Source organism: Tachyglossus aculeatus, chromosome 21 (genome assembly GCF_015852505.1).
Source record: "Tachyglossus aculeatus isolate mTacAcu1 chromosome 21, mTacAcu1.pri, whole genome shotgun sequence".
NCBI lineage: Eukaryota > Metazoa > Chordata > Mammalia > Monotremata > Tachyglossidae > Tachyglossus > Tachyglossus aculeatus.
The window spans coordinates 74,867,146-74,939,234 of record NC_052086.1 but is presented as its reverse complement, the minus strand read 5'-3'; the positions used below and the strand labels follow the sequence as shown (position 1 = coordinate 74,939,234).

The window sequence follows — 72,089 nt, the reverse complement described above, 5'->3', positions numbered from 1 at the left end:
ATTGAGCTGAGCAGAGCACTTTACCAAAGGGATGAGAAGACTTATTAACCAGGATTTTGGATATCTCCCAATATGATAGTGATTTGAGCTATTTGATCCTTTTCCTTAAGCAGAGAGGAATCCTGCATACTCTGTCGGTGGAGTATGTTGGAATCTTTTTTGGCTACAGAAAGGTGGGGAAACATACTTTGTAATTGGGGCTCTAGTCTCCTTCCCGGGCTGCTCCTCTTCCTCCCACCCGCTAACTGTGGGGGTCCCTCAAGGTTCAGTTCTAGGTCTCTTTCTATTCTCCATCTACACCCACTCATGGAAAACTCATTCGCTCCCATGGCTTCAACTACCACCTCTATGTGGATGATACTCAAATCTATATCACCAGCCCTCTCTGCAGTCTTTCATTTCCTCCTGCCTACAAGACCTCTACTTAGATGTCCTCCTGTCACCTCAAGCTTAATATGTCCAAAACAACTCCTTATGTTCCCACCCAAATCCTGTCTTCCCCCCGACTTTCCCATTACTGTAGAAGCACCACCATTCTTCTTCTCACAAGCCCATAACCTTGAAGTAATCCTTGACTCCTCTCTCTCATTCAACCCGCACATTCAATCCATCACTAAATCCTGTCAGTCTCACCTTCACAACATTGCCAATATCCGTCCTTTCCTTTCCATCCAAACTGCTACTATGTTAATACAATCACTCATTCTAACCTGCCTGGATTAGTGCATCAGTCTCCTTGCTGAACTCCCAGCCTCCTGTCTCTCCCCACTCCAGTCCATATTTCACCCTCCTACCTGTATCATTTTTCTACAAAAACGTTCAGTTCTTGTTTCCCCACTCCTCAAAAACTCCAATGGTTGCCCATCCACCTCCACATCAAACAAAAACTCCTCACCTTTTGGCTTTAAAGCTCTCAATCACCTAGCCCCCTCCATCCTCACCTTGCTACTCTCTTACTACAACTCAGCCTGCACACTTTGCTCCTCTAATGCTACCATTCTCACTGTGCCTCAATCTCATCTATCTCACTGCCGGCCCCAAGCCAACATCCTGCCTCTGTTCTGGAATGTCCTCCCTCCTCAAATCCTACAGACAATTACTCCCCCAACCTTCAAAGTCTTTTTGAAGGCATATCTCCTCCAAGAGGCCTTCCCTGACTAAGCCCCACCCTTTCCTCTTCTTCCACTCCCTTCTGCATCACCCTGACTTGTTCCCATATTTCATCTCCCCTCCGAGCCCCAGAGCACTTATGTATACATCTTTTATTTATTTATTAATATCAATATCTGCCTCCCCCACTGTAGACTTTAAGCTCATTGTGGGCAGGGACTGTGAATGTGTCTGTTTATTATTGTATTGTACTCTCCCAGGTACTTAGTACAGTGCTCTGCACACAATGAGAGCTCATTAAATACAATTGAATGAATGAATGTGCACAAGGGCAGGAAATGTGTCTGTTCAGTGTTATATTTACTCTCCCAGCACTTAGGACATTGCTTTGCACGCAGTAAGCACTCAAAAAATACTACTGAATGAACAAGGGATAAAGAGTTTAAGATTGTTATCGTATTTGGAGATAACCAAAGAACTGGTTAATAAAGCTTCTCATCCCTTTGGTAAAGTGCTGTGCTCAGCTCAATACCATCAAGTCAAACTCAGACCATTTCACATCTCCCTTGGACAAGCTTCCCAATAAGGCAATTACACTCAGAATGAATAATGAAGAGAGAACATAGATTAGCAAGAATAACACGAAGAGGCTCTGCTGTGAATACAGAGGTAAGAAATGAGCCAGGAAAGAGTTCAATGCAGGCAGATCCCGTTTCTTTTTTGGTTAGTTTACAATATGGGGCTCAACCTGAGCCCTGTGTTGTGAGGAATCTAGAATCTCAGATCAATGTATGGTACTCCCAAGCTGTTATTATTATTATTATCAAGAATAAACATTTTACCATAGGTATTATTTGATACAATACTGCAATGATTATGATATGATACACTATTATAATGCATAATGCAATTATTGCAATACTAATAATTGTAGTATTTATTTCCTGGTTCCTTTCCTTAAATTTAATTAATTATGGTATTTGTTAAGCACTTACTATGTGCAAAGCACTGTTCTAAGTGCTTAAAAGCTGTTGGCTCTTAGATTTTCTTCTAAGCAGTGTCAGAACACTGCTCAGCAACAGCAACAGCAATAGTTTCAGTTGGACTGGGTATTTGGAGAAGAGGAAAGTAGTCTCAAGAGATGATTTGTCCACTAAGATGCTCCATTTTCAGAAGCCAGGGAAAAAATAGTTCAACAATAATATCATCAGTATTGATTTATTGAGCGCCTACTGTGTCAGAGTACTGTGCTAGGCAGCTGGGCATATACAATAGAAATTTTTAAAAGTCCATGCCCATTATAATAATAATGATGGCATTTATTAAGTGCTTACTATGTGCTAAGCACTGTTCTAAGCACTGGGGAGGTTACAAAGTGAGCAGGTTGTCCCACGGGAGGCTAACAGTCTTAATCCCCATTTTACAGATGAGGTAACTGAAGCACAGAGAAATTAAGTGACTTGCCCAAAGTCAGACAGCTGACAATTGGCAGAGTAGGGATTTGAACCCTTGACCTCTGACTCCAAAGCCCGGGCTCTTTCCACATTATGAGCTTACTATCAAATGTGGTGGCAAGCAGGCCTAATTTGTTAAATCTACTGGGGAGGGGATGGGGATGGGATGAATAAGTAAATAGGGACACTTGTGGGAAGGAATTTCAATAGGTCTTGTCTGGCATCAAGTTTGAGCCTTTGTTCTCAGGCAATCAGAACCTTTGGTAGCTACAGTAGGACTGTTCTTTATTCCTCTTACCCAGGGCTGTTATTCTCACTCCACATTTCCAGTATGCACTCTGAGAATTCCTGTTCCTTTGCTTCAACTCTCCAGGGTGATCTGCTGCTTCCTCCTATCCAGAGAAGAGTAGGAATCTAGGAATCTTAAAGGATCAGTTGTCACCTCAACCCCACTTGAATTCCAGATGGGGAAGTGGAGGCATAGCAGGCTAAGGAATCAATCAATCAAATTTATTGAGTGTTTACTTTGTGCAGAGCACTGTACTAGGTACTCGGAAGAGTACAGTCAGCAGAGTTGGAAGAAATGTTCCCTGTCTGTAAGGAGCCTACAAGAGGCGAGTTAGAACATTTTAAAATGGGAATTGCAGAAACGTGGATTGGGAAAGAATGAAACAGGGTCCAGTGCACTTATCCATGTCTCAGTGGGAGGATAACATCCTATGATTGGAATCCACTGCACTGTTTTATCTAAGATCCTTGCTTGAGTTTTCAGTTTTATAGATCTGAGCCTCAGATAAGGTGAAAACAACACCCTGGTTATACTGGAAATCCAGTGTTCCTCTGGTCAATCTCCTGTCTGAAACTAATGTGGCACCAGTTGCCTTTATGTCTGGTATTTTCACTTTCTGTTTCCACCCTCCCTTTGCGTTGCTTCCTACTGCCAAGTTTCATGACTGGAAGTGGCACCCATTTTCATAGGGAGTTGGAAGAGGAGCGCAAAGTTTCTGGAACAAGTGGGAGGATCAGGGCTCCCCCAACAGAAATGCATCAGGTTTGGGTGACTTTGGAGGAACTCCCATAAAATGGGACCTATGTCCTATGATGTCATTATATTAATTTCTGTGCTTGGCATAATACATATGATATCATGTGTATCTGCCTGCTCAGTGTCAATGACAGTTGCCATTGACCACCCTAGACCTCTCATTTCACAAAGACCCCTCAAATCTTGAGCTATTCAATGCATCTTTTGGAGTCTGGCTAAATAATAATAATGATAATAATAATAATGGTATTTATTAAGCACTTACTACATGCAAAGCACTGTTCTAAGTGCTGGGAAGGTTACAAGGAAATCAGGTTGTCCCACGGTGGGCTTACAGTCTTAATCCCCATTTTACAGATGAGGGAACTGAGGCACAGAGAAGTTAAGTGACTTGCCCAAAGTCGCACAGCTGACAATTGGCGGAGTCGGGATTTGAACCCATGACGTCTGACTCCAAAGCCCGTGCTCTTTCCACTGAGCCATGCTGCTTCTCTAATCAATCAATCGTATTTATTGGGTGCTTACTGTGTGCAGAGCACTGTACTAAGCGCTTGGGAAGTACAAGTTGGAAACATATAGAGACAGTCCCTACCCAACAGTGGGCTCACAGTCTAAAAGGGGGAGACAGAGAACAAAACCAAACATACTAACAAAATAAAATAAATAGAATATATATGTACAAGTAAAATAAATAAATAAATTAGAATAATAAATATTTACAAACATATATACATATATATAGGTGCAGTGTGGAAGGGAAGGAGGTAAGATGGGGGGATGGAGGGGGGACGAGGGGGAGAGGAAGGAAGGGGCTCAGTCTGGGAAGGCCTGCTGGAGGAGGTGAGCTCTCAGTAGGGCCTTGAAGGGAGGAAGAGAGCTAGCTTGGCGGATGGGCAGAGGGACAGCATTCCAGGCCCGGGGGATGATGTGGGCCGGGGGTCGATGGCGGGACAGGCGAGAATGAGGCACAGTGAGGAGATTAGCGGCAGAGGAGCTCAGGGTGTGGGCTGGGCTGTAGAAGGAGAGAAGGGTGGTGAGGTAGGAGGGGGCGAGGTGATAGAGAGCCTTGAAGCCCAGGGTGAGGAGTTTCTGCCTGATGCGCAGATTGATTGATAGCCACTGCAGATTTTTGAGGAGGGGAGTAACATGCCCAGAGCGTTTCTGGACAAAGACAATCCGGGCAGCAGCATGAAGTATGGATTGAAGTGGGGAGAGACACGAGGATGGGAGATCAGAGAGAAGGCTGATGCAGTAGTCCAGACAGGATAAGATGAGAGCTTGAACGAGCAGGGTAGCGGTATGGATGGAGAGGAAAGGGCGGATCCTGGCAATGTTGCGGAGCTGAGACCTGCAGGTTTTGGTGACGGCTTGGATGTGGGTGGTGAATGAGAGAGCGGAGTCGAGGATGACACCAAGGTTGCGGGCATGTGAGACAGGAAGGATGGTAGTGCCGTCAACAGAGATGGGAAAGTCAGGGAGAGGGCAGGGTTTGGGAGGGAAGACAAGGAGTTCAGTCTTGGACATGTTGAGTTTTAGGTGGCGGGCAGACATCCAGATGGAGATGTCCTGAAGGCAGGAGGAGATGCGAGCCTGGAGAGAGGGGGAGAGAGCAGGGGCAGAGATGTAGATCTGGGTGTCATCAGCGTAGAGATGATAGTTAAAGCCATGGGAGCGAATGAGGTCACCAAGGGAGTGCGTGTAGATCGAGAACAGAAGGGGACCAAGCACTGAACCTTGGGGAACCCCCACAGTGAGGGGATGGGAGGGGAAGGAGGAGCCCGCAAAAGAGACTGAGAATGAACGACTGGAGAGATAAGAGGAGAACAAGGAGAGGACAGAGTCTGTGAAGCCAAGGTCGGATAGCGTTTTGAGGAGAAGGGGGTGGTCCACAGTGTCGAAGGCAGTTGAGAGGTCAAGGAGGATTAGGATAGAGTATGAGCCGTATATTTTCTAATGGAATGTATAACTGCATAATGAAAGCTTTAAAATCCCAGCTAGAAATTGAAGACCTGAATGCAAAACTAAACTTACAAATGATTATATGGATTAAAAAGGTTTGTTGCAGTTTACATGCACCAAAGAGACAGGAAATTTCCTTTGCCCTTCCAGGGCGACCTCCCAAGTCCAAAGGAAAGTATTATTACTATCCTCAGTAATAATAATAATGATAGTACTCATTAAGTGCTTACTATGTGCCAAGCACTGTACTAAGCGCTGGGGTGGATATAAGCAAATCAAGTTTGAAACAGTCCCTGTCCCACGTGGCGCTCACAGTCTCAATCTGTATTTTACAGATAAGGTAACTAAGGTATAGAGAAGTGAAGTGACTTGTCCAAGGTCACACAGCACACAACTGGTGGAGCAGGGATTAGAACCCATGACCTTCTAACTCCCAGGCCCATGCTCTATCCACTATGCCCGGTGACCATAGGCCTGCACACTCTCTCTTCCCATGGCATTTTCTTTTCATTTTCTTTCCTTATGGGCAGGGAATATGTCTACCAATTCTGTTGTACTGCACTTTCCCAAGCATTTAGTAAAGTACTCTGCACACAGTAAGTGCTTAATAAATACCACTGATTTTTTTATGGTATTTGGTAAGTGCTTACTGTGTGCCAGGCACTGTACTCAGCACTGGAGTAGATAAAAACTAATCAGGTTGGACACAGTCCCTGTCCCACATGGGACTCGTAGTCTTAATCCCCATTTTACAGATGAGGTCCAGAGAAGTTAAATGACTTGCCTGAGGTCACACAGTAGACAAGTGGTGGAGCTGGGATCCAGGCTCTTTGGCTTCCAGGCCTGGGCTCTATCCCCTAGCCCACACTGCTTCTTGGTTGATTTGCAACATTTCAGCTCTTCCAAAGGGGTTTCTTTCATTCTCTGAGATATATTTGAACTGTCCCCTGTTCTGTTGTTATCCCTGATATTCTTCTCTTATGTGCCATTCCGTACTCATAAAGTTCAAGTAGACTGCCATGGTCATGATGGCTTTGTGTAGTTCAACTCTCTCCCTTTTCAGTCTTCTCATGATACAGTGGGCAAGATTCAGGCGCTCTCCAGCGTCTTGGAGTCTCTTGAAAAATGATTCTAATGTGTATGAAGAAACAATATTGATAATTATATTATGGAAATCACTGGGGCAATTTCACCTTTGAAATGAAAGGCATAGTGACTGCAGTGAAATATCACAGTATGAACAGTGGTATAAGTTTCGCTATTTTTGTATTTTGCGAGCAAAAGCTAAACTAATCCAAGAAGTACATGTGCATTTATTTCATTAGTTTTTTGCAGGTATCCCTGTGCATTCTTTGGAGAGCTGGTGATGTTTCTAGTAAGCCCAGCCCAGAAGACATTATATACTCAGAGATAAATTCTACCCTTGCATTTCCAAGGAACTTCCCAAACACATCCTCTCTTCACCTCCTTAATCAATCAGTATTCTTTATTATTATGATAATAATTGTGGTATTGGTTAAGTGCTTGCTATGTGCCAAGCATTGTGCTAAGCACAGGGGTACATACAAGATAATCGTGTGGGAACCCTGTCCCACATAGGGTTCCCAGTCTCAGTAAATTCTAAGCATTTGGGAGCAAAGAGTCTATGTCAAAGACACACTCCTTATCCTTGAGGGGTCTGCAGTCTGTCAGGGGAAACCAACAAATGGTTGTTTACAGGGAGGAGGAAAAGGGAGAATGGAAATATGGACGAGGGAATAAAAAAGCACATAAATAGTAGGGTAGTATTAATCCTATGGGTGACTGTTAGGATGGAAGTTCTGGGGTGGTAGTTGGGAGAAGAAAAGTAATCATGGAATGCCTCCTGAAGGAGGTGGAATTTCAGGAAAGTGTGCACCCTTTCTGATTTTCACCTGGAGCAAGCAGAGAATTGCTCTGCAGACTTGAACTTCAGAAGGAGCTGCCAACGATACAATTTCCAAATGGAAATCTCTGAGGTCTGTAAGGAAGACATCAGATTGGGAGGGGCAGGGATGTCCTCAGCAGTATCCTTAGCCTCCAGTTCCCAGAGGCTTTGCCCTTACCTGCACTGGGCCTGCCTCCTAGTGAATTACTGAATTCTGAGGTGGGAAAATGAAAGTGGAAAGGGTTTAGCAAGAGCCTGGGAGTCAGAGGACCTGTATTGGAATCCCAGCTCTGCCACTTACCTACTACCAGCCTGGTATGTGACCTTGGAAAAGTCACATAATTTCTCTGTGCCTCAGTTTCCTCCTCTGTAAAATGGGAACAGAATACCTGTTCTCCTGTCTACTTAGATTGTGAGCCCTATGTGAGACCTGATTGTCTTGTATCTACCCCAGCATTTAGTAGAGTGCTTGGCACATATGAAGTGTTTAATGAATACCATGGTGATTATTGTCATTATCATTATTGTTATTTTCATTATTTTATCAGCTGTTTGGGTAGACAACTGGAAGACAGGACTTAAATCTTCCAGACCCAACTCCAAGAAGAGAACAAGCTTAGTTCTCATCACAGCTCTCCCTCTGACCCATATCCAATCTCTTCCCTGGTTTTTATAAGGTATTTGTTAAGCACTTATTACGTATCAAATACTGTTCTAACTGCTGGGGTACATACATGTGAATTAGGTTGTACACAGTCCCTGTCCTGAATAGGGCTCACAGTCTAAGGTAGGAGGGAGAACAAGAGAACTGAGGCACAGAGAAGTTAAGCAATTTGCTCAAGGTCACACAGCAAGCATTTGGCAGGGATTAGAACCCAGGTCCTCTGACTCCCAGGCCCATGATCTTTCCAGTAGGTCATGCTGCTTCTGTTGCTACAGTGTATTTCCACCCTAACAATAACACTCTGATAATCAAGAACTTTGATATTTGATTATAATGATGGTATTTGTTAAGCACTTACTATGTGCCAAGCACTGTTCCAAGCGTTGGGGTAATAATAATAATAATAATGACATTTATTAAGTGCTTACTAAGCACAAAGCACTGTTTTAAGCACTGGGGAGGTTACAAGGAGATCAGGTTGTCCCATGGGGGGCTCATAGTCTTAATCCCCATTTTACAGAGAAGTTAAGTGACTTGCCCAAAGTCACACAGCTGACAATTGGCAGAGCTGGGATTCGAACGCATGAGCCCTGAATCCAAAGCCCGTGCTCTTTCCACTGAGCAACACTGCTTCTCTTACACAAATCACGTTGGACATAGTCCCTTCCCAAATGGAGCTCACAGTCTTCATCACCATTTTATAGATGAGATAACTGAGGCACAGAGAAGTTAAGTGACTTACCCAAGGACATATAGCAGACAAGTGGTCGAGCCAGGATTAGAATCCAGATCCTTCTGATTCCCAGGCACATGCTCTGCTCTATCTACTAGGCAATGCCTATGGAGTAGAGCAGATGCTAGGGAGGCTGGCAGGATGGGTAATTGCCCCTACTTTTTTACTCAAGACCCTCATTAGCCCCTACGCCTGCCTTTCTAGTTCTCTCTCTCTCTAGTGGTTCTTAAATATTATACCTGGGTACTAATCCCATTTCTTTAATTTGCCTGTGGAGTGGAGGTCAATTCACCTAACTTTGTGCCTCAGTTTCATCATCTGAAAAATAGAAATTAAATGTCTAATTCCCTTCCCCTTAAACTGAGTCCCATGTGGGCCCGGGCTTGTGTCACACTGGGTTGTTATATATCTACCCCAGCATATTATCACAGAGCTTGGCACCTAATAAGCACTTAAAAAAAACATGGTCATGATGATTATGATAATGTTGCATGCTCATCCTCAGATATAATGATAATAATAATAATGATGGTATCTTTTAAGCACTTACTATGTGTCAACAACTGTGATAAAGTGCTGGGGTAGATATATAACAACCCAGTATGACACAAGCCCTGGCCCTCATGGGACTCAGTTTAAGGGGAAGGGAGTTAGGCATTTAATTCCTGTTTTACAGATGAGGTTACTGAGGCCCAGAGAAGTGAAGTGACTTGCCCAATGTTGCACAGCAGACAAGTGGTGGAGCTGGGACTAGAACCCAGGCCCTTCTGGCTACCACGCCCATAATCTGTCCACTAGGCCACACTGCTTCCAACTGACTGCCCAGAGATTTCCCACAGAGTGTTGGTTTGGAGATATCTGATAGTCGCTTGAGTGTCCATCATCTGAAATACCCTGACAAAGAAGGGTTGTCTGCGGGAGTGAAAATGGCAATGCCATCCAGATAGTCAATGAACAGCTGAGACGGAAGAAAAGAGCAGTAGAAAGAGGCAAACGACAACCTTGTCTATGATGCACCAACCATAAGGGATAAGAAGCAGCGTGGCTAGAGAAGCAGCATGGCTCAGTGGAAAGAACACGGGCTTTGGAGTCAGACATCATGGGTTCAAATCCCGACTCCGCCAATTGTCAGCTGTGTGACTTTGGGCAAGTCACTTAACTTCTTTGTGCCTCAGTTCCCTCATCTGTAAAATGGGGATTAAGACTGTGAGCCCCACATGGGACAACCTGATCACCTTGTATCCCCCCAGCACTTAGAACAATGCTTTGCACATAGTAAGCATTTAACAAATACCATCATTATTATTATCATTAAGAAAGCCAAGGTTCACTGCCCTCAAAGAGGCATAGACAGCAATATGGTGCTACAGAACACAAGGCCTTCTTTTCCTCTTCTCCCACTCCCTTCCACATCACCTTGACTTAATCCCTTTATTCATCTCCCCTCCCAGCCCCATAGCACTTACATCCTTATCTGTACTTTTTATTATTTATATTAATGTCTGTCTCCCCCTCTAGGCTGTAAGCTCTTTGTGGGCAGGGAATGTGCCTGTTATATTGTAATATTATCCTCTCCCAAGCACTTAGTATAGTTCTCTGTACATGGTAAGTGCTCAATAAAAATGATTGATTTTTGCAGTGATGGTGGACTCTCGCAAGGTCTCCTTGAGAAGGGGAGGAAAAGAATAGAGAATCCCTTGAATAGATAAGACTTTTGGGGAAGAGGTAGGGTCTTTTATGACAGACACAAAGTGTTTCATGGTCTGTTGCTAATATTGCCCTTAGTCCAAGTGTTCTGCACACAATAAGTGCACAATAAATAAGATTGAATGAATGAATCAGGACTCAAGTCAGTGGCTAGGGTAAAATCTTTATGCTCATATCTATAAATTATTTGTTTATATTAATGTCTGTCTCCCCACCCCTCTAGACTGTAAACTCGTTGTGAGCAGGGAATGTGTCTATTGTTGTAGTGTACTCTCCCAAATACTTAGTACAGTACCCTGCATACAGAAAGCGCTCAATAAATACCATTGAATGAATGAATGAATCTTTTGGCACCTATGACATACTCCCTCCTCAACATCTCCCCATCACTCTATATCACTTTTTGGAATTATTAAGCTGAGAGATGGGGGTCACTACTTCATTCCACTGCAGGTGCAAAGCAGCTATCTCATCCTTCCCTTCACAGAAAAATCATCTTTCCTCATGTGCTTCTCCCGATTCTCCCCAACACATACATCCCAGAGCTAAGAGGTGTGGGTGAGAAGCATGAAAAGGAGGTGCTATTAGTAATAACATATCCTCCTTGCCCCCCACTTCCACCCACCCTGCCATCACACCTCATCTGCACCCCCACCAAGGTCCTGAATTCAGGGTCCTGTCCTGAATCATGGCATGAATGAATCCAGCAGAGGCTGCCTTCCTTGCATACCTGGAGCACGTGTGGTTCTTTGTTTGAAAACAGAGAAATTGCTTTAATTGATTTGGCTTCAGATTCCCTAGGCCTGCCAAGCAGTTTCAGAGGAGTCAGAAAGCAATACTCCTCCAGTGATTGGCTTTGTCATTTGTTAAGCGGTCGGCTTGGCTGTCAGTCTATCAAGCTGTTTCGGTGATTAGTTGTCGGTCAGGCAGTGGGTGGCGAGGAATGAAGAAGAGGAAAGGTTGTCGAAAGTGGATCACTCCTGCTTTCAGGGAAAATAGAAAAATATCTCTTTAACCCCATGACTGGGGCTGGGACCCAGGACTAAGTGAAATTTTCAATTCATGAGTCAAAATCCATGGCCAGAAAGATTTTTGGACTAAAAGGCCCTCCTGGGTCACTGCTGGTTTCTGCTTGGAATTCCAAATTTGATCCCATGTCGCACACGAAACCCCCTTGCAGTAGCCAGGCAGGGAGTCAAGAGAAGATGGTACTCAATGCATCTGCTAGGTTGCCAGCCCCTTTCTTGACATAATAATAATGGTATTTGTTAAGTGCTTACTATGTGCAAAGCACTGTTCTAAGCGCTGTGGAGGTTACAAGGTGATCAGGTTGTCCCACGGGGGGCTCACAGTTTTAATCCCCATTTTACAGATGAGGTAACTGAGGCACAGAGAAGCTAAGTGACTTGCCCAAAGTCACACAGCTGACAGTTGGCGGAGCCGGAATTTGAACCCATGACCTCTGGCTCCAAAGCCCAGGCTCGTTCCACTGAGCCACAGTGCTTCTTGACATGGTCCTTGTTCCTTCCATCCTCTAGGCAAGAATAGAAAGGGGTTGTCAAGTTCCTCTTCTGGCCCCCTCATGCTATGTCTTCTTGCATCCCTTCTTGCTTCTCTAAACTATAAGCTCATTATGGCAGGGAACATGTCTGCTAACCATGCTCATTCCACTAGACCACGCTGTTTCCTCTGTTGGCAGTACTGTTACTAAGTACAGTGCTCTGTTCACAATAAAGAGAAGCAGCGTGGCTCAGTGGAAAGAGCCTGGGCTTTGGAGTCAGAGGTCATGGGTTCAAATCCCGACTCCGCCAATTGCCAGCTGGGTGACTTTGGGCAATTCACTTAACTTCTCTGTGCCTCAGCTCCCTCATCTGTAAAATGGGGATGAAGACTGTGAGCCCCACCGTGGGACAACCTGATCACCTTGTAACCCACCCAGTGCTTAGAACAGTGCTTTACATATAGTAAGTGCTTAATAAATGCTATATTAAAAAAATAATAAGCACTCAATAAATACAAGTGATTGATAGGTGAAACAGAAGTGCTGAAGTGGCCATTGTGGTGGGATATAGATTGGAAAAGTAAGGCAGTAATCAGGGAAGAACTCCTGGTAGAGAAATAGTGTCAAAAAGATGTTGAAAATGGAATGAGAGGTCCTCTGCCAGTGCAAGGGAAGGCATAAGCAAGAGGTCAACAACAAGAGAGATAAGAAAGAGGCCCAGTGAGTAGGTTAGTTTGAGAATAAAGCAACAAGCAAAGTAGAATGTAAGAAAAGAAAGGGTAAGTTGAGAGAGCAGGAAAATGGGGGATAAAACAGAGGGATAAGTATTTTAACGTTAAAATGCAGTATGTTTTAGGAAATACCACAAAACATGTGCTTAGTTATTTCAGGTGCTTGTTAGACAAACGTGTGATTGGACACCTTGACTGAGAAAGTCAGACAATTTTGGTGATTATTAGGAATAGCTCCCTGACTCTTTTTGCTCTCCATATTACTACAAACATTAGCCCTTGTAAGCATCTGAGTTATTCTGCAAGACATGATATCCCCTATTGGCATTTGGAGAGATTAGAACAATTCTTTCAGCTTGAAATTCTTTTTCATCCCTCGATTATTTTCCATTAATTGAGAAATGCATTTTTATAGGATTTTTCATTATTTTCCCAGCACGTATCTAATAGGGGGCAAGAAAGACTTCAGAAATCCCATTAACTTTATCTAATGGAAATTCTGACAGTATCACAATTGCTATAGGCCTTTTTTTCATTTTAAAGTTAACCTCGGGGAGCATTTAGATACTCTTTGAGATATATAGAGAAAGGACCAAGGAAATATTTCATTTCTACATCATTCAAGGGTTTTGTAAGCTTTGCTGAGTTTGGAACTCCTTATTCCTAATTTGTTTCTCTGGCTGAATATTGATTTGACTCGTAGTGTATTTCACAGATGCACATTAACTTCCAACAGTGCAGAAGAATAGAAGCTTTCATTTAAATGCCAGATTTTATCTCCTGAGGTCCTAGCAAGATTTTTGTTGGCCATCAGACCTGTTGAATGTGGTTGAGTTATGTGTTTGGAGAGTGTTGACTGCTGCTATTGAATGTGTTCAATTATAACTCCTCCAGCAGTCCTTTGTGATAGCCCTACTCTGTTCTAGAGTGGAGGCTAATCGGACTAGGGAAGTGAAGTGAGCAATGAACAATTCATAATGAATAAAACAGGAAACAGTAGGCAGGCTGAAAAAGGATCTATGGACTTACTCTAAGTTGACACATGCAATTAATGAATATTTTTACTATTATCAAGAGCTAGGGTCAGTGAAAAAAATGGGAAAGGGAAAAAGGCAAGATGAGGAAATTGAGGGGAAACAAAGGATGGCTCAGATTATTTCATTTGTTCATTCATTCAGTCATTCATTCACCAGTATTTATTGAGTCCCTATTATGTACAGAGCACTGTACCAGGCGCTTGGGAGCAAGCAAGAAAATAATAAGACCTAATCCTTGAGAATCAAATGTGGGAGATAGGCAGATAAAAATATATTTCATGACACCAAGGGGTAAAAATGGATCCAACTGATAAAAACAAAAGCAAAAAAAAAGGAGGAGTAGATATACGAAGTAATAGATCAGATAAATAAACAGTTAAGCACATGGTGCTTAGGGTAACTGATGAGATGGCCAGACTAAGGAGGTTTGTGATTGGCCTAGAAATGCCATCTGTAAAAGGCCTCAAGGGGAGAAGGTGAAGGAGAAGATGAGAAAGGAAGACAAGGTAATAAGAAGATAAAGGAGGCAAGCTCTCCTGTAGACTCTGTTGGCTATTGATTGATTTTAATAGAACCATGACTGGCAGAGCATAAGGGAAAGGGGGGCTTCAAGCTTAACAGGTGAGAAGTGGGCCATAATATTAGGGAACCATAGGCTGATTACATTCAGCATGTAATTCGGCATGAACTTTACTAATTCATCTGAGAATGTTCAGCCACCCCAAGTTGATCCAGGGAAAGATATTTTAAATCAAGCTGAGTAATTTTCTTAATAAACAATGTGCCCTGAAACATTTTCAGAGACGTGCTCTGAAATACCTGGATTATTGTGAAGCTAAAGCCAGCAAAGCCTGGGCTAATAGAATACTGAACAAAGCTCCAGTAAAACAGGAAATTAATGACACTGGAAAACTGTAGAGGAAAGTTACAATTCATAAGGGAGGATACAGTTCTGAAAACAAAGAGAGATATCGGAGCCAACAAAAGAGGTATATGAAGATTAACAAAGCAAATTTGATATAGTGGGAAATGAAAGTAAGTAGAATGGCAAACCAGCAGTGAGAGCAGGTGAATGGATTCTGTTAAATGGGCTGGCAAGATTTCAAGAAGCTCTGCATCTACATTTTCCCATTGTATTCAGTAACTACACTCACACATTTCGATTCAGAACACAGGGGTTCTTCCAGGGCTCGTTATTCAGTAACTACACTCACACATTTCGGATTAGAAACACAGGGGTTCTTCCAGGGCTCGGGAGATTTCAATACAGTACAGTTGATAGACACAATCCGAAATCAGAAAGCTAGCTCCTCTTCTGGCCTCCCTCAGCTCCCTGCCAATGAATGGTCCCATCCCAGGGTCCCTCCACTTCCACCCAGAGACCCAACCAGACTCACCACACTTAACACGGACGCTTCTTGTCCAGGCCGGTGGAGTCCCTGGCTGATTGACAGCTCCTAAATGGCAAGTAAATCTAGCAGTCCATTTGTGGCACTGTCTTCTCACAATGCCCGTGGCTCTTGATCGTCTCCCTTTACACCTCCACTTGGAAGCTGGAATTGGAAGGCTCCTGTCTCTGCCAGTGTTCCTTTCCCCATGGCTCTGAGATCCCCAAATGTTATTCAGTGGTCAGAATTTCCAGACCTGGGACTGGACGTTACAGACCTCAAAAGAGTTCCAGATTTTTTTTTTTTTTTTTGGTACCATTTTGCTGTTACTCCCTGGGTCCTTCCATTGCCTGGCCCCGATGAGGGGAAGAGAGATTTTCCATTTCTACAACCGAATGTGATGAGATCAAGGGAAACTATCAATGTTGCTTCTTTTCTCCCTCCTTCTCTTAGCTTTCCTCAGCTTTCAGCTCTCCCAGGAGCCTTAAAGTCCACCTTGAGGCAGAATGAAAATGCAAAGTGTGGCAGGATTGCTTCTGTTTCTGGAAATTGACTGGTTTTTCCCCATGGCCTTGCTCCTCTTCTTGGTCATTAGCTGCCAGAAAGAGCCTCCCACCTCATTTATTATCCCTAAGCAAACACGGCGTAATGCATTTGTTTACCCACATTCTGTGTACTATGTTCCTGTTTCTGCCTTTGCCCTCCAAGAAAATGAAGGACTTTAGAACTCTGGGAGAATTGGATCTGCCTTCTGCTTACCTCTGGGGAAGAAAGCAAGGGAAATTGGTAAACATGAGCAGGCATCGCAGTGCAAGCCAATTATCAGAGACATACAGGCTAACAGGTCTTGTTTCCCTGTACGTTTAATGTAACCGAATACAGCGATCACTCAGATATAATTGTGCACTGACTTCCTTCTTTTTGGATGAAAAGATTTCAGAGATCCTTTAAACTGCTCCTGAGTGAAAGAATATCAGTCAAGGGGTTTGCAATCAGGAAACCCAATTTTATGTTGTTCTACACTGGATCATTAGCCCAGTAGTTCTTGGGTAAGGCATTGTGAGGGGTTTGCTCTTTGAGCAAAATAATCAGGACTAGGAAAGGGTATTGACTCATGATGCTGCTTTTTAGTTTTAGCACAGAAGCCCAAGCCGGAAAGTGGACTTCCCTTTGTAGGAGCATAAAACAGAAGCAACCAAACAACAGGAATTGATTACCTCTGTGAAAGCAGTAACAGTATGTGGCAATAATTCTTTACAACCCCTAACTCTAGGAATTATCTGTAGATTTCCTCTCAAAAAATATTAATTATTGTAATTTTTCCTTAAGCTACATAATAGAAAGCTGCCCTTTAGCAATGTTTTCCATTATCAACCTTGGAATATAAAAGACAATTTATAGTTTAATTTAATGTTGCACTTGAAGTTTAAGGTAAAATTTTCCAAGAGGAAGGGAGAATGAAAAGAAGAAACACTTGAATGATGTCACATGGAATTTGAGCCTTGTTTTGGAATGGGATAACCCTTAGCTTGGTTTGGAGGCTAGTGCTGTTTCAACGATTTACCAAATGTGGAGAAAATGCGTGCTTCCCATGTTAGTTCCGTGGCAAATCTAAATAAGGTAGGTGGGTAATACAACATGAAGTGGAGAAAAAGATTGGGATCCCTGATTTGGAAAACCTGTGGAACAGTGGTTCTGGGAAAATGTCTAGGTTTATAAATATTTGCCCTAGAGTCAGAACTTCCACCCGATTAATCCATTGGGATAACGACCTGTTCTGCCACATAAAACAAGGGAGTGTTTTGAAGAAAGGCAGCATACAATGATAGCCAGTTGGTGTTTTGAAAATTCAGGTGCTGTTTTCATTAATTGAATTCAAAAGGACAAAGGAATTTTATCCTGTGAAGTTCTCCTGATCTGATAGAGGTTGATACAGCTAAAATGCATGACATTTTGTTATTTAATTCCAATGCAAGTTCTAAACTTTAAAAGTCAATCAGCCAGCCCTAAAACATTAAGCCTGTCTTATAATCAATGGTTGCAGAAGCCATTCTGATTAAAGGAGTGATCTGTCATTTATCTGTTGTCTGAAGAGAAAGAGACCGTTTCAATTAGCCTTTCCAAAACTTTCCTTTCCTGTACTCTCATTAAGGCTAGGAGAGCTTTTTAACCATGTTCTGTTAGCTTCCTGATAATGTCAATAAATGTGTTTCGAAAGAGCAACATTAATGTATTACATTTATATTCCTACAGTGCTCTGCACATAGTAAACATTCAATAAATACCATTGATTTATTATAGAGAAGCAATGTGATCTAATGAAAAGAACTCAGGACATGGGTTCTAATGCGGGCTCTGCCACTCATCTGCTGTGTGAACTTGAGCAAGTCACAACTTCTCTGTGCCTCTGTCTTCTCATCTATCAAATGGGGATTCAACTCCTGATTTCCCTCCTACTTTAGACTGTGATTGTGGTACCTGATTATTTTGTATCTACCCCAGCACTTAGTGCAGCACTTGGTGCATAGTAAGTACCTACTAAATACCACAGGAAAAAAGAAAATCTCTGTTCATTTGTAGGAGGAAACCAGCAACATCTTCCAGCTAATTGACTCATCCCTTTTCTGAGGTAAAGGTCTGTCTCTTGCTGTGGCCTTAACTCATGCACATTAGTCTGCTCGGAAGTCCTTCTTTTTCCCTCTCTGACAGCTCTCCTTCTTCAAAACCCTACTAAACCCATGTCTCCTTCAAGAAACCATCCCTAAATAAGCTTTCATCTCCTCATCCTTTGTTCCCTCCCCTCTGCCATGTCTATGCCCTTGGATTCAAACTCCCAAAGCACTTCAATACTCATACCATCACACAGCTCTTGAATTATATTGTCCTTATATTAAGAATTATTGTCCTTATATTCTGCTACTTCCCCTTTCAACAATTTGCTTTCATGTCTGTCTCCCCGACCATATTTCAAGCTCTTTGAGGGCAGGTATCATGGCTGCTAACTCTATTGTACTTTCCCATGTACTTAGTACAGTGCTCTGCATAAAGTAGATACTCAGTAAATACCATTGATTGATGTTGTAGTCTGTGTTTTACAAGTGAGAGCACCGCTGCACCAGCCTTTGCTAAGTGTTCTTCCTTGGAGAAGCAGTATGGTGTAGTGGACAGAGCATGGGACTGGGAGTCAGAAGGTCATAAGTTCTAATTTCGGTTCTGCCACTTGTCTGCTCTGTGGCCTTGGACAAGTAACTTAACTTCCCTGTGCCTCAGTTACCTCATCTGTAAAATGGGGATTAAGACTGTGAGCCCCAAGCAGGACAGGAACTGTGTCCAAACTGAATTTCTTGTATCCACCCCAGTGCTTAGCACTGTTCTAAGCACTGGGGTAGGTACAAGTCATTTAGGTCGGTCACAGTCCCTATCCCACATGGGGCCCACAGTCTTAAGTAGGAGGGAGAACAGGTGTTGAGTCCCCATTTTACAGTTGAAGAAACTGAGGCACAGAGAAGTTAAGTGACTTGCCCAAGGTCACACAGCAAGCAATTGGCAGAGTAATTGGCAGTGCTGGGATTAGAACCAAGGGCCTCTGACTTCTAGGCTTGGGCTCTTTCCACTAGATCACACTGTTCTTCTTTGGGATGGTGATGATGGTGGCAGCTTTGAATTCCTTTGGCATTTCCTCTGGTCCATATGGTAAGGAAGAGGTTGTGTAAATGCTTAAGGAGAATGTCCCCTGCTGGTTTGTAGATTTCAGTATGGTGTGCCATTGTATCTTAGTCTTTTTCCACATTCCAAGGCTGACTGTCCTTGTCCCAGTAGTTGGCATAAGTGCTGGGGCTTCACATGTCAGAATGTTTCCTATGTTTCATACCACTTAGTTTCAATGGTAGTAGGAGTGTTGAGGTGAATTTCAAAGTATTCTGACAATTTCTGGAGGACTCCCTCTTTGTCTTGGGATGACATTAGAACTGACAGGATTTAGTGATGGATTGAATATGTGGGTTGAATGAGAGATAGGATTCAAGGATAATGCCAAGGTTTGGGGATAGGGGAGAGAGTGTGTTGAGTTCAGTAGAAATGGTGGTGTTGAGGGGGGTCAATTTGTTCATGAAGGGAATGATGACAAGAAAATTGGATGGGGTAAAAAGATTGTTATGTCTCTTGGGAAACAGGACATGTTTGTTGGGGGCAGTGGGGTGCTGGAAGGTGAGGTTGTGGGAGAGAAGGTAGGTAAGAAGGTTGAAGTTGGATAGAGCTGGTGAGTGTAGAGATTGTACAGTGACTAGAGATGATGAGAATGACTGTGTGTCCAAATTGGTTAGTGGGTGAAGATGGGGTGGAGCAGGAGATTAGTGTAGTTGAGGAGTGAAAAAAAAATGTGATGCAGAAGGGTCATTAAGAACATCCAAATGATAGATGATAGATTTGGCTCATTGTTCCATGGTCAAATGTGTTTTTAATTTTTATGCTGTATTGTAATGTAGTGCTTCTTTGCTTAGTCTAGCAAGCCACTTTTTTAAAATGGTATTTGTTAAGTACGTGCTATATTCCAGGCACTGTACTAAGCATTGGGGGAGATACAAGTTAGTCAGGTTGGACACAGTCCACATCCCACATGGGGCTAACAGTCTAATCACCATTTAACATTAGGTAATTGAGGCACAGAGAAATTAAGTAACTAGCCCAAGGTCACACAGCAGCAGACTAATACTAATTGTGGTATTTGTTGAGCACTTACTATGTGTCGGGCACCCTACTAAGCGCTAGGGTGGATACAAGTAAATTGGGTTGGACACAGTCCCTGTCCCATGCAGGGCTCACAGTCTCAACCCCCATTTGCAGATGAGGTAACTGAGGCCCAGAGAAGTGAAGTGTCTTGCCCAAGGTCACACAGCAGACAAGTGGCAGAGCAGGGATTAGAACCCATGACCTTCCATGGAAGAGCTGGGATTAGAAAGCAGGTCCTCTGAATCCCAGGCCTGTGCTCTTTCCGCTAGGCCCTGCAGCTTCTCACACTCCTCTTCTTAACCTTTAATTAGCTGGTTATAATTGTATCTCTTCAGGGTTTTCAACCGAGTTTGGTTGCCCAATTCTTTGATTGTTTTGACATGACAATAGTCATGATGTCAATAGTCAATAGTCTCAGTAGCTTTAAGCTTCATGGCTCTTCCTGGTATGATTCCAATGTAACTGTGTCTTTAGGCAGTTCTAGATCTTCCTACCCTCTTTGCAGCTGGAGAGTTAAGTTCAAATGCTTATCTCTTGTTTGATGGAATTACAATTAAAAAATTGAATTTCCAAAAATGCTTATACTTTCATACATTACAATTATGTTTTGGGATATTTTACTTTGAAGGAAAATTAATTTCAATATCATCTAAGAAACTTTTATTTTGCCCCCAAAATTAATTTAAATTACATCTTCTGGAATGCATCAGTGGCTCAGTATATGATTTTGATCCACTATAACATCCAGTTGTATCCAAACATAAGCAAAAGCTGGTTCCTTGATCTCAGGAGCCATAATATAAAATTTTATTCTGACATCTTAAGAAGTTTTCAAATGCATAGCAATGTCAAAAAATTTCCCAAATCTAGAGTAGCTAAATATGTTTATGTGTATCTCCATCATTAATATAAGTATAATAAAGATATGCATATATGTATCATTTAAATTTATAAATATATACATTCTCAAAAGTGAAGAGACTCAAAGTGAGAGGTTGCAGTCTGTGTGTGCGTGTGTGTGTGTGTCTACATATGCATTAGGATAAGTCGAGATTTTGTAAACTTGATTTTACAGATCTTTTCTAACGCAGTAGTATTGATTTTGTATCATTTTTATCCTCTTCTCCCTTCTAGTTTTCTGAAAAAATACTGCAGCTCTCTCTTGCTCTGAAACATCCTTCTGCCAGAAATACTGAAAAGTTCATGATCTAGCAAAAGTTATTGTTAAGTATAAAGCATTTTGGATACATGCAGAAAGTTTGTGCTGATATTTGATTTCTAGCCTTGTTTCTTCCGACCCTGAAGGGAGAGCTCCCTCACATAAAATTTGGTCAGGCTGATTTGACAGGTAAACATTTTGAGAAACTGACTTCTTCTAAAAGTGAAAGTCTAAATAAATACACGATAAAACAGAACTAGAAATTAGAAGCATTTTTAATGGCAAACAGGAAGAAGTGCTGATCAATTTGTTAATTTGATCTCAGTGGTTTAAGAAAATAAAATTCAGCATGTTATTAAATCATCCTGAAATTTCCAAGTTACAAATTTTCCATTTACCAATGATCAGAAAAAGAAATCAAACTATGTGGCAGAGAAAAGAGCATTTGGAGTGAAAAATGCCCAAGCTGTGTTTGGAAAAGTCACGATTGAAAAGATTTCTTCTTTCTGAAGTGATATTGATGAAAACATCACTTTCAGAGTGTAGCCTGTCAGAAGAATACAAGAAATTCTCTGCTCTGCAGGGAAGGGAATCAGAAAAAAGAAACAAAAAAAAACACTCGGCCCAATTTAATCTGCTTTGCAAGAGAAGAATGAACAGCTGGGAATTGTTTTGTGGACAAAATTCACATGTCTGAAGGAAATTTAATTTGAAAGATTGAACACAAGTCAAGGCCAGAAGACCATGCAGTGGAAGTTCTCATGCATAAAACACAACCGAGGACTGTACAGACAAGAACCGCAGCTTCAAACAAAGGGTCCAGTCCTGACAGGAGAGGACTGCTTTATCCACAGAGGCTTGAGGTTTCAGTACAAAGAGAGGATTTGTCAAGTACCTTTAAAGGACAGTGGAACTGCTCGTGTTGGCAGAGAGACCATGCAGTATTTTTCTATGTGCCAGACCAATTCATGGTTGAATTTAGGATTAATACATACCTGTCGGCAGAGTCTTTTTGAAAAGCAGTGTGGCTTAGAAGAAAAAGCACAGGCCTGGAAGTCAGAGGACCTGGGTTCTAGTCCCAGCTCCACCCCTTGTTTGCAGTGTCACCTTGGGCAATTTATTTAACTTCTCTGTGCCTCAGTTCCCTCATCTGCTGAATGGGAATTCAATCCCTGTTGTCCCTCCAACTTAGAACGTGAGCCCCATTTGGGATCTTGAATCTGCCCCAATGCTTAGTACTGTGCTGGCTTGTAATAAGTGCTTAATAATGCCTTTATTATTATTATTATTATTATGGTTATTATTATTATTATTTTGCTTCTGAAAAAATATTTCTTCCAATTTTTAAGGAAATAAAATTTCCAAAGACAGGATAGCCTGACAGTCAGACTCTAAAGTGAGACTGCGTTAAAAGCAAAGTCAAAAATATCGAAGTAGTTTTTTAAAGTAGAAGGCATCAGCATTTTATTAATTGATTTCCACAAAAATATTTTCTTTAGTTCTCTGTTGAAAGAAAAACTAGTCAGAGGAAACAGTAATGTAGCTTAAGATGTATTTCTTTCCTGACAGGCTCATTCAAGTGGCAACTTTCAACTCAACCATTCTCCCACAGTTGTTTTTGGCATTTCACCCTATAACTTTGAAATTCAGTATTTATGAAGCTGCATAAATTTTTTTATGGCATTTGTTAAGCACTTACTATGTGCTAGACCCTGTTCTAGGGTGATACAAGATAATCAGGTTGGACACAGTCTCGGTCCCACATAGCACTCATAGTTTAATCCCTGTTTTACAGATGTGGTAACTGAGTCCCAGAGAAATGAAGTGATTTGCCCAACGTCACACAACAGACAAGTGACAGAACCAGGATTAGAACCCAGGTCCTTTGACTCCCAGGTTGGGGCTCTTTCTGATAGCCCATACTGCTTCTCTATAGAAGCAGTATAGAAGCTGTCAATTCCAACCATTTTTGCTGATCTAGAAAAAGAAGGGGTTTTGTGTCCTCTGTCTTTTCCTATTTCTGTATTCATTGTCTCAGGTTCCCAAGAAAATGGAGATTGGAAGTGAAAATACAACACCAAAACACTAAAGAGAATCTGCTCAAGCTCATGAGCATCCCTTTGGTGCAGGATTAAAATCCAGCATTTTGACAACTATGGAATGGCCCAGTTGGATCATAACTCTGGAAGGATTTCCAAAACAGTGAGGGGAAATAGTAAAAAGCGGGGGGGCTGAATTAACAACAGAAGATTGCTGGTGAATAGTTTAGTTACAAAGACATTAACCAGCCAGTTATTTGTAGCTCTATAAATTGTGCATTACCCAATCTCATTGTCGGAGAAGTAACAGCCTGGAGCTAAAGATGACCTGAAAAGGCTGTCAAAACCTGCTCATCCACACAAGACTACTATTTTCCCAAGGACAATGAAATGCTTGAAAAATTCCAATTTCATGTAAGCGATCATTCAGAAGGTGAAATTTGGAACATAACTAATAATGCTAAAGAATTTAAATCAAAATGCAATTTTAGATCTCTACCATATTAGAGATTAAATGGGGACTGAAATAAAAAATGTAGCTGCACAGAAAACAACACTACTTTAAGTGGATGAAGTAGGTAAACTAAGCCAGTTACATGTCAAGCATACGTTACTAATTCATTTCATTAGTAATCAAAGGGAAATAGCAAGAAACAAGGTTATGTAATTGAGGATTACCATAATTTGGTTGAGGCAGAGCAAATAAAAACAAGAAATGGAAATTAAATAGTAAAAACGTTGTCATGAGTCACAAAGTACAAAGGTAACTGCATCTGCAAAACTGTATTGCTGATGCATTGGACACAATCATTTTGCTCTCATTTGTTACAGCAAAAAGAATACAGGATCCAAAAGGATCTGTCCCCTTTAAGCACTTGATAGTCACCCTACCCTCAGCCTCACATCACTTAAGTACAAATCTATAATTTATTTATTTATGTTAATTCCTCTCTCCCCATCTAATTTGTAAGATGCTTAGGGGCAGAGATAATGTCTACCAACTCTGTTGTGCTTACTTTCCAAGAACTTTGTACAGTGCTCTATACATAGTAAGTGCCCAGTAAATACCACTGACTGATTAAATACCAGCAACTGATTAAAAATGAATGCAGAATACTAATTTCCCTAAAGCTATGGATTTTTAATAGCAGACAGTGTTGGTAGGAGATATAAAAATGAATGGAAACAGTCCAGATTGAAGAATGAAACTGAAGTAGAGTTTTGCTAAATACAAATATCCAAGTCAACATTATTCCACCAAAATTACAAGTTGAAAATTAAACTCAGGACTATGTAAAGTAAACTCCAGTGGGCAGGAAGCTTGTTTACCAACTCTGTTGTTTTGTACTCTCCTACGTTTAGTACAACAGGCCTCTGCACACAATAAACTCCCAATAAATGCCACTGAGTGGATCACTGACACCAATATTACAACTATGGATATAATAATTGTGGTATTTGTTAAGCACTTACTATGTGCAGGGCACTGTACTAAGTGCTGGGGCGGATATAAGCAAATTGGGTTGGACACAATCCCTGTCCCACGTGGGGCTCACAGTCTCAATCCCCGATTTACAGATGAAGTAACTGAGGCACAGAGAAGTGAAGTGACCTGCCCAAGGTCACATAGCAGACAAATGGTGGACGGGATTAGAACTCATGACCTTCTGACTCCCAGGCCCATGCTCTATCCTCTATGCCATGATGAGGTATTCATATGGCAGTTGGGAGATTACTGATACTTTCAGTACTTGGGTTAATTTAAAGAGTATGTTCATTTAAAGAGTGCATAATTTGCCAGAGAAAAATAGCATAAATTTTGATGAAAGGATATCAAAAGATATTTCATGAAAGAAAGAATTACATGCCGGGTATAACTTTGAATTTAGAAGAGATTAAATGCCAATAATAAAAACACTAAGGATTACAGTTTAATTTTTAAGGAAAATACTAAAATAGAGGAATTTAATGAATTACAAATGCCAGAAAAAATACTGAGAATAGGCAGACCTCTGACGAGATACATTTATAGTGGTACTAGAATTGCCAGGCTAGTTTGTGTGTGAATTCCCAAAGCCTCTCATAGTGTCAGCATCAACATAATCTATTGATGAAGCTATTGTAGACAGAGCACTGTAGAGCCCGGACCTGAGAGTCAGGAGGACCTGGGTTCTAATTCCAGCTCTGCCACTTGGCTGATGTGTTTTCCTTGGGCAAGTCACTTCACTTCTTTGGGCCTTAGTCATCTTATCTGTAAAAAGTGATTAATATTGTGAGCTCCACATGGGACAGGGACTGTGTCCAGCCTGATAACCTTGTATCTACCGCAGCGCTTAGAACAGTGCTTGACACAGAATAAATACTATCATTATTACATGAATGTAACAAAACAAACCCAGTGGAAACTATTCTCCCTGCCCTCAAGGGGCTTTCAGTCTGAGTGGGGAGATAGAAGGCATAAATTGACTACATCATAGTTAAGTGTGAATGTATGATAAATATCTATATATGCATACATATATATGTATATATATATATATATATATATAAATATGTGCGCACGTGTGTGTATGTACATGTATATTAAAAATAAATCCACATAAATACAAAGTGAATTAACAGATAAACACCTAATTATGGAGGTGGGATAGCATGAGCCAAAATGTAAGATGACTAATAAGGAAACGTCTCAGGAAGAGATGATATTTTAGGATGTTTTCGAAGGTTGGTTGGAATGTGCTGCAGCTAAGGGTCGAAGGGATTCCAGCTGCTTGAGCAGTGTGCCAGAGGCAAGAGAGTCAGTTTGGAAGTTAAGTTGGAAGGAGCAGAGTACAAATTTAGGTGTAGAGGAAGAAGAAAAGAGCTAGGTAAGGGGGAGTCAATTGCTAGAGAGACTTAAAGCCAAAGGTTAGTAGATTTAGTTGGGATATCAGAATTAGAGACCAGTGACATACAAACATAGCTCTATGAAAATCCTGATAATCTTCTCAAATAAGGAAGGTGTCAACACTTTTCTTTGAATGTAAAAAAAAAAATTTAAGCAGTTAGCTAAATTTATATTAAGCTACTAGGAATCATTTTTAAGAAAAATTTTGGCCACACCTCCATGATAATAAAGACTGTTTTTTTTCAACTAAAGTGATATGAAGCTGTGCCATGCTTCAAAAAGAGAATTAATTATCATAGGCAAATTCTCCAGAGCTTATGATGGAAAATATGCAAACTTATGGACTTTATTGGGTATAAATGTATTTTTTAAAATTACAGTGACAGAAAAAATGTGGGAGATTTCTGTAAAGGTTACACATCAAGATGACATATTGAAAATGTGATGAATGAAATTCAGTTGGGATGTGTCACACAGAGAATTCTGTTACCCTAACAAAATTTAGTTATGAATTAAGTGGCATGAATTAAGTGGCATGGGTAACTAGATAGCCCACGATTAGCAAATGAAATGAATATATAAGGATCATTTTGATTTTGAGAAATTGAATAAAAAAGAAAGATGTTATTCATTGGCTGCAAATTCAATTAATCAACAAATAGTATTTACTGAATGCTTAGTCTGTTCATTCAATCAATCCATTGTATTTATTGAGCACTTACCCAGTGCAGAGCACTGTACTAAGTGCTTGGGAGAGTACAGTATAATAGAATTGTAGACATGTTCCCTACCCACATAGAACTTACAGTCTAGAGGGGAAGGCAGACATTAATATAGCTAAATATAACTAAATCCCCATTCCAGGGCATACTTCACTCTGTTACCTGGATCATTTTTCTATAAAAATGTTCAGTCCATGTTTCCCCAGTCTTCAAGAACCTCCAGTGTTTGCCCATCCACCTCCGCATTAAACAATACAATTGATTGATTGATAAATGAATCATGATCATCAATGGTACTTATTGAGTACTCACTGTTTGCAGGGCACTATACTAAATGCTTGGGAGAGTAAAATTAAACAGAGGTTGTAGATACCTTCTTAAATCATGGGTGTGTACGTAAGTGCTGTGGGGCTGAGGGTGGGGTGAATAAAGGGTGCAATCCAAGTGAAAGTGTGGCTCAGGAGGGAGTGGGAGGAGGGTAGTCAAAGCACTATGCTAAGTGCTTGGAAAGTACACTAGTTAGTAGACCCCATCTCTACCTTCAAGGAACTTCGATCTAGCCTGGGGGACAGTCAGTAAAATAAATTATGGGTAGGGAAGGGTAGGTTGGGAAGCAGAGTGGCCAAGTGGGAGTAGCACAGATGTAAGAGTCAGGAGAGCTGGGTTCTAATCCTAGCTCCATCGCTGGCCTGCTGTGTAGTCTTGGGCAAGTCCCTTAACATCTCTGTGCCTCAGTTACCTTTCCAGTATAATGTATACCCAATACCTGTTCTCCCTCCTCCTTAAACTGCGAATCCATTTGGGAGAGGGACTGTGTCTGACTTGATTATCTTGTCTCTACTCCAGCACTTAGTACAGTGCTTGGCATAGAGTAAGTGCTTAAAAACACATTATTTTTACTGTAAGGAAGGCCAACAGAGCAGAAATAATAATGATAATAATAATAATTATAATTGTTATTTGTTGAGCTTATTATGTTCCAGTCACTGTACTAAATATAGGTATCTAAGTGCTACGGTAGAGTAGAGGGGTGAGTATTCAGTGATTAGGTGATGAAGAGGTTCTGGAGTGTTTTGGGGGAGGAAATAGAGTGCAAAGAGCAGAGATTTATCAGGGAAAGTATGTTTTATAATCAGTCACCGTTTTGGTTTCAGGTTATTGACAGTTATTCATGCTTTCCAGAAACTGCAATCATGAATGTTAATATTGTTATTGTTAGAAGTAGTGATAGTGGTACAATAGCACCGTACTAAGTGTTGGATAAAAGGATAAAGGATAATTCATGCTCTGTCCTTGGTTCAAGGGAGTTCACAGACTAAAAGCCAGGGAGAGAACAGACACATTGGGAAAGGGAGAAATGGGCAAATTCAGCAAAAAACAGAACCAGAATAAGAAACTAAAGTTTAAAACAGCAAACATAATAGTAACAACAAGGGAAGTAATCCTCAGTTAGTACTATTTAAAGAGTGCATCCTCTGTGTAGTGCACTGTAGTAAGCACTTGTAAAAATACAATACTGTGAGCCCATTGTGGACAGGGATTGTCTCTGTTGCTGAATTGTACTTTTCAAGTACTTAGTACAGTGCTCTGCAGTGCTCAATAAATATGATTAAATGAATGAATAAATAGAATTAGAAATAATAATAATAGTACTTGTTAGGTCCTTACTATGTGCCAAGCACTGTTCTAAGCACTGGGGTAGCTACAAGTTAAGCAGATTGGACACAGTCCATGTCCCACATGGGGCTCACACTCTTAACCTCCATTTTACAGATGAGGTAACTAAGGCCCAGGGAAGTGAAGTGACTTGCCCAAGGTCACACAGCAGGCATGTGGCAAAGTCGGGATTAGAACCTTCTGACTCCCGGCCTGTGCTCTATCCTCAATCCCACCCTGCTTCCCCCTATCCCTGTCCTCATAGAGTTTACAGTCTAGCAGGAGAGACAAGAGATTAAAATAAAGTCTGGAGAAGAAACCCCTCTCAAGGTCACACCTGGAGAGTTTCCAGTACTCTACCAGTCTTGGCTATGGGTGGGAGAGTCAAGCAGAGGCATATCTATTCCATTCCTAGCTTGGGCAGTGGCTAGTGAGTGAAAGGGAATCTGCTGTAAGTCAAAACTCACCTGTGCTGGACATGTGGGTAAGGGGCTCTGTTGAACCTGATTATCTTATATCTACTTCTGTGCTTAGTTCAGTGACCGGAACATAGTAAGCTCTCACTCCTTAGCATAAAATGGGGGGCTGTAAGAATAGTTTGACACCTTTAATGATGATGATGATGATAGCATTTGTTAAGCGCTTACTATGTGTCAAGCACTGTTCTAAGTGCTGGGGTAAATATGAGCTAGAGTTGGGAACATTCCTGCTATAGGAAAGAGAAGCTGGAGCAGAAGACTGAGAGCAGGGCACAGCAGCAACAGAAAGCAACATATAAGTAAACCAGCTTTTTGGTAATGGCCTGGCTTAATTACCAGAAAAATAAAAAATAAGGCAAGTGCCTCACTATCCTCCCTTCTCCCATCTTCCTCTTCCTTCCCTGAATTCTTGTTCAGTCCTAAAGTTCTTCCAAGACCTAGCAGGAAGATCTGGCCATTCCTCCTGGCTAAAATGGATTTCTTTTGCCATGTGGATCCACGTGGACAGAGCCGCCATGCCACTGTGAGTTCTAGTGGCTGCTGGCAGCTGCTGGGTACCCAGAGGTGTGTCTGCAGACCCCCTCCTCCCTACTGCCACCCCCCCACACACACACACACAAACACACACACCACAGGACCACCAGAATGATTAGAATGTTGTGGAGGTTTTGGTGCTCATTACCAAGATCTGGGGCTTGGAGTGATGAGGATCCTCTGGACTGCCCTGTCCATGCACTATTTATCAACACATTTGTGGTTCTTACAGTTTGATTTTTGAATTTTCTAAATATACTCAAATTCTGTAATTTGAGTCAAACTCACCCATGCTAGGCAGCAGAGGCCTGGGAGAGAGTCAAGGGCAGAGATTCAAGTTGACTGCACAGAAGGTGGCAATGGTAAACCACTTACATATTTTTACCAAGAAAACACTATGGATACATTACCAGAACAATTGCAGATGGAGAGCGGGGCGTTCTGGGATAGATGTGTCCATGGTGTCTCTATGGGTCGGAAACGACTCAAAGGCATAAGACAGACAATGGATTCCTCTCTTTTAAGTATCTTCTCTTCCACCACACTGCAAGACGGTGTCCTTGTTTCTGAACTGATTATTTTGTGTTTACCTCAGCCCTATGAATCAATGCTTTATCATGGCAGAAGAGTTTGCGAATGTTGATGAAGCTTAGAGCTATTCCACATAGGGCTACTCATAGTGGAAAGGTATAAGCAGAAACATTAGACCAACTCAGTTTGCCTGTGCTGGGCAGCAGCAGCATGGGAAAGACTCAAAGGCAGATGATCAAGTTATCAAAACGTTGATCAAAGACATTGGCAGAGACTAAGGTTTTTACCATGCAGAAGAAGGCAGTGGTAAACCACTTCCCTATCTATACCAAGAAAACTCTATGGAAGTCACTTAACTTCTCTGTGCCCCAGTTACCTCATCTGTAAAATGGGGATTAAGACTGTGAGCCCCACGTGGAACAACCTGATGACCTTGTAACCTCCCCAGCACTTAGAACAGTACTTTGCACATAGTAAGCGCCTAATAAATGCCATCATTATTATTATTATTATACCAGAATGACTTTATGACAGAAGAGGAGACATTTGTTCTGAAGAGGGTGGGTCCATGGAGTCGCTATGGGTCAGAAATGACTCGATGGCATTTGAAGATGAACCTCAGCCCGTAGCAGAGTGCATAAGACAGTAAACACTTAAGAAGTACCGTGATTCACTTTGTGCAAACCATCAGTAATGTTTAAGCCTCTTTTGCACTATAATCCTCAGTTTCATGTATAACTCCCATCCACCTAAATGAATAAAACAAATTGGGTTAGAGAGGCAGACCATTCCAAGATCATTTCCACTTATCAGAGATTCAGTGCTAAGCTTCAACAATTGTTTTCTCTACTACTTAGGTTGTGAAGCACATTTAGAGTGGGGACTGTGTCCAACCTGATTAACCTGTACCTACCCCAGAGCTTTGAATGGTGCTAAGTGTTTAACAAAAACCATAAAAAAATCATCATGAGTATTATTTTTATCATTATTATTATTATTATGTACTCCAGACCCAAAGAATGTGAATTGAAATAAAGGACTCAAATGTAGAGACAGATTCCACTTTCTATTGGGTTCAGCCTTTATTGTAGAATGCTTTTGCTCTGAAGCTATAAAATATTTTCTATTTACAGTATTTAACTTTTGAAGCATTTTGATCTCTTGGTGCTATTTTTTTTTTTAATTAAAGTCCCGTATCACTCTCTCTTAAGTCAGCTTCCCAAACTGCATTGCACTTGGAAATTCTACCTCTTACCATAAATATTTTATATAAGACTTAGCTGGGAAAGTCTGTTCTGAAAGTTTCTGTAGTAAAAGATTGCCTTTAGTAAAGTCATTTCACATTCAAAATGGTAAGATGACCAGCAAGAAGAATTTGGGGTGAGTAGAATAAAATACCTGAATCACTGTCCTGACCTTAGGAGAGGGGAGAACAAGAAAAAGAGCTGGGAAATTGGAGATTTTTTTTTGTCTTTTCCAAACATGCTTGGGCAGAGTGTTCCCAGAGAAAAGCAAATCAGGACCCCAGTCCCACCCCTTATCTTTGGAGGGCCAAGGTTTCAGGTGTAATTTATCACCCACACCTATGGACTGTAACCTTGTGTTGTGTTTGGCCAGTAATAATAATTAAGTTATTTATTAGTCTTGTACTCTGTTCCACGGTACTGTGCTAAATACAGGGTACTCAGACATAGTCTCTGATTTCCATGAGGCTCACAATCTAAGAATATTTTACCACCATTTTACAGATGAGGAAACTGGGACACAGGGAGATTAAGTGATTTACCAGTGGTCACATAGCAGGTCTTTGGCAGAGATGGGATTAGAACCAGGTGTCCCAGCCTCCCAGTTCTAGGCTCTTACCACTAGACCACCCTTCCTTCCTTCTCTGGTAGGAAGAGAGACCACAGGCCAATGTCGGGATGTGTTAGACAAGTTTCCCCTTTATGGAAAATTTACCCCTCATGGCCCCTTAAACACAGCCCCAAAGTTGGATTGATTGACTATGGAAATAAGGTAGAAATTTGGGTTGTATATCTGGCTCAATCAAAGCCCTCCCACCCTTCTTCACTGCTGTCTACCCCCACTCCCCACCCAAGTCCACCCATACTTCCTGTCAGATGCATAAAAATTAAAAAATATTTTAACTCAGAGTAAGTAGGGTGAGATGACAGGCCTCTGACACACAAGGAAAAATAGTGATAAAAAATTAAAAGACAAGGATCACATTAAATACCAGCAGCAGGATTTCAGACCCCTCACAGCTCAGACCAATGGACCCAGAAGTAACAGCCACAGCAACAGTAGTGGCCTTCCCAAGGTTCTAAAAGTTGAGAAGGCCTCATGTCTTCCCACTGTTTGAAACTTCCCATACTGAAGCAGGGGCTGATGGGAGTCCTGATGGCATTGGAGTGGGCCAATCTCCCATCCAATGGGCCCATGTGCATGCATATAGTAAACCAATACACAAACATACTCACATAAACATGAACCCAAGTAATATTCCCAGAGGTTTCTAGTCATGCCAGAGGATAAGAAGAGGCAGTCACCTATCTGGGAATTTGAGGCTGTGGGGATGAAGAAAATGGGGATCATCTGTTAGCTTGTTGTGAGCTTGGAATGTATCTACCAATTCTTATATTGTGCTCTCCCAAGCGCTTACCTCAGTGTTCAGCCCACAGAAAGTGCTTGATAAGTACCACTGATTGATTAATCTCTTTTTTTCATCAAAAAGATGGGGAAATTGCTTTAATTCTCTCATGTCCTGACTATTGCCTTTTCTGACTAAAATTATAATCAGTTCTCATCTGGGAGAATTCATTTCTTTCCTGGTGATATGTTATTTATCTTAATAGTAAATAAATAAAATACTGGGTGTATTTGCAGATTAAATGTCAACAGCAATGGCAGAAACAGATTTTTAAAAAGCAAACCAGTGAAAATAATGTTCTTTTCCCTGAAATAAATTATACTTAGGATAATTGTTGGCTGTGCTCTTCAAGAAGTCATCCATTTCAGATCCTCACCAAGCTTCTGAATTCTTCCCCAGTGCCCCTGGAATCTTGGAAGGTCAAATTGTCAATCTGTGGCAAGGAAAGGGTACAGTCTTGCAGTTGATTTGGATTGAATTGTAGCATCTATTTACATGAGGTGAATGTTGCAAATGTTAGCCCTGGAGTCCTGCTATTGACTGCAGTATTCCCCTGCACCAGCTTGGGATGGGTGTCAGAGAATGTTTTACATCTGAAAGAGATGTGCCTCTCTGCTCTGCATTTGTGGAATAAAATGCCAGATGGCACACAGGAGCTCAGAGGTACATTTTTCATAGGAGTAGCAGGAGTAGGAATAATGGTAGTAAGAATACTAGGAGTATTAGGATTAGTAATTGGAGGAGAAGTAAAAGTAGATGTTTTAGGAGTAGTAGAAGTAGGAGTTCTAAGAGTAGCAGGAGGAGTAAAAGGAGTAGGAGGAGGAGTAATGGTAGGAGTAGTAGGAATGTTAGAAGTATTAATAGTAGGAGTGGTAGGAAGAGGAGGAAGAGTAGCAGTAGGAGTTGTAAGAGTAATAGTAGGAGAAGTAGAAGAAGTAGGAGTAGAAGTAGTGGTAGGAGTAGTAGGAGTATTAGAAGCAGTAATAGTAGGAGTGGTAGTGGGAGGAGTAGAAGTAGGAGTATATATGTATATATGTTTGTACATATTTATTACTCTATTTATTTTACTTCTACATATTTATTTTATTTTGTTAATATGTTTTGTTGTCTGTCTCCCCCTTCTAGACTGTAAGCCCGCTGTTGGGTAGGGACTGTCTCTATATGTTGCCAACTTGTACTTCCCAAGCACTTAATACAGTGCTCTGCACACAGTAAGTGCTCAATAAATATGATTGAATTGAATTGAATTGAGTAGCAGGAGTAGGAGTGGGGGTAGTAGGAGTACGAGTAAGAGTAATAGAAGTAGCAGCGTGGCTCAGTGGAAAAGAGCATGGGCTTTGGAGTCAGAGGTCATGGGTTCAAATCCCAGCTCTGCCAATTGTCAGCTGTGTGACTTTAGGCAAGTCACTTCACTTCTCTGAGCCTCAGTTAACCTCATCTGTAAAATGGAGATTAAGACTGTGAGCCCCATGTGGGACAACCTGATCACCTTGTAACCTCCCCAGCACTTAGAACAGTGCATTGCACTTAATAAATACTATCATCATTATTATTATTATTATTATTAAGTAGGAGATGGAGGAGTAGGAGTAGGAATACTAGTAGTAGTTTTAGTAGTAGGAGGAGGAGGTGTAGGAATAGTTTTAATAGTAGGAGGAGGAGGAAGATAAATTGTAGTAGAAGGAGGAGGAGAAGTAAGAGGAGGAAGAGGAGGCGTAATAGGAGAAAAGGAAGAGGAATAGAAATAGAATAGGAGAGGAATAGAGGAAGAGGAGGTGTATGAGTAGTTTAAATAGTAGTAAGAGGAGGAGGATAAATCATAGTAATAGTAGGAGCAGTAAGAGGAGGAAGAGTAGAAGGAGGAGGAGGAGGAGGAGAAATAGAAGTAGGAGGAGGAAAGGAGGAGGAGATGTAGAGGAGGAGGAAGAGGAAGAGGAGAAAGAGGAGGAATTGAGGTAGTAAGATTAAAAGGAGGGGGAAGAGGAGGAGGAAGAGGAGGAGGAGGGGAAGAGGAGGAAGAGTAATAAGAGTCATAGGAGGAGGGGAAATCAGAGGGGGAGGAGGAAGAGAAATGGTAGTAGGAGGAAGAGTAATAAGAGTAGGAAGAGGAAGAAGGGGAGTAGGAAAGGGAGGAAAAGGAGGAGTGATAGTACTACGAGGAGGAGAAGTAAGCAGTAGAGTAGGAAAGGTAGTGGTAGTAGTAGCATTTATTAGCAGGAGTGGTAATGGTAGCAGTAGCATTTATTAAGAGTCCACTTGGTGCTGCACACTGTGACAGACACTTAGAAAGTACAGATTAACAAAGTGAAACATTCTCCTCCCAGGAGCCTATACTCTGGAGGGGTCCAAGCCCTGGCTTTCTTATCCTGTGGATTTCATGAACAATGTTTTCCTAGATGCTGGGCGATTCAAATATATCTGATTTTCGGTTTTAACCTGAAATATTAATAATAATAGCAATGGTGTATGCCCAAAATCCTATTTTTGGAAGGACAGTTTTGGTTTCTCTTATCCAAGCTATAAATCAGTTCTGCTGGCATTATATTGTTTGGCAAGATATGCAATTTGGACTCCCTTCATCTTTCCCTCAACATCGATGCCTGCTGAAAGCCAGAAAAGATCCCTTGTATGTTTGTTCATTGAGTTGATTTCATTATTCCCCCTATAGTCCCAATGCCTCTAATCACTGGGTGATTAGAAATTAAATGTTATTTTTTCTGCTCCTGAATTCCTGCCTTGGTGTGGGACCCCTTTGCTCATTTTCGCCAGTATCTTTGTTCAGATGTGTTTAATTTATTCATTCTTTACTTTGGCTCATTTGAGAAATGACGATAATAATAATAATAATAATGACATTTATTAAGTGCTTACTATGTGCAAAGCACTGTTCTAAGCACTGGGGAGGTTACAAAGTGATCAGGTTGTCCCACGGGGGGGCTCACAGTCTTCATCCCCATTTTACAGATGAGGTCACTGAGGCCCAGGGAAGTTAAGTGACTTGCCCAAAGTCACACAGCTGACAATTGGCGGAGCTGGGATTTGAACCCATGACCTCTGACTCCAAAGCCCGGGCTCTTTCCACTGAGCCACACTGCTTCTCCACTGCCTGATTTCTATTCTGTGTATTTTGAAATGACAAGAAAGCCAAGTATGGTTCCTGTAGTTTTAGGGCATTGAGTTTTGAGAACGCAGCCTTCTTTAAAGATCAGAAAAATAAGGAATCAAGAATTCCATCTCAATGTAGAAACCTCTGTCCTTCCCTAAGGAGACACTGCTCAGAAATTAACCATCATTTTTCTCATCCTTTCCCATTTGTCTCCTGGAGTCTTTCAATTTTCCCCTCTGAGGGCAACATTTGGTTCCAGTAGCATGAGAGAATAATAGCCGGCTCAAGGGAATAATTGATTGAGATGCTCCATAAGAAGCATGGTAATTTTAATCATTAGGAACACCTATTATAACCCAAGCCAAATTGCTGGCTTTGAGCAATACTCTTTCGGGGTGGGTGGAAAGATGGCATTGTGTGCTATAGTTAAACTCAGATTCTATTCCTGAAAGTCACTGCTTGGTTTCCCTATCTGATATTCCCATTTTGACGCAGGACCCAATTGCCAATCATTCATTCATTCATTCAGTCATATTTATTGAGCGTTTACAGTGTGCACAGCACTGTATTTGGCACTTGGTAGAGTACGATATAACAACAAACAGACACATTCCCTGCCCACAACAAGCTTACAGTCTGGAGTGGACTGTGAATGTTTAGGCTTTAGACATTCCCTCTAGACTGTATGCCCAAGGTAGGCAGGGATTGTCCATCCTTATTGCTGAATTGCCCCTTCTGAATGCTTAGAACAGTGCTCTGCACACAATAAGCGCTCAATAAATACTATTGAATAAATAAATGAATGAATGTCCTCATTCATAGATGTACTCTGAGTCACATGGGGTCAGTGAGGAACCCAGGCTATTGGTGAGCACTCCAGAATGCTAGACTTTGGGTTCCAGTCCCCAGATATCTCCTCTTCTTGCCATCCTCTTAATAACTGTGTTATGCATTAAGCGCTTACTATGTGCTAAGCCCTATGTTCTAAGCACTGGAATAGATACACAGTAATCAGGTTGGACACAGTACTGTCCCACATGTGGCTCACAATCTCAATCCCCATTTTACAGATGAGGTAACTGAGGCCCAGAAAAGTAAAGTCATTTGCCCAAGGTCACAGAACAGACATGTGACAGAGTCAGGATTAGAACCCACGTCCTCTTCATTCATTCTGTTGTATTTGTTGAGCATTTACTTTGTGCAGAGTTCTGTACTAAGCACTTGGGAAAGTACAATTCAACAATAAACAGAAACAGTCCTTGCCCACAGTGAGCTTACAGTCTAGAGGGGAAGACAGACTTTAATATAAATAAATTACAGATATGTACATAAGTGCTGTGGGGCTGGGAAGGGGAGATGAATGAAGACAGCAAGTCAGGGTGACACAGAAGGAAGAAGCAAAAGAGGGAGAAGAAGAAGGAGGAGAGAGGCATTTGCTCTTTCCACTAGACTGTCACTAGCCAGCTTTTACCTCTTTGTATCTAGCTGCAGGGTTCTGAGGGACAGGGACCCCTGGAGCAGAATGAACAAGGACCCCTGCGGTGCTGGGGCAAGTTAAAGTCCTGGCCACCACCTTGAGGTTCTAAAATCCACATCAGTGTTACCCACAGCTTTTGCAACAAGGCACCCAGTTCAGTAATAGGAGAGTGTCAATCAATCAATGGTGTTATTAAGCATTGACTGAATATTAGGCACTGAACTAAGCATTCAGGAGAATACAAAGGTAGCAAGACATATATTCCTTGCTCATTGAGGAGTTTACATTTTAATGAGGGAGAAAGACAAAATTTACTTAATAATGGCATGTATTAAGCGCTTACTATGTGCAATGCACTGTTCTAAGCTCTGGGGAGGTTATAAGGTGATCAGGTTGCCCCAAGGAGGCTCACAGTCTTAATCCCCATTTTACAGGTGAGGTAACTGAGGCCCAGAGAAGTGAAGTGACTTGCCCAAAGTCACACAGCTGACAAGTGGCGGAGCCGGGATTTGAACTCATTGCCTCTGACTCCAAATTCCATGCTCTTTCCATTGAGCCATGCTGCTTATGGGTAGTGAACTCTGGAGGAAGAACAACAATAAAGAAAGCAGTACAAACATTTCAGGGTGAAACAGTTGAATGGGTGGCTGAATGCACAGATAAATATATAAAAATAAAACTATACATATAGTGAGAGTAGGAATAAAATACTCAAACTCTAAGAATAAGGTTAGGCTAAAGCAACTGTGGTGGTGTGATTTACATGCTAAAGACTTCATGACCATTTGCCTTGAAGGTGAATTTCAGAACCCACTGAAGCTAGAATTGACACTCTCCAACTGGAGACCTTTGTTTCTTTTTAATCACCTGTATAGCTAAGGAAATGCAAATGATCCCAGCCCTTAGAACTAACTGAGATAAATAATGAATGCTTACAATAGACTAAAATACCCTTTCTCCTGAAAATGAAAGTTTCCTTGCTACTCATTGAGATCCATTTAAATGTCTCCATTTAGTTGGAAATTTAAGACTAGCCAGCAATACATTTCAAGAGAATTAGGAAATTCCAAGCTAATAGTTTGATCCTTTTCCTTATTGGGAATAATTGAGAAATGATGAGCACTGCCTGATTTCTGTTCTGTACATTTTGAACCAGAAAGCCAGATATGGTTCCTACAGTTCTTATTCCTTACTCCCTCAAGCTGCAAATGGTTGAGAGCCAGACAGAAGGACAGGGAGACAAAGCAGAGGAGACAAAAAGATACAGACTGATTGGCAAAAGAACTAGAATACAACAATATGAACTTAAGGAGGTTGTGAGTATTTAAGAACTTAAATACTTAAATGGCACACAAGTCCTAGAATGTCTGTAAACATTGAAGATGGCATACAGGGAGGGAAAAAGAGGGGGTACCAGGGTTTTAGAAGGTGAGAAGGAATGGAGTCAGAGGAGCCAGTGGAAGGGTGGATTTTGAAAGCAGGTGGGACAGCTCTTCTTAAGAAACAGCTGAGGATGAAAGAGGGACTGTGGAGTGGGAGAGCTATGGAAGTGAAGGGGAGAATTGGGAAAGCTCACACTGATGATTTCTATTTTGTCAACAGAGCAGATGTCAAAGTTATCAGGGGCATGAGAGGATGGAGGTAGGGGCACCTGCTTTTCTCCAGGAGTTAAAGGAATGGAATAGTTGATGGAGGCAATGTGCTTGGGAGTCAAAAAGGGTTTTCTAATGGTATTTGTTAAATGCTTACTGTGTGTCAACGACTTTACTAAACACTGGGGTGCATAGTTGATAATCAGATAAGACACAGTCCCTGTCCCACATACAGTTTGCAGTATAAATTTGAGGGAGGGGGATTTAATTCCCTTTTTACAGATGAGGTAACTGAGGTGCAGAGAAGTGAAGTGACTTGCCCAAGATCACCCAGCAGATAAATGGAGAAGCTGGGATTAGAACCCAGGTCCTCTGTTTCCCATACACATGATCTTTCCTCTGGTCCACACAGCTTAGACTTCAGCAGAAGCAGTGGAAATTAGTGAGTGGAATTGCACATCAAGATAGGGGAATTGGGAAGGGAGTCCAAATGGGGCGTGGTGTCTTGGAAAAAGGGTAAGGAATCTACAGAACAGAGGTAGAGAACAGTTTTGCAGGGAGTGATGGAGAGAAAGCAGATTAGAAAGCAGGGATCAGAGAATAGCATTTCAGAGTTGGTGAAGTTAAAAATCCCCTCTCAGGATTGCACCTGGAGAGTTTCCAGTACTCTACCAGTTTGGCTATGAGAGGGAGAGTCAAGGAGAGGCATACCTGTTCCATTCCTAGCTTGGGCAGTGGCTAGTAGGTGGAAGGCAATTTGCTACAAGTCAAAACTCACCAGTACTGGGCAGCAGCAGCATAGGAGAAAGTCGAGGGTGGAGACTCAAGTTGACCACACAGAAGAAGGCAATCATAAACCACTTCTGGATTTTTACCGAGAAAACTCTATTGATACACTACCTGAACAATTGCAGATGGAGGTAGGGCATTCTGGGAGAGATGTGCCCATGGAGTCACTATGTGTCAGAGACAACTTGACAGCATAAGACAAGAAGGTAGAAATGCTACTAGGACAAGTGATGATGAAATCCAGACGGTGTCCAAGTAGGTGAGCAGATGAGGTGGGCTGGAGCTGGAAGTCTCCTAATTGAAGTGCGAGAGGCAGCTAACAGCTGGACGATTATCAGAAGCATCCACATGGATGTTGAAATTCCCGATTTTTAATGTAATTTGAAAAACACTTTTTTTCCATTGGAGCTCTGGAGTTTGGACTCTTTCTGCCACTTCTAAGAATGTTTTCTGAGGAATCTGTGAAATGTTGCAAGGGGATATCCCAAGTGTTCTGGAAGAGCTGATTGAAATTGTGACCAGGCCTGGAAATACTGCTGGGTGGGAGGTGGAGGGAATGCCAGAAATACCATTTTCTGATTCTAGATGGCAGAGCAATTGAAGTGCAGGATGGGAGAGCCTGGATATGCTTATGCCCATGCTAATTATTGATGGAAGCTGAGTTTAGCCAAGGCAGTGTGCAAAGCCAGAATGAACAAATCTCCCTTAAAAGAATGGCCACCTTATTGCTAGCAGGTTGACTCTACATGGTCATTAGGGCACCCACTCCAGTCCCCAAGCAGCCGAAGGGAAATGGGCTGTGGGGTCTCTTGTCCTAAGACTCCGTGATGTTGAAGGAATTCTGAGTTCTGGTTGGGAAGCAGCATGGCCTTGTGGAAAGAGCCTGGGCCTGAGTGTCAGAAGGCCTGGGTTCTTATCCCAGCCCAGCCACTTACCTGCTGTGTGACCTTGGACAAGTCATTTAATTTCTCTGTGTCTCATTTTCCTCAACCATAAAATGGGAATTCGATACCTGTTCCCCTCCTACGTAAATAGTGAGCCCCATGTAGGATGGGGACTCTGTCCAACCTTATTAACTGCATCTACCCCAATGTTTAGACTGGTACTTGACACATAGTAAGCACCTAATAATTACCACAACATAACAATTCTAGTTTGGTGTCCTAAGTCTTTCCCAATAAATCCCATCACAACTCTGGAGGAGATATTCCACCAACCACCCAGCCTTCAGGGAACCCCAAGGAAGGAGCCAGGACCTACCCAGTACCCAGATTCCTCTTTGCATGCCTCCTGAGGCTTCCTGGGACAACTGGATAGTCCAGAAGCCTCCTGGGACCACTTGAGCTATGCCAGAAAGGAAGTTTGTCTCCAACCTCCCAGGGCAGAGTGCAGGCACAAGCTTCATCCATGAAACAGCCTTCACAAAACTGAAGGATTACAATATTTCCTTCTACATTCACAATTAATCTATCTTGTTTGTTGAGCACTTACTGTGTATAGAGCCCTGTACTTGGGAGAGTACAACAGAATTGGTAAGCACATTCACTGCCCAGAATGAGCTTATAGCTTTGAGCCTGGGCTAATAACATCATTGTGTTTTGGGGTGATGGACTCTAGTTCCACATGGAACATTTCTCTGAGTTTTTTAGCACTTCCAATGCCCTTCCTAGAATAAATGAAGTATTTGTGGAGAGAGACAAATGCCTTCTCTGAATCAGTCTTCCTTTTCCTCTCTTAAACTTTGGCACAAACTTGGGTTATTTGGATTAAATTGATTCAAATGCCCATCAATCCTTGATGTCCTCATACACAAACACACATACACAGTGATTTATCTCTGCTGGCCGATGACACAGAGGAAAACTTCAGGCTGGAACACTCAAACATCTATTGGGTATAAATTTAAATGACACCTATGGAGACCACAGATAAAACTCAAAATGAGTCAGAGCTGAGAAGGACTGAGAGAATTAATTTGGAATTCATTTAGGCTGATTAAAGCTCTGATTATGCTGTCTGCACTGCTTTTACTTCCTTGACAATCTAGATGGCTTTTCTTCTTCTTTTAGCTTTAATTCAAAATGACCCAGATTGATCTGGCAAAGCTTGTGAACCAAGAAGATTGATTTCACTTTCTTGATGCTGAAAATCTCCTCTAGAGGAAATGGGGCTGAGGGAGTCAAGTTTTGAGGAAATGGGGCCCTGCTGAATCTTCAACTGAATTTGCCTAAGCCACCCCTCGACCTGCCTCTGGCTTCAGCAAACTCTATGTGCCCTGCCAAATCTTCTCCTGACCTTGGTTAGAGATTCCACCTGGATCCACGCAGAACAATCGACCTTCTCTCCTAAAAGACCTCCAGGAAAGTAGTCACAACACTTCGGTACATAGCCATAATTTATTTATTTATATTAATATATGTCTCCCCCCTCTAGACTGTGAGCTCAATGTGGGCTGGGGAAGGTAACTACCAATTCTGCTATATTGTAGTCCCCCAAGTGTTTAATACAGTGCTCTGCACATAGTAGGTGCTCCATAAATTGGATTGATTGATAGTCAACAACTTCATTCAGTAATCCGGCCCGACGCTTTACAACCCTTTCTGTTCAGGAGCCCTTCTGTAAACGTGAGCTAACTCTCTTGCTGCATTTTCATCCTGCAATGGCAACAGCAAAGATATCATCAGTGACACAGTTGAGTCTTGGTTTTGACTTAGGGCAGCCATTCATTGGCCCACTTGCTCAAAAGGCCATTTGTAGTGATCAACTTCAAGGCTCGAAGGCCTTGCCATATCACACCTATCTACTCTCATCTTTGGCTATTTCCCAGCTCACGGTCTCTGTGCCCCTCAAGCCAACCTTCTAGCTGTATATTGCTCACAATTCTCCTGCCGCTGTAATAATAATAATGGCATTTGTTAAGCACTTACTATATGCCAAGCACTGTTCTAAGCAGTGGGGGGGATACAAGGTGATCAGGTTGTCCCATGTGGGGCTCCCAGTCTCAATCTCCATTTTACAGATGAGGTAACTGAGGTTCAGAGAAGTTAAGTGACTTGCCCAAGGTCACACAGCAGATATGTGATGGAGCCGGGACTAGAACCCATGACCTCTGATTCCCAAGCCCATGCTCTTTCCACTGAGCCATGCTGTTCCTCTTAGTGAGCTGTACCCTCGCTTACATTGTTCCCTCAGCTTGGAAATCCCTCTGCACATCAGGCAAATCACAACTCTCCCCACTTTCAAAGCCCTCCTAAAATACCACCTCCTCCAACAAGCCTTCCCTGATTAATCTCCCAACACCCTGTCATACTGTCCCTTCAGCCAACTCTAGCATTTATGAACTTATTCACACCCTCCTTAGCATTCATTTGTATATGTCCTCTCAGTATATTTATTCCAACATTTTTGTGTGTTTTTTATATTTTTCTTCCCCATTAGAAAGTAAGCTCCTTGTGGACAGGGAAAGTGTCACTTCATTATTCTGTAATTTTCAGACACCTAGTGTGATTTGCCATATCAAACTGGCACTCAAGAAGTGCTATTACTACTATTACGACTACCACTACTTTTCTCATCTTGTGCAGTCGAGTTGTCTCAGACCCATAGCGACACCATGGTCACATCTCTCCCAGAACACCCCTCCTCCATCTGCAATTGTTCTGGTACTGTATCGGTAGAGTTTTCTTGGTAAAAATATGGAAACTTGAATCTCCACCCTTAACTCTCTCCCATGCCGCTGCTGCCCAGCACAGATGAGTTTTGACTGGTAGCAGATTGTCTTCCACTCGCTAGCCACTGGCTAAGCTAGGAATGGAATGGATATGCCTCTGCTTGACTCTCCCTCCCATAGTTGAGACTGGTAGAGTACTGGAAACTCTCCAGGTGCAAACCTGAGAGGGGACTACTACTACCACTACTACTATTACTGTTACTACTACTGTTGCTACTGAAAGCTCACCTCCTCCAGGAGGCCATCCCAGATTAGGCCCCCCTTTTCCTCTGCACCTCCCCACCTCATCACCCCGACTCCCTCCCTCTGCTCTATCCCTTTCCCTGCCCCACAGCACTTGTGTATATATGTGCATACTTATTATTCTATTTATTTTATTAAGACATGTATATATCTATAATTCTATTCATTTATATTGGTGCTGTCAATGCCTGTTTACTTGTTTTGATGTCTGTCTCCCTCTTTCTAGATGGGGAGGCTGTTGTTGGGTAGGGAGTGTCTCTATTTGTTGCTGAATTGTACTTTCCATGTGCTTAGTACAGTGCTCTGCAAAGAGTAAGTGCTCAATAAATAGGATTGAATTAATGAAGGAATACTGCTACTTTGACTGCTGCTGTTACTACTTCTAGAACGTCTACTTTTTTTATTTTAATGGTATTTGTTAAGTGGTTCCTATGTGCCAGACATTGTACTAAGCATCGGAGTTGGACACAGTCCGTGTCCCGCAGAGCGTTCCCAGTCTTAATCCCCATTTTACATATGAGGTAACTGAGGCCCAGAGAAGTGAAGTGATTTGCCCAAGGCCACACAGCAGACAAGTGGTGGATCTAGGATTAGAACTCAGCACCTTCTGACTCCCAGGCCCATCCTGTATTCACTACACCATGCTGCTTCCCCTACTACCGCTATCATAACTACGGCTTCCACTACTTCTACTATTACTACTACTACTAACAGTAACCTGACCTTTTCAGACTAGTACTGTTATGAATTCAAGATCCAAAAAGAGAATACTTTGAAACACGAGTTTCTGTATAATATTTGATTTGCAAGAGCTTATCTCTTTGAATGAAACACTTTTTAAACTGTTGTACCCCCATTCTCAGCTCTGCAGGTTTGTAAAAATGCAACTGTTTGAAATTAAGAGATCTGTAAATTTAAGGGTGTTTTCTGTCAGTGAAGAAGGGAGAGCAAGTAGACTACAGCATGCTGGGAATGGTATTGAAATGTCAACTATCTGCCAACTTGGGTGTTTTGTCATTGAATCGAAAGTATGGCATATTGTAAGAGATAAAATCTAATTTTAGCTTATTTCAATGTGAATTGATCCATAGGGCCCATTACATAGAGTAATCTTTAACCAACCCAACTTTGAATATGTCCTGTGATAAAGATTAGAATCTGAAATGAGAGTAGTGGCTAATAAAGGAAAATTTGCTCCCAAATAAGGTGTCACTTGGATGAGGAGGCATGATTTAACATTTTACAAAGATGATTTTAAACAGTTACTAAATATTCAAGAAGAAAGCATAGAGAAGACCAGAATACCACTTGTAGTCTGTCTCCTTACAGAATACATGTGTAAATGGCTGAGTGTATGTGTACTACTCATGGCTTCACCAGAAAAGGACACGATGGTCTGAAGATGGGCTCTGTGAAGACCCTGTAAATTGACACGAACACCGAGAGAAAATCCCCTCTTAACACCTGAGGAAACCCTCACAAGCATGGCCTGAAAGCTGAGAGGAAACTTGCAGGCCAAAACTTGAGTCCCATATAGGACTCACAGTCTAAATAAGAGGGAGAACAGGTATTGAATCCCCATTTTACAGATGAGGACCTGAGGCACACAGAAGTTAAGTGACTTACTCGAGGTTCATGCAGCAGGGAAGTAGCAGAGCCAGGATTAGAACCAAAGTCCTCTGCCTCCCAGGCACATGCTCTTTTAGCTAGGCCATGCTGTTTCTAGAGAAATAAAGAACTGATCTCTGATGCTAGTGTAATGTATCTTCACACACTTAAAGATGGCTACTATATTACTGTGCACCCTACTCTTCTCTGAACTAAATTGCCCCAGTTCCTTCAAGCCCCTAGTCATTTGGATTTTTCTGCTTGGTTTCCCATAGCATGCTTCGGTTACTGGGCCCACAATGGAACACAGGGCCTGATGAGAACAGTGTGGTTTAGTGGAAAGACCATGGGCTTGGGACTCCGGGGTCAAGGGTTCTAATCCCGGCTCTGTCACTTGTCAGCTGTGTGACTTTGGGCAAATCACTTAACTTCTCTGTGCCTCAGTTACCTCATATGTAAAATGGGTCTTAAGACTGTGAGCCCCAGGTGAGACAACTTGATTACCCTGTATCGTCCCCAGCACTTAAAACAGTGCTTGGCGTATAGTAAGTGCTTAACAAATGCCATTATTATTATTATCAAAGTTGAACATAGTGCTAGGAGAACTGTAATGTTCAAGTCTGAAATTGTAGTAAAAGCAATACCTCGTGGAGCAAACACACAGTGTTATGCTGCCCCTCATGGTTACTTGCTGCAGAGCTTCATCATGTTGATGCAGAAACTGAAGCTGTGTCTCAAACCTTGGGCCACATCTTCAGTCAATCAACCAAGTAATCAATCGTATTTATTGAGAGCTATGTGCAGAGTATTGTACTAAGATCTTGGGAAAATACAATATACCAGAATTGTTAGACATGTTCCCTGCCCACAAGAAGCTTACAGTATAGAGGACAAAACAGACATTAATATAAATAAATAAATTATGGATATGTACTAAGTGCTGTGGGGCTGAGGTTGGGATGAACAAAGTGAACAAATATAAATGAAAGGGTGATACAGAAGGGAAAGGGAGTAGGGGAAATGTGGGATTAGTCTCAGAAGTCTTCTTGGAGGAGCTGTGCCTTCAACAAGTCTTTGAAAGTGGGGAGTTGTGAGTGTAGGATATGAAGAGGCAGGGCAGTCCAGACCAGAGTAGGATGTGGGCAAGAGGTTGACAGCGAGATAGATGAAGTTGAGATACAGTGAGTAGTTTGGCATTAGAGGTGCGAAGCGTACGGGCTGGATTGTAGTAGCCAGGGTGTTCAGTGGAGGGAGCGAAGGCCTGGAAGTCAGAAGGATCTGGGTTCTAATCCTGGCTCTGCCACATGCCTTGGGCAAGTCATTTCCCTTCTCTGGGTCTCAGTTACCTCATCTGTAAAATGGGGATTGAGAGTGTTAGCCCCATGTGGGACAGGGACTGTGTCCAACCTGATTAACTTGTATCTATCCCAGAGCTTAGAACAGCACTTGGCACATAGTAAGCACTTAACAATTACCATTGTTATTATTATTATTAACGGGAGAGGGCAAGGTGATTGAGTGCTTTAAAGCCAGTGGTAAGGAGTTTCAGTTTGATGCGGAGGTAGATAGGCAATCACTGGAGGATCTTGATAAGTGGAAAATGTGGACTGAAAGTTTTATGTAGAAAAATAATCCAGGCAGCAGAGTGAAGTATGGACTGGAGTTTTCTGTCTTTAAGCCCAGCAAGGTTCCACCTAGAAACTGTGCTCTGGAGCCAGACAGCCTGGCTGACTTCTGGCCAAAAAGGCTATCGCTATACCATTCCTCATGGAAAAGGAGCCGAGATAAGCAGAAGACCTGGCTGATGGAATGGCAGTGCTTAATTTGTACTGGGAGAGGTACCAGATTCTGAAATCCAGAACTTCTCCAATTGACAGGTCAATCTACTCTGGCCAAAATGCTTGAATGGGAGGGAAAATGGGGCTTGGGGGAGAGAGGAAATGGGCTTTGAGGCACAGAAGCATCTCTACTTCTAGCCTGAGAGGTTGTCCCTCTCACATGGCTCCTTACTGGCTTCTGACAGCTTCATCTGCTGGTTCTCCCTACATGGCCACATTCACATAATAATAATAATGCTTGTTAAGCGCTTGTTATGTGCCAGTCACTGTTCTAACTGCTGGGATAGATACAAGATAATCAAGTTGGACACAGTTCCTGTCCCATATAAGGCTCACAGTCTTAATCCTATTTTACAGATGAGAGAACTGAGGCACAGAGAAGTGAAGTAGCTTGTCCAAAGTTACATAGCAGACAAGTTGCAAAACTGGGATTAGAACCCTGGTCCTTCTGACTCCCAGGACCGTGTTCCATCCACTAGGCCAAATCATCATCATCATCATCATCATCATCAATGGTATTTTTGAGCAGGGAATGTGTCATTTTGTTGTTGTACTCTCCCAAGTGCTTTACTCAGTGCTCTACACAGAGTAAGTGCTCAACAATTATGATTGAATGAATGAATAAATTTACTGTGTGCAGAGCACTGATCTAAGCTCTAAGTAGAATACAACAGAGTTGGTAGACACGTTCCTTGCCCACAGTGAGCTTACAGTCTAGAGGGGGGAGACAGGCATTAATATACATGAAATAACTCCTAATACATCATTTATAGATAGGTACATAAGTGTTGTGGGGTTGAGGATGGGGCAAATATCAAATGTAACAGCCAAAGGTTTCCCCCTATCAACTGCATCATTGGTCTATCAGGGGCTCTGCCCAAAACACTGTTAGGGTTTTTGCCTCTGGTTCCAGGGATGAGTACCAGCAAATCCCAGCACAGATTAACTAGTCAGTCATTAAATTATATTTATTGAGCACTTACTGTGTGCAGAGTACTGTACTAAACACATGGGAGAGTACAACAGAGTTTGTAGTCATGTACCCAGCCTAAATTAAGACCTGTGGTTAAGGCTTGTCTTCCCCACCACCATCCCTAGGGCATCTGAGACCCTTCCCCAGGCCAGTAGGTACCCCAGCACAACCCTTTCCTATGAATCAATGCCTTATCATGGCAGGAGAGTTTGTGTTTGCTGATGAAGCTTAGAGCTATGCCATATAGGGCTACCCATTATGGAAAGGTCTAAGCCAAAGTGTCAAAGTCGATTCACCTGTGCTGGGCAGCAGTGGCATGGGAAAAAGTGAAAGGTGGCTGATTAAGTGAAATGTTGAACAAAGGCAATGACAGACTCAAGTTTTTACTGTGTGGAAGAAGGCAATGGTAAGACACTTTTGTATCTATACCAAGAAAATATGGATACACATACCAGAATGACTTTGTGACAGGAGATGGGACATTCTGAAGAGGGTGTGCCTGTGGAGTCACTATGGGTTGGAAACAACTCCATAGCATTTGAAGAAGACTGCACAGCCAGAGTCAGTCCACTAAGAACTATGGTCCTAAACCCCTTGAGGGCAGGGAATGTGTCGGTTTATTGTTATTTTGTACTCTCCAAAGTGCTTAGAATAGTGTTTTGCACACAGTAAGTATGCCGTAACTACAACTGAGTGAATGAATTAATGAATGAATTCTCTCCTCCACAACTCTCCATTCTCCCAGGGCATTCAATATGGCATCTGTATTCATAATAAATAAGTCGCTAGAGACATTCCAACAAACAGTCCAAACCAGCATCCTCTTGGGAAGAGATCTGGAAATGGATAAATAAAAATTCTGTCCAAGGACAGCAGTGGAAACTGGAAACCATCTAGAAAGGAACCCATCCTGTCCAGCTCATTCAAATGCAGCACACTGTAATTGAAGCACCTGGGTGAGATCTGTGGCATTTGATGAAAAAAAAAACAAAACAAAACAAGAGAAAAGGTTAAAAAAAAAACCCAGCTCATTTCTCTGGCCTCCTCTACAAAGAATATCTAAAATGCTGAAAATTCCCAGTGGATTTCACTCAAAGAAACCCACTTCTGGATCATTGAAAGCTTAGGACCACTTAGATCATGTGTGTCTAATAGCAAATAAATTGGACAGCTGAATTCAACAAACTAGAAAATCCTTTAAATCCTTTAAAGTGATGTGTGATGATGGATTTGGTCTATGTGTAGAAACAGGAATAGATAACCAGAAGGCTTCTGGGGAACTTTGAGATGCACCCTAATGACACAGATTTCTTCTATATTACCATCATTTATTACCCTTCTAAATGTGATAACGGGGCTTTGACGATTATAACCTGAAACACCCTTAAAATAGAGATTCACATACTGTTACTAGGATGCAAGGGCTGAAAATAAAATAGAAATCAATTTTAAAATAATTTTATAGCTTGAGAAATATTCATTTTCATGGGGAGCATATCTTTCTCTGGAATGTTGATTAATTTTTTAACAGAGGTTTGGTATGTGATGTTGCTGTACTGCCACCTAGCGATGAAACGGATAAAACACCGTGGAATTTAGCAGTCTAAATGGAAAATAAATCTGAGTCCCATTAATACAGAAGGAAGATGTTGGTTGTTTATAGCTGAATTTCTAGTTTCAAATCGTTTTCATAATGGAAATCTAGCTCTATACAACAATGAGCTAGTGTTCTCTAAAAAGATCATTCACGGATGCCAAATTGGCTTAATTCCTGGAACACGAGGGTTTGGGATTTTTTTTTTTTTCTGTAATTTTGTCCAAATATGTGTTCACTCACTTGGTGCAGTCTTGGGGAGAAGACTTCTCTAGACTGTGATCCCGTTGTTGGGTAGGGACCATCTCTATATGTTGCCGATCTGTACTTCCCAAGCTCTTAGCACAGTGCTCTGCACACAGTAAGCGTTCAATAAATACGATTGAATGAAAGAGATTTTATACCCAAGCAACATTTCTCTCTTCCTCTCTTTCTCTCCCTCTCTTCATTTCACTGCTGGCCCCAGCTAGCTCTGTGAATGCCACAGTCTATCAGTCATGGCTAACTGCTGTCTCTCCCTATTCCTCTCATCCCCCTGGTCAGCAGTAGCTGTCTGTGAGGCTGGAGGAGAAACATTTGAAACTGAAGCCTGGAAAGACTTTGACTTCCCATTTCCATTGATTTCATTGGGAAAGACTGAATTCTGGCATGAAAGTCAACTGCCTAGCTAGGTGGAGGAATGTATAATAATAATAGTAATATTTTAAAGTCCTTTCTATATTACATGTGCTGGATTAGACACAATACAGTCAGATGAGACATGGTCCCTGTTCCATATGGGGATCACAGCCTAAAGAGGAGGGAAAACAGAAATTTAGTCCCCATTTTTCAGATAAATAAAGCTAAGTGATATGATAATAATAATAAAACTTTTGTTAAGTGCTTATTTGGTGCCAAACACTCTCCTAAGGGCTGAGGTAGATACAAGTGAATCAGTTTGGACACAGTTTGTGTCCATCAATCAATTAATGGTATTTACTGAGCACTTACCGTGTGCAGAACAGTGTATTAAGTGCTTGGGAGAGTACAATAAAATTAGAAGACACATGCCCTGCCCCTAAAGCTCACTTGCTGAAGTCACCCAGCAGGCAAGGGGCAGTCAGGATTAGAATCCAGGTCTCCTGGCTTCCTGCCCTGAACTTTTTCAGCAAGACTTAAGTGGAAAGAGCATGGACGTGGGAGTCACAGGACATGGGTTCTAATCCCAGCTCCACCACTTGTCTGCTGTGTGACCTTGGGCAAGCCAGTTAACTTCTCCATGCCTCAGTTGCCTCATCTATAAAATGGGGATAAAGACTGTGAGCTCCACATGGGACAATCTGATTACTTTATATCTACCCCAGTGCTTAGAACAGTGCTTAGCACATAGTAAGCACTTATCAAATACCATAATTATTATTATTATTCTCCATGCCTCAGTTACCTCATCTGTAACATGTGGATTAACACTATGAGCCCCACATGGGACAACCTGATTACCTTGTATCTACCTCGGTACTTAGAACAGTGCTTGGCACATAGTAAGTGCTTAACAAATACCATTCTTATTACAAGCAAATTGGGTTGACACAGTCACTGTCCCACTTGGGGCTCACAGTCTCAGTTCCCATTTTACGTATGAGGTAACTGAGGCCCAGAGAAATGAAGTGACATGCCCAAGGTCACACAGAAGACACGTGGTGGAGCCAGGATTAGAACCCACAACCTTCTGACTCCCAGAACTGTGCTCTATTACGTGACCTCTAGAAATGCAGCACCCAAGAGGCAGTTTGTTTGGGTTGACAGGCCACAGGATAGTAGGTTTTAGTGTGAACCAACAGGGGTCCCCTTTAGAAAGGTATTAATAACAACAATAATTATGGTATTTGTTAAGCACTTACTGTATGCCAGGCTCTATACTAAGTGCTGGAGTGGGTACAAGCAAATGAGTTTGGACATAGTCCCTGTCCCACATGGGGCTCACAGTCTCAATCCCCATTTTACAGTTGAGGTAACTGAGGCACAGAGAATAATAATCATTATGGTTTTTGTTAAGTGCTTAATATGTGTCAAGTACTGTTCTAAACACTGGGGTAAATTCAAGCAAATTGGGTTGGACACATCACAGTCTCGATCCCCATTTTACAGGTGAAGTAACTGAGGCACAGAGAATAATAATAATTATGGTATTTGCTAAGTGTTTAATATGTGTCAGGTACTGTTCTAAGCACTAGGGTAGATACAAGCAAATTGGGTTGAACAAATCACAGTCTCAATCCCCATTTTATAGATGAGGTAACTGAGGCCCAAAGAAGTGAAGTGACTTGCCCAAAGTCACACAGCAGACAAATGGCAGAGCCCGGATTAGAACCCATGGCCTTCTGACACCCAGGCCCGTGATCCATCCACTCACGCCATGCTGCTATAGCACTCCTGGGCCTGGGACCCGAGCTGAGTAATGTATGAAAAAATCTTATAACAGAAAAAGATTCTTGTGGCCATTCTCCCCCACCCCAACCCATCTGGCCTCTGCAACTGAGCATCTCACCACCAACTGACCTCCAGCCCCAGCCCCAGACCCTAGCTGATCCAGACTCACATTGCATTCTGCACAGAGCCCTTGTGTCCAGCCTGTGTCCAGCCCTTGGGTTCCCTGAAAGGAAGGCCGTGTGCTCCTTTCCTGCCCGCCCCCATAATAAGCATCTAAAATGTCATCTCTGTGGGGCCTCCAGGAGGAAAACTTCAAAGCCACTGAGAAAAAATAGTTTTTTTAAAGACTGTTTCCATCACCGAATATTTCTTATAAGCCTAATAACCTCATTAAAGAGTCAAAAGAAGAACCATCAGCACTCTCTTTCCAAGTCTCTTTTTGTAACTTTGAAACATTTAAGGACTCTGAGGAAAGCCATTAAGGGTACAAGGAATGACAAGAAATGGACTAGAGGAGCCCTAATACCCAGTTAGGTGATTTCTAATTTACCAACCTCTTGGTCAGGCATACTTAGTTGGGAAGATGTCATTTCTGGAGGAAACCCAGTTTGGGAAAAGGGGGTTAATGCAAGAACTAACAGCATCTCCAAGTTGCTTTCCACAAAGGCCTAAAATGAATCAAAACCTCATTTTGCTTTTAGCGATGCTTCCATCTTGCACTCAACATGCAAATATTTTAGAATCAAGCCACAATGGGACAGTTCCTAAACCTGGCCTTGGGCTTTCAGGTGGGATTCTGAAGGGTTTTGTTTCTCCGAGTGTGGCCTAGTGGAAAGAACCTGGGTCCGGGCATCAGAGGACGTGGACTCTAATCCAGGCTCTGCCACTTGTCAGCTGTGTGACCGTGGACAAGTCACTTCTCTGTGCCTCAATTACCTCACCTGAGAAATGGAGATTAAGATTGTGAGCTCTGTGTAGGATAGGGACTGTATCCAACCCCAGTAGCTTATGCCTATCCCAGTGCTTAGTACAATGCCTGGAACATTGTTAGCGTTTAACAAACACCATTTAAAAAAAAAGTTGTCTGAGAAGAGCTCCTTTCCTTGGAATCTCTAACATGCTCATTGGCTGGAGAATCATTTTAAAATAATAATAATAATAATAATAGCATTTATTAAGCACTTATGTGCAAAGCACTGTTCTAAGCACTGGGGAGGTTACAAGGTGATCAAATTGTCCCACGGGGGGCTCACAGTCTTAATCCCCATTTTACAGATGAGGTAACTGAGGCACAGAGAAGTTAAGTGACTTTCCCAAAGTCACACAGCTGGCAATTGATGGAGCCGGGATTTGAACCCATGACCTCTGACTCCAAAGCCTGTGCTCTTTCCACTGAGCCACATGGGAAGGGAGACTGTCTAATCAGTCATCTATTTACTGTATTCAAGCACTGTAATTTCCAAAGGGGTCATAAGGTCCGATGGACTTGAAGAGCCAAATAACTTCTCATGGTTCCTTCCAATTCTGGGATTCCCAGCATCTCGGGTGCATTGTGTGAAAGGAGGGTCTAAGTACATCTCTCAGAGTCCTCACACCCAGTGTGCAAAACACTTTCATTCATTCATTCAATTGTATTTATTGAGTGTTTACTGTGTGCAAAACACTGCACTAAGTACTTGAGAGAGTACAATAAAACAACAGACACATTCCTACCCACAATGAGCTCACAGTCGGGGGTGGGGGGAAGACAGACATTAAAATAAATAAGTAGATAACTAAATACATAAATTACAGATGTATACATATGTGCTGTGGGGATGGGAGGGAGGATGAATGACAGAGCAAGTAAGAGCGGCGCAAAAGTGAGTGGGAGAAGAGGAAAGGAGTGCTTAGTCAGGGAAGGCTTCTTGGAGGAGATGTGCCTTCAATAAGGTTTTGAAGTGGGGGAGAGCAATTTATCTGTCTGATATGAGGAGGGAGGGCATTCCAGGCCAGAGGTAGGATGTGGGAGAGAGGTCGGCGGCAAGATAACACTGTACTACGTGCTTGGGAGAGTACAATATAACAATAAACAGACACATTCCCTGCCCACGATGAGTTTACAGGCATCTGCCCCAACTAAAGAGCACCTCAAGGAACCTAGATCTACCCTTTCCCCACCCAGTGCTGCAAATTGTTTCCTGTCTGGGGATTATTCATACCCCAGGACCAGAACACTACTGGTCTGTACTGGAGGACTCATTGAGCGTCCCTGAACAGCGTGGACTAGTTGAAAGAGCCTGCTCCTGGGAGTCAGAGGACCTGGATTCTAATCCCAGTTCTGCCACTTGTCTGCTGTGTGACCTTGGACAAATCACTTCACTTCTCTGTGCCTCATTTACCTCATCTGTAAATTGAGGATTAAGACTGCAAGCCACACATGGGACATGGACTGTGTCCAACTTCATTAGTTTGTATCTACCTTGGTGCTTAGTGCAGTGCCTGGTGTGAGTTCATTGTGGGCAAGGATTTTCATTCTTTATTGTTGTATTGTTCTTTCTCAAACAGTACAGTGCTCTGCACACAGTAAGGGCTTAATAAATATGATTGAATGAATGAATGAATGAATGAAAAGTAAGAGCTTAACAAATGCTATTTTAAAAAGAGCACCTGAAGGCAGCTGCAGAGGGGAACTTGGGATGGGGAGGATAGAAGTTCGGCCCACTTCTTTATCTTTGGCCAAGAACTTACCCAAGAAGCTTAGTCACTCATCCTCCACATAGTCCACCCTTTAGCTGTGGCTTTGTCAGGCACAGAATGGGTATCATCAATCAATCAATCCACAGGGAATGATTAGAACACATCTAATCTCCAGAGCAATGCAGACAGGTTTACCCATCCCCTTTGCCTTATAGATAGTTTCTATTGACTTAACAGATTGTTTGTCCTGAGCCACTTTGAGTGTGACCGTGTCATGTTGCAGTACAGAGCCAGAAAACAGAATGGACTTGTGATTTGCCCTTTGCTCGCTATTAGAGAAATTCCCTGTGTCAGCATGTTCACATTTGTGTTACTGCCCCTAGCACTGCCTTGTGACAGTTCAACAAGCCACAATGAAAGATTGGCAGCCAGGAGCTCAGAGACCTCAAAGGGAAAGTCCAGGTGAATTCACACATCTTCTTCGTTGACTCTGTGAAAGGACAATTTCTTGACACAGTAGTACTAGAATTGAAATGAATAATTCGCTGGTCAGGGAAGCAGATGGAGGTAAGTTTTTCCCATCTGGGCAGAAGTTCCAGCAACAATAAATCTTAACTGATCTCTGATTGCATTAATGGAACACTGTGAAACCCTGCAGTGGCTCTTGAAGGAAGGAAAACTGACCCTGCTCTCAAGGAGTTTACAATCAATCGTATTTATTGAGTGCAGAGCACTGTACGAAGCACTTGGGAGAATGTATTGTAACAGAGTTGGTAGACGCGTTCCCTGTCCACAAAGAGCTTACCCCAAATCAAGAGACAGGAAAGACTAGCAGAGGTTCATATATATTCAGCATACACCCAGAGATCAATAGAAAAGGCCCATGTTCATTCACCCACCTGCCTGGTGCAGGGATATATATAGTCCCAGTGGGCAATAATAACAATTAATAATAATTCCTATGCCATTTGTTAAGTGCTTAATGATGGGGATGGTAATGATGATCGTAGTAATGATGATAATTATGACAATGATGAAAACAATTCATTATGCACATATCCTTATATACTGTTGTTTCCTTTATCTATAATTTATTTTATTGTCTATCTCCCCTTCTATATTATAAACTCCCTAAAGGTAGAATTGTGTCTAATCATCAATCAATCAATCAGTCATATTTTTGAGCACTTACTTTGTGCAGAACTCCATACTAAGCACTTGGGAAAATACAATGGTAGGCATATTCCCTGCCCACAGTGAGCCATTCTATTATACTCTGCACACAGTAAGTACTCAGTAAATACAATTGATTGATTGATTGATCATTGAATAGGGGAGCTGGTCAGTCTTTTGAGGTTGTGTTATTTAATCATCTAGATAATAATAATAACTGTGGTATTTGTTAAGTGCTTACTGTGTGCTGGGCACTATTCTAAGCGCCGAGGTGAATAAAGCAAATCGGGTTGGACAGAAGGGAAGGAAAACAAGGTGATGGGATGGGAGCTTAGTCAAGGAAGGCTTTCTGTAGAAGATGTGATTTCACTAGGCTTTGAAGGTGGACAGAGTGCTGGTTTGTTATATAATTAAGGGGAGGGAGCTCCAGGCAGGAGGGAGGGCATTGGCAAAATAATGATGGTATTTGTTAAGCACTTACTATGTGCCAGGCACTGTGCTAAGCACTGGAGTGGATACAAACAAATCAAGTTGGATACAGTTCCTGTCTCATGTGGGGCTCGCAGTCTCAATCCCCATTTTACAAATGAGGTAACTGGGGCACAGAGAAGTGAAATGACTTGCCCAGGATAACACAGTAGACAAGTGGCAGAGCTGGGATTAGAACTCATGACCTTCTGATTCCCAGGCCCGTGCTCTATCCAACACATCATGCAGATGAGATGGGAATGAGGCACAGTGAGTAGGTTAGTATTAGAGGAGAAAAATGTGTGTCCTGGATTGTAGTAGGAGAGAACTAATTGAGTGCCCTGAAGAGATGGATGGGCAACCATTGGAGGCAGAGAATGGGCAGGTGAACCAACTTGTGAATGAGTAGGCAGGCTGTGGTTTGGAACTAATAATGAAAGATGTTGCAGGTGAATGTGACAACCCATGCAATGGCCCAGATAAGGGAAAGGGAAGAGTGATGTTGGGTAGATTTAGGTAGAGATGCACAGCTTTTGTCCAGTTTTCTACTGAAAGGACTATTTCTGATGGTTTCTTTGGTTTTCTAATTTTCTCAAGAGGCTGTGCTGGATCACTCAAAGCTGACATCAGTAAGGACCTTCACTTTTTTATTTATTGCCATTCTAACCTCAGAATCAATAATGTTTGTTTACTTACTCTGTTTGGAATGTTGTGCTAAGTGCTTGGGATTCTGCCCTAGAGAAGCTTAGAGTCTAACAGGAGAGTGAGACCCTAAAATAAATTTCAAGTAGGGGAGGCAAAAGAGTTTAATGTTATTTCATAGATGTTTAGTTTGGGAGGGTGGGTGGTAAGTATCTAAGTACTTAATGGATGAACTCTCAAAAGAAGCAGGGTGGCCTAGTGGAAAGAGTATGGACCTGGGAGTCAAAGGACCTGGATTCTAAACCCTGACTCTACCGCTTATCTGCTATGTGAACTTGGGCAAGTCACTTGACTTTTCTGTACCTCAGTTACCTCATCTGTACAGTGGGGATTAAGACATGAGCCCCAAGTGGAACATGGATTGTGTCCATCTATCTACCCCACTGCTTAGTACAGTGCCTGGCACATAGTAAGCACTTAACAACTACCATTTTTAAGAACAGTGACTTTGTTTTTCAATAGAGGGGGAAATAGAGTATGCTGATGAGAGATTAGTCAGGGAATGTTTTCCAGAGGAGCTGTGATTTTAGTCGGGTTTTGAAGATGAGAAGAGTGATGGTCTGTCGGATGTGAAACAGGTGAAAGTGAGAGCAAGGGCTCGGTGGCAAGAAAAATGAGAACAAGGCAGTGAGTATGATGGTACTAGAGGATTGAAAAGTGTTGGCTGGGTTGTAGTGGAAGAGGAGTGAGGATAAGTATGGGGGAGAGAGCTGATTGTCAGAGGCAATGGTAAGGAGTTTCTGCTTGTTGCAGATAGGGATGGGCAGCCACTGTAAGTTTTTGAGGAGTGTGGAGACATGTGCAATGCCATAATCAGACTTTACCAAAGGAGTAACATCCCAGCTCCAGACAAGTCTTTCCAATGTAATTGCCCAAGTTTTTGATGGGCTAGGAAAAGATAAGATTCCCCAAATGTTCATTTATTGCATATTCCCTTTTGGGGGTGGAGTGTGGCAAAAGGGGGGCACAACATGCACTGTTTGATCCAAGTCCAGTCTTCAAAAAACCCCATGATATTTCTGAAACTGCTGCCTGTCTGCCTGCCTGTTGATTGGCTCTTGCTCTTTGCCTAGGATTATGGCAATCAATTCCACTTGTGCTCTTACCGTGATTGTAGGTTTAAGAAAAACCAGTTGGGATTAGACTGAAGGATAAAGCAAGGTTTTATGATCTTAGGATCAATTAAAAAAAGAATAAGAATCCCCTGGAGGTTTAGCCCTTCTGGCAAAGTGAGGCTGTTTATAGGTTAAATCTTCTCATGCCGTTTCCTGGGTCCCCACAGGTGCCTCTGACTGTGTTTTGAGAAGGTGAGCTGCTTTCTCCACAGCTCATGATCCATAGATCACAGGTTTAAGGCTTTCTCCAGCATGTAATGGGAAACAAGTGCAACTGGGGAGTGATTTATTTGACAGTTGTTTTCAGCTGGTTGGTCACTGGCCTGGTTGCTTAATGGACAGAGCATGGGTCTGGTAGCCAAAAAGACCCGGGTTCTAATCCCAGATCTGCCACATGTCTGCTGTATGACCTTGGGCAGGCACTTCACTTCTCTGGGCCTCAGTTACTTCATCTGTAAAATGGGGTTGGACTATGTCCAATCTGATTACCTTGTAACTACCCCAGTGCTTAGAATAGTGCTTTGCAAATAGTAAGTGTTTGGTTAGGGACTGTCTCTACCTGTTGCCGACTTGTACTTCCCAAGTGCTTAGTACAGTGTTCTGCACACAAGTGCTCAATAAATATGATTGAATGAATGAACAAGTACCTTAATTATTACTAGTAGTAGTAGTAAAAGCATCTGTAGAGCACCTGTTAGTACAATGCACTGTACTAAGCTCTTGGGAAGCACAAAACAATGAAGTGGCACATTCCCTTCCCACAAGGAACTCATACTCTGAGGAAAACAGACAAAGAAGTATTGGCAAACAGAGTAATGAATGTACAGTTAAATGTATGCACATTAGTCAGTGCTAAGGATGGATTTGTCCTCCAAATGCATAAGTACTAGAGGTGGCTGGAGGTTATATGACTTGGAGTGTTAGGAATTAATGTGTGGAGTCTTGTTGGAGGAGATGAGACTGTAATCTCATTATGGGCGGGAACATATCCACTAATTTTGTTGTATTGTACTCTCCCAAGCAATTAATACAGTATTCTGCACCAAAGTGCTCAATAAATAACACTGATAGACTGATTAAGAGCCAGGCCAATGATACAGTGCAGAGAAATGCTCTAGAATGTATGAGCATGGCAGATTTCCACAAAATGACACCTGAGGTGTCATCACATGTCGCTGAGTACCTGGTGTAGTGCTTGTGGCCAGGGACATGTGTGGGCTTCCCCTCAGGAACCATGAGCTACTTCTGTTGCACTGTACTCTCCCAAGCGCTTATGCTCTGGACAGAAGTGCTCAATAAATAGCATTGATGATCGTGATGGTGATCCACCCCGGGCTGCAGAGTGAGTCAGGGTCCCATCCCCCGAGGTTGAAAGGCCAAGTACTATCAGAGGGGGTAGGCACCTTTAAAAGATTGGGCCACCCCACCCAGGCTGGTTCGAGTAGGGTTTTACCTTCCACCTTGATAAGTTGTCAAAGTGGGCAAGAGACAGACTAGCCGAAAACCCTCCATTCTTTGAAAAGATGGATGAATTTCCCCCTGTCAGATCACTGCCACAACTGACCTTCCTCCAGTTTTTGACTCTCTCAGAGTTTCTCAGTGGGCTTTGTCTCATCCAGTTGAGGAGATCCAGGCACAACGCACACTGAAGCTTAAAATCAGGCCTCCCATCAACTCCGCCCCCACTTCTGTTCTCTGAGTTTGACCACCATACTCAACTCCCACCAGCGTCTGGTGTTGAAAAACAGATTTTCTGAGACTGCTTGGTGTTAAAGAAACCAGTACCACTCACGGAAAGGGCACCGGTTGATTTGCATACATAGGGGGACTAATAGAACCTCCCTCTGTGCCCAGCCTTCGACCTGCTGTGGCTCCCAGAATTGGAGGCAGGTTTCATCGAGGTGATTACTGAACCACAAACCGGTTGCTAGTCAGCCCCTCTGAAGCCTGACATTCAAGAGGTCATTTTGTTCATGAGTGAGATCGGAATGCTGAAACTGTGCTAAAGCAAGTCATTCCCCTCTCCCGAGTTGCATGAATCTCTCTTCACAAGTGCCCTTTCTTCTTTTCTTCAACTGCCATTGTGTGGGGGAAAAGGCAGGTTACTATTCAAAGTCAAAGAGACCACCCCACTCCACCCCAGGAGATGGCAATGTACCGTTTTGGTGACCTTGAAAATGGACATGAAAGAGTGACCAGGATAAATGGGCAATGAAGGCATGCAGGTTTAGGGATAGGTCTTTGGCTCTGCTGATTTGGGGAGGTTCTAGACTGGAGGGTGTTGCAGCAGCTCCGCTAGAGAATTCTGGCTGACCCAGAAGAGCCAGGAGAAGCCATTTTTAGGCTAGGCCGGAGGTTTCCAAGCCATCAGGGCTCCAGGGATAGCTGGACTGCAGGCAATTGGCTGGAAAGAATCCTTAAGCCACAGAGATTTCTGCCTTTCACTGACTGCCTCCAGAGCCCTCTGAGCACTTGGATGCCCTATGCTGGATTATGTTTAACTCACTGGGAAGACAATACATTGCCAGAGCCGTGAGATGGCAACCTAGAATGCCTCATTCACCTCCCCCTTCTCCCCCTACTCTCCCCAAACTGACCACCAATGGCGTGATCTTCTGAAGAGAGAAGTACAGCAGTCCAGACTGGGTGATGTTGTTGACTGGAATTCATTCAATCATATTTATTGAGCGCTTACCGTGTGCAGAACACTGTACTAAGCGCTTGGGAAGTACAAGTTGATGCAGTTTATGTCCTCGAATCTGCTAGATTACAAACTCCTTGAGGGCAGAGATCATGTTTTTAGTCTACCGGAAACAGCATGGTCTAATGGAAAGAGTTTGGGTCTGGGAGTCAGAGGACCTGAGTTCTGATTCCAGCTCCATCACAGGACTGCTGGGTGACCTTGGGCAAGTCACTTAACTTCACTGTGCCTCAGTATCCTCATCTGTAAAATGGGGATTAAGGCTGTGAGCCCCATGTGGGACAGGGATTGTGTGCAACCCGATGACCTTGTATCTACCCCAGAGTTTAGAACAGTGCTTGGCAAATTAACAAATACTACAGTTATCATCATTATTAGGGAAACTCTTCCAAACATTTAGTACATTGTTGTACTAAAGTAAGTGTTCAGTAAATAATCTTAATTTATTGATCAAATCTGCTATTTTCAGGGGCAAAGTTCTCACCTTCAAATACCTTGGGTGGAGGGTTGTCTGGTCTAGACTAACTAGCAAGCCGCTTATTTTCCTTCTGACCCTTCCCTCCTTTCTCTTAATGTGGGCAGGGACCCAGAGAATGCTCGTTTGCCTTAGCTACAAGTTTAATAGAAAGGAAAATTGAAATCAATCAGTAAATGGAATTTATTAAGCTTTTACTGTGTGCAAAGCACTGTACTCAGCACTTGGGAGAGTACAACAGAGTTGAGAGAGTGAAAGCTCCTTGAGGCCAGATATTGTATCTACCAACTCCCTTGTACTGTCCTAATTGTTTAGTATAGTGCTCTGCACACAGTAAATGCTCAACAAATACCACTGATTGATAGAGTGAATGATTGGTGGACCAGACACTGTTCAGAGTGTCTCTTGTTCTCTAGAGGAGATTTCCTGCTTTCTCTCAAAATCCACCCACTCCACCTGCGCATCTGGCCCCATTCCTTCACATCTTAACAAAACACTTGTCCTCTCCCTTCTTTCCTCGATAACCTGTTTCAACTGTTTGCTCTCCAATGGCTTCTTCCCCACTGCTTCCAAACATGCCCATCTCCCCATCCTAAAAAAAAGCCCTCCCTTGACCCCACAGCTCCCTCCAGTTATCACCCCTTCCTCTGATTCCCAAGTCCATTCTCTATCCATTATGACATGCTGATGAGGAAAATGAAAGGTTAACCAGAGGAATGTGGGGTGTTGTGCAAGAGAGCTGACCACACATTCTGGAGAGCCCAGCACACTGTTTATATAACACTTTGATATGCAGCTTTACACAAAAACACTTATCAGTCCTGCAGACAGCTGAATGGACCCAGGGCAGGAAGAGATGTTTATCAACTGAGAAGATGTACCTTGAGTTAGCAGATAAGACTTAGAAGTCCATATGCCCAAATACGCTAGACAGTCAAATGGGATACAAGATAGCCGAAAGATCTAGGAAGTTGAGCCTTAACCTTGGGTCCAGAAATGCTGCCATTGATGATGATGATGATAATAATAATGATGGTATTTAAGTGCTTACTATGTGCCAAGCACTGTTCTAAGCACTGGAGTAGGTACAAGGTAATCAGGTTGTCCCATATGGGGCTCACAGTCTTCATCCCCATTTTACAGATGAGGGAATTGAGGCACAGAGAAGTTAAGTGACTTTGCCCAAGGTCACACAGCAGACAAATGGCAGAGCTGGGATTAGAACCCATGACCTCTGACTCCCAAGTCCAGGCTCTTGCCACTAACCCATGCTGCTGATGTCAGGCAAAGCAAAATAGTGTGTGAACAGAGGGTCTGCTTGAGAACGAGGGTCTGCTTGAGAACCTGGGGCTCGCTCAAGCCAGAAGAACACTGCTATGGTATTATACCCCCTCTATATGTAGCTTTTTGTGACTTATTCTCCTAATTATATGTATACGGATTGACTGCAATTAACCTAACAAATTCCTCTTGGATCCCTTTAGCAGTGGTATTATCAAGTCAAATGCTTGCTTGACCACATTGTGTGTGTTTTGATCTTTGTGTCTCCATCTCGCATGTACGATACTTCAGAATCCAAGTAACCCAGGCTTTTGTGACCCCTATGTCAAGACACAGGCCCCCATGCTAGTTGTTACATGAACACTAAACTAACTCCTAACAACTGCCACCCTGAAGAGAATAAGTCATTGCTAAATAAATCGCACCTGGTTCCTGTCTTAGTGAACTATCCTTCATTCCATAGCCCAGGGGTTGGCAACCTATAGTCCATGAATGTGGCCTTTAGCAAGTCGTTTCACTTCTTTGTGTCTAACTCATCTGTAAAATGACTATTAAGGCTCTGAGCCCCACGTGGGACAGGGACTGTGTCCAACTTCATCTGCCTGTATCCACCCCAGCACTTGGTACAGTACCTGGCATCTAGTAAGTGCTTAACAAATACCAAAATTATTATTATTGTTATTCTTGATCTGAGGCATTGGGGGCTGAGGTATATCAATCAATTGCATATATTGAGTACCTACTCTGGGCAGAGCACTGTACTAAGCACTTGGGCAAGTACAATATAAATATTCAATTTAATATGATGGCCATATACATATTTAATATTTAAAACTTAAAAGCCAGGGCAGTGGAAGGCGAAGAGACTAATTTCTGTCAGAATCCACCTTTGGCATTGCTCCTCCTCTTCCCTTTCCCTTTCTTCTTCCTTCCCTTTTTCCTCCCTTCCTTTTTCCTTTCCTTTTTCCCTTCCTTGTCCCTCCTGTTTCCTTCCCTGTCCCCTCTCATCTACCAAACTTAACCCATTGCTATGGGGCACCCACCCCTTGCAATGACCTTGTTATATGGTATGTGACACAATAGCATCATGTATGTGTCCCCGAATTTGGTTATGTTGTACTCTCCCAAGTGCTTAGTACAGTGCTCTGCACATAGTGCTCAAAAATACTGATTGATGTGTCACTTCATTTAAAGCCAAGTAGCCCAAATCTGTTGGAGTAAGGGTGTAGCCTGTTGCCAAGAAACTGCCCTCTGAATAAAATACTGTTGATCAGAAAGGGTTCCAGATGAAGTTAGTGAAGGAGAGAAAAACCATGGCCCTGTAAGGGATACTTGAGGGAGTTCAATATTTTGTTCCCTTTAATTACAGGGACACTTCGGGAATGACGTCTGTAGGAAAGAAAGGATAAACTATGTGATTTCCTACTGTGGCAGCCCTCGTCCTGAGGGAAGAATTTTCTAATTGAAAGATGATGGTGTCGGGCTCAAGTAAAAACTACTCACTGAGATGCAGGCTAGACTTCACCACCAGAATAGAGAGTTGTTTTCATGTCATCCAACTGACTGATTCCAGTGTCAAAATAACAATAATTAGAGTATTATTGCTGCCCTTTCTTTGTCAGAGTCTCCGGCACAGCTGCTGGTGACACCCAATACCCCTAGTGTTCCAAATGAGCTGCTGGATCGTGAGAGACATCTCTGGCCCAGGGGTGGTTTTCTGTTAGATCTCCATCCAAGGATGAGTTCCTGCAACCTTAACGAGCCATCTCAGAGGAAAGATTTCCTTGGCAACTAATGCATCTGGAATTACTGCTTTGGGTTACATCGATATCTATATCATACTAATGCCATAGCCGTGAAACTTGATGTCTCTCTCCATAAATACCCATTGCCATGTGTTAAGCACTGTACTAAGCCCTGGTAGAGAAAAGATGATCAGTCTCTTGCCCACATGGGACTCACAATTGAAAAGTTCTGTAGAACTAGTATCTTGCCTCTATTTTGTGGATGTGGAAAGTGAGGCCCAGAGAGGTTAAGCAACTTGCCCAAGGTCACACAGCTAGTCAGAAGCATAGTCTCCTGACTCCCAACACCATGGTCTTCCCATTATTCATTCAATCGTATTTATTGAGCGCTTACTGTGTGCACAGCACTGTACTAAGTGCTTGGGAAGTACAAGTTGGCAACATATAGAGACAGTCCCTACCCAACAATGGGCTCACAGTCTAGAAGGGGGAGACAGACAACAAAACAAAACGTGTGGACAGGTGTCAAGTCCTCAGAATAAATAGAAGTAAAACTATATGCACATCATTAACAAAATAAATAGAATAGTAAATATGTACAAGTAAAATACCTGGTACATAATAAGCACTTAACACAAATAACATTTTTTTAAAAAATGGAGTTGTGCCAGAAAAATTTGTGGCTTGGAGTCATGTTCCCCGAAGATAGTAGGACTGTCCCAAGGATATCAGGACAAATGATTGACTTACCTAGCCCAAGTCAGGGGATACACATAGATAACGTTCTAGTCTAAACACTGGGGTGCTCAATGAAAATGTCACGAAGAAAAAAGCAAGACCTGATCCCTGCCCTTTAGGAGCTTACAAGTTCTAGAAGGAACCTGGGACTCAAAAGTCTTTAAACATCTGAGTAGGATTAAATTACATGGGACAAAGTCCTAGACCTTAAGTGTTACATAAGAGTGCAAACAATACAGACGAACCACTCACATATTCAAGAGCAGCAAATGTAGGTGGAGGGGGCAGCTGGAATGATCAATCAGATAAGTTAAATCAAAGTCTTAGTGAAAGAGGTAAGCTTTTACAAAATTTCTAAAGAGAGGAACATGATTTCAAAAGGAGAAGGAGGGAGTGCAGCCCAGTGGGCCTCAGTTCTCAAATCTCGAAAATGGAGATTAAGAGTGTGAGCCCCACGTGTACCCATCCTGATTAGCTTGTATCTACCCCAGAACCTAGTGTAGTGCCTGGCACATAGTAAGCGCTTAACAAATGCCATTTAAAAAGAAATGGTTCCTTCATGTGAGAGTCAAGTGCACAGGAAAATTATTAGGTTCATGTGAATGAGGTATCAAAGGTGATGAAAGCAGTGAGCAGTGAAGGATTTCCCAATACATCTAAACCAGCAATGTGGTGAATTATAATTTCCAAAAGAAAAAAATAAATGAAAATTTTCATATTTACAAGTAGACACTGTTCTAGTGCAGTGTGTGCCCTGACAAGCTACCTGAACTTATTGCACAGAGAAACCAAAGAAGCTGGATTCCTTGTATGATCAAAGTGCCTAGAAAATTAACTGATCTCAGCAGTAGTCCTGTTGCATTCACGAGAGAACATTTTATTTCCTTTTTATAAGTACAAGACGACAATACACTTACCAATCAAAGGTATTTATTGAGTGCTTACTGTGCAGAGTACCAAACTAAGCGCTTGTGCCTACGGAACACAAAATGACAAATCCTCGCAGGTGGATAAGGGGGAGCCAGTCCCCCCTACTGGACTGAAAGCTCTTTGAGGGCAAGAATCCTGACTACTAACTTCATTGTCCTCTCCCAAGCCCTTAATACAGCACTCTTTATTCCTCCCCCTTTATTTATCTCATCTCCCAAACCCACAGCCCTTATGTCCATAACTGTTATTTATTTATTTCTATTCATGTCTGCCTCCCCCTCTAGATTGTAAGCTCATTGTGTGCATGGAAAGTGTCTGCTTATTGTATTCTCCCAAGTGCTTAGTCCAGTGCTCTGCACACAGTAAGTACTCAATAAATACAACTGACTTACTCTGCATAGAGTCAGTGCTTACTCAGTACTACTGATTGCCTGGGAAAGTCAAAACCTAAGACGGGGTATTTTGATTTGATAGAGTTAATCGGAAATCTCTCATCTGGCCATAACATGATCAAATCAAGGCCTGAGGAAGACCCTTCTTGTTGCATGGATAGAATAGACAGGAGTAGGAAGAACTGGGGTTGTAAAACCTTGAGGAGAAGGTTGCAGTAAGCCAGGCGCTAGGTGCCTGAAGTCTGAGCTAAAGCAGTGGAGTAAAAGGAGGAAGATGCATTACTGAGGAAGAATCAAGAGAACTCTGGCCAGTTGGATTCTGGCAGTGCTTTGCACACAGTAAGCACTCAATAAATATGATTGAATGAAAGAATGAAGGAAGGAAGGAATGCCATGAGTCCCCATGGACTCCAAAATGAGAATGTTGTGGCCACAAGGAAAGCTGTGCGAAGGAAAGATTATTCCTTCTTGGAAAGACTGGAGAAGGAAGGAGCAGAGGTCGATTTAAGATTCAGAAGGCAGTATGACATTCAGGGTGGGCGAGGTAGGCAGCTTGCTCTGGTTGATGAAGGTGGCAAAGGACTCTTCCTCCATGGAACTGCTTTCAGTTCTTAACATTTTTCAGAGAAGCAGCGAGACTCAGGGGAAAGAGCAAGGGCTTGGGAGTCAGAGGTCAGGGGTTCAAATCCTGGCTCTGCCAATTGTCAGCTGTGTGACCCTGGGCAAAACACTTAACTTCTCTGTGCCTCAGTTACCTCATCTGTAAAATGGGGATTAAGACTGTGAGCCCCACGTGGGACAACCTGATCACCTTGTATCCTCCCCAGCTCTTAGAACAGTGTCTTGCACATAGTAAGCACTTAATAAATGCCATCATCATTATTATTAGTCCCCATTTTACAGATGAGGTAACTGAGGCACAGAGAAGTTACATGACTTGCCCAAAGTCACAGAGCCACTAAGCTAACCTGTCTCTTCTACTTTGGTTTCATTGGGGGATTTTATTTCAATCTGCCTTTAAAGGATTAGCCTGCCATTGATCCCACTTTCAGCTTGTCTGAATGAAAGCTAACTGAAACTGCATGTTTGAAGACAGTAATAATAGTAGAAATCATCTTTATATTAATATAAGTAGAGCAGTTACTGAGTGTGAAGCACTGTACTAAGTATATACTGTATATACTTAGTATATACTGTACTAAGTATACAGTATATATATATATATACACACCCTGGCCTCAAAAACCTTATACTCCTGCAAGGGAGATAGACATGAAAATATTTACCAGTAGTGGAATCAAATCAGAATAAATGCATTAAATGCTCAAGCAAATAGACTTACTCAAATGCTAACGATGAACACAAATAAATACATAACTGCTAGAGGCAGCTGGTGAGTTAACTCTGACAGAGCAGAAATGAGGCATTTAGAACTTTCCTAAAGCTGTGGAGTTAACACTCTAAAGTGTCTTCATTCTTTGGCTTACTTATTTTTAATGGTATTGTTAAGTGCTTACTATGTGCCAGGCACTCTACTAAGCTCTGGGGTAGATTCAAGCTAATCAGGTTGTCATCAAAGCCACTATTCCCTGCAAGTGGGCATGGAGAAGTGAAGTTCAGCAGGAAGAGAATGGACTGCAAAATTTGATTGTCATGTCTCTGAGGAGCCTCATTAAAGACCATCACCCGTGAGTTCTGGCAGGAAGAATGCACTGATTCCTAAGGATCTCGGTCCCTGAGAATTTTAAAACTTCCTTTCTCTAAGTTGATAAATATAACTTAAAAGTAGTTTGATAAATAATAATAATAATAGTATTTGTTAAGCTCTTACTATGTGCCAAGCACTGTTCTAAGCACTGGGGTAGATACAAGGAAATCAGGTTGTCCTACATAGGGCTTTCAGTCTCAATCCCCATTTGACAGATGAGGTAACTGAGGCACAGAGAAGTTAAATGACTTGCTGACAAGTGGCAGAGCTGGGAGTAGAACCCATGACCTCTGATTCCCAAGCCTGGGCTCTTTCCACTAAGCCACGCTGCTTCTGCTGAATAAGGAAGGAGGTGTCTTGTTTGTGGATTATCCAGCCTTTTGATTCCCCTTTCTCCTCTTCCATCTCTTCCTCCTCCTCCTTCTCTTCCTCCTCTTTCCATCCATTTTCATTCTACCGTTTGATCAAGTAACTTAGCAACTGCAGAGAAGCAAAGGAGCAGGAAGCAGGGAGCCAGGGCTGGGAATAGGAAGAGAAAACCCAGTTAATTCACTTTGTGCCATTCAGTTCTTGAACGGGCTAGTGGGAGGAGCCATTCATGAAGGGCTTTGAATTCCCAGTGTATTTCACTTATTTGTGGTTGCAGTTTCAGTCCCCAGTGAAATCCAGAAGATCTTTCTCAGGTTCAGGAGAAGTACAGGAAGCACCATCCAATCCTCTGTATGATGTCGAAAGTTCAGTCAATCAATCCATCAATGGAATTTATTCATCATCATCATCAATCGTATTTATTGAGCACTTACTATGTGCAGAGCACTGTACTAAGTGCTTGGGAGGTACAAATTGGCAACATATAGAGACAGTCCCTACCCAACAGTGGGCTCACAGTCTAAAAGGGGGAGACAGAGAACAAGACCAAACATACTAACAAAATAAAATAAATGGGATAGATATGTACAAGTAAAATAAATAAATAGAGTAATAAATATGTACAAACATATATATATATATACAGGTGCTGTGGGGAAGGGAAGGAGGTAAGATGGGGGGATGGAGAGGGGGACGAGGAGGAGAGGAAGGAAGGGGCTCAGTCTGGGAAGGCCTCCTGGAGGAGGTGAGCTCTCAGCAGGGCCTTGAAGGGAGGAAGAGAGCTAGCTTGGCGGATGGGCAGAGGGAGGGCATTCCAGGCCCGGGGGATGACGTGGGCCGGGGGTCGACGGCGGGACAGGCGAGAACGAGGTATGGTGAGGAGATTAGCGGAGGAGGAGCGGAGGGTGCGGGCTGGGCTGTAGAAGGAGAGAAGGGAGGTGAGGTAGGAGGGGGCGAGGTGATGGAGAGCCTTGAAGCCCAGGGTGAGAAGTTTCTGCCTGATGCGCAGATTGATTGGTAGCCACTGGAGATTTTTGAGGAGGGGAGTAATTTATTGAGTGCTTACTGTATTGCTGAGCACTGTGTTAAATGCTTGGGGGAGTAAAGTGCAGTAGACTGGGCAGACACAATCCCTGCCCACAAGGAGAAGCAGTATGACCTAGTGGATAGAGTATGGACCCAGTAGTCAGAAGGACTTGGGTCTAATTCCGACTTCCACCACTTTTTTGCTGTATGGGCTTGGGCAAGTCACTTAACTTCTCTGGGCCTTAGTTACCTCATCTGTAAAATAGGGGTTAAGATTGTGAGCCACATATGGGACAGGGATTGTGTCCATCCTGTTTACCTTGCGTCTACCCCAGCACTTATTACAATGCCTGGCACATAGTACAGTGCCTGGCTTAACAAATATTGTAAAAAAAAAAGATTACATACTAGAGTGGGAGATAGACATTAAAGTAGATTACAAAATAATTTGCCACCACAAATCCTGCTAATTACTTTGTAGTTTGATTTCCCTGAGAAGTTTATCAGGATGCTAAGATTACTCCACAATGATATGGCTGACTACTTCAGGATTACTATTCATTCATTCATTCAATCGTATTTATTGAGTGCATACTGTGTGCAGAGCACTGTATTAACTGTTTGGTAGAGTATAACACCATGTCAAGCACTGAGGTAGATTCAAGATCGGACATGATCCCTGCCCTACACAGGGCTTTTTCAATGTAAGAAGGAGGGAGAAAAAGTACTGGATCCCCATTTTCTAATTGAGGCACAGCAAGTTAAGTGATTTGCTCAAGGTTCCAAAGCAGGAAAGTGGCAGAGCAGGATTAGAACCCAGGTCCTCTGACTCTTAGGTCCATGCTCTATCTACTGGGCCACCCTACACAGGCTTCTTTGTTGGTGCTCCAACATCACCTCAAGCTAAATCTGAACTCTCCTTTCCTCACAAATGGCTTCTTTCACTTAATTTTCCTATCACATTTGACAACTCCATCATCTTACCTATCTCAGAAGCCCACAATATTGGCATTATTCTCGACTTCTCCTCATACAACAACCCTATACAAATTGTCACTAAATTGGTTGTCTTCCACAACAATTCCAGAATCTGCCCTCTCTCCATTATAGTATGACTGCTATGACAGCCTTCTCTCTTGTCTCTGTTTCTAGTCTCTCCCTAATAATTACTGTGGCATTTATTATTATGTATTAATCCCTTACTATGTGCCAGGCACTGTACTAAATGCTGGGGTGGATACAAGCAATTCAGGTTGGACACAGTCCCTGTTTCCCATGAGCCTCACAGTTTTAATCCCCATTTGATAAATGAGGTGGCTGAGTCACAGAGACGTTCAGTGACTTGCCCAAGGTCACATAGCAGACAAGTGACAGAGGTGGGATTAGAACCCAGGTCCTCTGAATCTCAGGCCCTAGAACTATCCACTTGGCTAAGCTTCTCTCCCATCCGTTCTTCTTTCTGCTGTCTGGATCATTTCCCCGAACTGTCATTCGACAGTAGTCTCTCCACTTCTCAAACACTTCCATTGATTGACCATTCCTCTCTGCCTCCTGTGTATCCACTCTCTTATCCCCCTACATCCCAGCTCGCACTCTTTCTTCCCCTCAAGCTAACCTACTCTCATGTGACCAATGGGGGAGATGAGCTGGGATAGGTCTGTAAGCAGCTGTAATGGAAAAGTATTCCATTCACCATGTGTGGATAATTGCTAATCTTTACAGGGAAAAATGTGGAACTCATTCTCAAGCATTTCAAATCTTAAGTTTGAATCACTGTTATGAACGTCAAGTGACAGGAACATAATGCAATTAGAACAGCTGGTTATTATCTACTATTACTGAATAATATGTTTCATAATAGCTCATCTCCTACTTAACCATGACATTCATTTTACTAAAAATAAACATAAATACTGGGGACAGAATGACTGAAAGCTGAGTTTGAATGAGGAGAAACAACAAAAGAAGTATAAAGTGAGCAGCTAAATTAAGTTGCAGAATGTGGATTGGTGGCTTATTTTAAGCACATACAATTGAATCAAGGCTGCAGAAGCCTGCATAAATAGAAGTCAGTGTCAGTCATAATCACCACCAGTTTAAAATAAAAGCTGCCACATGATTGATTTGCCTAATATTGCCAAATGCTCGTTAACCTCAGGAACCCGAGTCATTGCAGGATTTTAATGAATTGTTCTATTTTTCATATCAAAGACGATCCATTGCCCTAAGCCAAAACTGTTTCCCAGAAAGAGGAAAGTAGGAGGGGATCCAAAAGGATTTCTGGAGGCAAGTATCAACCACTCCATGATGTCCGATTTTCTGTTAGCCCTTTTCCCAACTGACCCTCTGATAAATTTGCACTCCAGAAGATGCAGTCTGAGAGGGATAAGGAGCCATGAGATAATTATATTGCACAATACAGCGAGACGCTCTTTAGGTGGAGCTTATATAATGCCATCATCCTATAGACCTGGTAGGGAAGCACAGTTGTGGAAAGAATGAAGAGAGAAGGCTGTCATTTTTCATTATCAGAAGGGCTCCCAGTGGGAAGAAATCTCTACTGACATTGCCACGGGCAAACTGCATCCGTGGATTGGCGTCAGTGCCA

The 72,089-nt window shown here is 42.4% G+C and overlaps 3 non-coding genes across 3 annotated transcripts; 2 read left to right on the top strand and 1 right to left on the bottom strand.

Annotated features, from left to right (window-relative positions):
• Positions 1–28,745: 28,745 nt before the first annotated feature.
• Positions 28,746–28,883, top strand: LOC119943064. The gene has a single exon (XR_005455548.1). It is a non-coding gene; the product is annotated as a small nucleolar RNA SNORA7 (small nucleolar RNA).
• Positions 28,884–39,426: 10,543 nt separating this feature from the next.
• LOC119943147 lies at positions 39,427–39,563 on the top strand. Its single transcript, XR_005455623.1, has one exon. It is a non-coding gene; the product is annotated as a small nucleolar RNA SNORA7 (small nucleolar RNA).
• A 3,783-nt stretch (positions 39,564–43,346) lies between these two features.
• LOC119943178 lies at positions 43,347–43,484 on the bottom strand. The gene has a single exon (XR_005455648.1). It is a non-coding gene; the product is annotated as a small nucleolar RNA SNORA7 (small nucleolar RNA).
• Positions 43,485–72,089: the final 28,605 nt, after the last annotated feature.